Source organism: Sorex araneus, chromosome 2 (genome assembly GCF_027595985.1).
Source record: "Sorex araneus isolate mSorAra2 chromosome 2, mSorAra2.pri, whole genome shotgun sequence".
NCBI lineage: Eukaryota > Metazoa > Chordata > Mammalia > Eulipotyphla > Soricidae > Sorex > Sorex araneus.
The window spans coordinates 32,027,769-32,099,413 of record NC_073303.1 but is presented as its reverse complement, the minus strand read 5'-3'; the positions used below and the strand labels follow the sequence as shown (position 1 = coordinate 32,099,413).

At 45.6% G+C, this 71,645-nt stretch overlaps 3 protein-coding genes across 3 annotated transcripts in view; all 3 read left to right on the top strand.

Annotated features, from left to right (window-relative positions):
- The window catches only part of LOC129401914 (patr class I histocompatibility antigen, A-2 alpha chain-like), a 2,742-nt gene extending 1,636 nt beyond the window's left edge, over positions 1 to 1,106 (top strand). Inside the window, exons 4-7 of the mRNA XM_055125006.1 lie at positions 1 to 249; positions 369 to 485; positions 917 to 949; positions 1,069 to 1,106. The exon at positions 1 to 249 is cut by the window's left edge and continues 27 nt beyond it. Of these exons, the coding sequence (XP_054980981.1) occupies positions 1 to 249; positions 369 to 485; positions 917 to 949; positions 1,069 to 1,106 (437 nt within the window). The remainder of the gene's footprint in view (positions 250 to 368; positions 486 to 916; positions 950 to 1,068) is intronic.
- A 31,285-nt stretch (positions 1,107 to 32,391) lies between these two features.
- LOC129402389 (HLA class I histocompatibility antigen, alpha chain G-like) lies at positions 32,392 to 34,658 on the top strand. Its single transcript, XM_055128853.1, has 6 exons — positions 32,392 to 32,467; positions 32,647 to 32,916; positions 33,094 to 33,372; positions 33,920 to 34,195; positions 34,318 to 34,434; positions 34,569 to 34,658. Exons 1-6 carry the CDS (start codon positions 32,392 to 32,394, stop codon positions 34,610 to 34,612), a joined length of 1,062 nt encoding a protein of 353 aa, XP_054984828.1. The 3' UTR covers positions 34,613 to 34,658.
- A 24,511-nt stretch (positions 34,659 to 59,169) lies between these two features.
- On the top strand, positions 59,170 to 71,373 carry LOC129401633 (patr class I histocompatibility antigen, A-126 alpha chain-like). Its single transcript, XM_055124358.1, has 8 exons — positions 59,170 to 59,236; positions 59,515 to 59,784; positions 59,966 to 60,244; positions 60,781 to 61,056; positions 61,176 to 61,289; positions 61,717 to 61,749; positions 61,884 to 61,931; positions 71,291 to 71,373. Exons 1-8 carry the CDS (start codon positions 59,170 to 59,172, stop codon positions 71,371 to 71,373), a joined length of 1,170 nt encoding a protein of 389 aa, XP_054980333.1.
- The last annotated feature ends 272 nt before the right edge of the window (positions 71,374 to 71,645 follow it).

The following is a 71,645-nucleotide window of genomic DNA, read 5'->3' as shown; positions in this document are numbered from 1 at the left end:
ACCCCTTCTCTGACCGGGAGGTCACCCTAAGGTGCTGGGCCCTGGGCTTCTACCCTGCCGAGATCACCCTGACCTGGCAGCGTGATGGAGAGGACGTGACCCAGGACACAGAGCTGGTGGAGACCAGGCCCTCAGGGGATGGAACCTTCCAGAAGTGGGCAGCGGTGGTGGTGCCTTCTGGAGAGGAGCAGAGATACACGTGCCGTGTGCAGCACCAGGGGCTGCCGGAGCCTGTCACCCTGAGATGGGGTGAGGAGGGGGACGGGGCACAGAGCCTGTTCTCAGGGAATCAAGGTTGTTCCCTCTGGGGAACTGTTGAGGGTCAGGCTGGGGCTGGGGGTCAGACCCTCTCCTTCCTCCCTTCCCAGGGCCCCCTTCTCAGCCCACCATCCTCACTGTGGGCATCATTGTCGGCCTGGCTCTCCTCGGGGCTGTGGTCACTGGAGCTGTGGTGGCAGCTGTGATCAGCAGGAGGAAGCGCTCAGGTAAGATGGGGGCGGGAGAGGGGGAATCTGCCCAACATGGCAAGTCTTGAGTCTTGTCCCACTTTGGGGGTCTCCCCCCTGTATTAGCTCTCCTGCCTCATTAGCAGGAGCACCACCCGCCCCTGTGCTGTTGCTCACACTCCCCTGTGTGTGCCGCTCTCAGGTTTGCTCAGGAAAGACACTTTCACCTCCATAAGCTGGGGGTGAACCTGGTTCCCAGAGTCCTGGGTCACAGGGGCTGTCCTTGCTGAGCACAGACCACCAGGAATGGGCTGATCAGTCCAGGAGCGTCTCCTTCCTGCGTGTTTCCTGGTCCTGCCCTCAGTCTTCAGAGTTCTGAAGCTTACTGGGGACCGGGCCTAGAGAGCTGGTCTGTGGGCTCAGGACCCAGTGCTCTCCCCAACCTTTCCTGGGGTGTTTCCTTCCCGCAGGTGAGAAAGGAGGACAGTACACTCAGGCTGCAAGTAAGTGTGGGCAGGGCTGGGACCCTGGAATCCTGGGTCAGAGACCGGAGCCCACGGGTAGCTCCAGTACCCCTAGTTCCTCCTCTAGATCTGACCTTGGTCTGTTTGTTTCTCCCCAGACAGTGACAGTTCCCAGGGCTCTGATGAGTCTCTCTAGATCCCTAGAGGGGAGACTCTGGAGGCTGGAGTGGGTGGAATTGGGCAGTGGGGACAGGACTGGGTTTGGGGATTCTTGAGCGAGATGCTGGGAGCTCAATCAGTGTGTCACCACACTGTCACTCACCTGAGTCTCTTAACTTTTTTCTTTAGCAGTCTCAGACAGCTTCCCTGCTGCTGGGTTTCCTCACATTCCAATGTTGTGACTCAAGAACTACTGATTCTCAAATAAAAAAACAAAAAACAAGAACTACTGATTCTCTTTCTGCCCTGGAACCTGAGTGTGTCTGTTGTCTTGTCACAAGACTCTTCTTACGGGAACCCAATTCACAAAATAACTGTTTTTTCTGCCCCTGAGCAAGAAACTCGGGTACAGGCACCCCGAGTTTCAAGTCACGAGAAAGGTGGTGGTCAAACCAGATGTCACAAGACCCATGACTGCCCTAAAAAAACAGGGCATTCCTAAGTACTGACACAAATGCTTATCTCTAAAACTATAGAGTAAGGAGTGATGTCCTTTTAAATGGATTCATTAGGAAAGTATGTATTATTACAAATCTATTGGCTATGAAATGCACGGGCTCTGCTGTAATGGCCAGTGAAGGTCTATATAAGATCTCCTTTGGAGAAGCTTATATATCTTATAGACTACTTCTCCCTCTGGGAGAACTGGCAAGCTACTCAGTATCCTAACCACATGGGAAAGCCTGGCAAACTCTCAATGGTGTATTCATTTGTCAAAACCACTAACAAGCTGGATCTCATTCCCCTGATCCTGAAAGAGTCTCCAATGCGGCATGGTTGGGAAGGACAAGTGGATAGAGGCTTCTAGAATCTCAGGACTAGGATGAATGGAGACATTGCTGAGTCCATTCAAGAAATTTGACAATAAACGGGATAATGATGATGATGATGATGATGATGATGATGATGATGATGATGATGATGATGATGATGATTGGAGAAGCTCGGGGTCTTGCCCAACTTGCTGGACCTTCATGTTCGCATAGGTGGCTCGATCCTAACCCTGCTTGCTGTTTGCAGCCTCTGAAGTCCCTTTGTTGTTAAAGGGAGATCTCGATCCGAGCCCTGACACACAAAATAGAAAATGTTAAGGTTTTCCTGTTTCTTCTCTTCTATAGGTATTACTTACATCGACTTTGTTTCCTGAGACTTGTAACTGTTATTCATATTAGTTTCAGATTCCTCTCCTACTTATTCCATTTACATTTTTAAATGTATTTTTCCCTTTTCCCTTCATTGACATTATAATGACAGGGTGAGAAGTTGTGTTTGTAGGTGTGTGTGTGTGTGTGTGTGTGTGCATGTGTATTTGTATCTTGGGGTACAACTTTCACAAACATACTTGTGGGTTCTCTAGGTGTTCACAAACATACTTATGAGGGTTTCACTCCCAGCCACTGATCTTGCACATCTTCAGTTGTGATACAGGCAGACCCTGACAGAGACCCTGTGGCACAGGGATCCCAACAGCAAAGATCCCAGGCCTAAGGTGATTATCCCATAACTTGTGACCTCATCCTGTACAACAGGTGCTCTATGCCACAGAATCAACCCCCCTTCACTCAATACATTTTTATTCCCCATTATGCTTCTGCCTTTCTCTTATCCTTCCTTTATCCGTATTTTTTCAAACATAAAGTAAAAAATAATTATAAAATACAATGCTGAGTATTTATGCCAACAGGAAGCATTATCTGGGTGTAAAGACTAAAAAGCAGAAAATGGTAGAACATCAACCTTGAATGAAAGTGAAAGTAATTCATGGCCAAAAGTAAATTCTAGTGATTTTGCCAAAAGTAAATTCTAGTGATTTTGCCAAAAGTAAATTCTAGTGATTTTGCAACCTTCATAGGTGGACTAATGACTCTTCTTTCCTACCCTTGGCTAAATTTAAATTTTTTTCAGAAGAAACACATGAACTCTTTTTATTTATTATTTTATTTTCCCCCTTTTTATTGATTCACTGTGAGGTACAGTAACAAAGCTTTCATGCTTGAGCTATGAACATGCAGTCATCAAATTCCCATCCCTTCAACAGTGCACATTTTCCACGACCCAAATCCCCAGTAATCACCCCCCACCCCCACATTCCACACCTCCCCCTACCTGCGTGGAAGAAACTCTGCACAATATTCTCTTTCTCTACTTTGGTTACCTTCAATATTTTGAGACCACACCCACCACCACTCACACGTGACAAAAAGGCAATGCTAGACAGTGTGTTTCGTATTGCTTGTTATGGATACAATATAATGTCATGAGGCCATGAGAGTGGCTGTGCACTCTAGGAATTCTAAAATTTTAATAATTCGGGTCTGAAGAGATCACTGCAGCAAGGTGCTTGGGTCTGAGATTTGTTTGTGTGACTCTGGATCACAGCTGTGTGGGAGATTAAATAGACGGTGGCCATATGTGGGTGTCATCTCAGAATACCATCGGGGCGGAGGGAAGGAGAAGGGCCAACTCCTCCTCTGTCCCGTGAGGCCTGGCATTTGCAGCCAACTCCACTCATACATGGAACTTGTTTCTGACTTCTAGAAGAAGGCGGCCATGGGGCTCCTACAGAGCAGGAGGAGGGACGGTACCTGCCTCCTTCTAGAGTAGCCCAGCGGAAATGGCCTATTGCAAAGTCCAGGGCCATCTCTGCATGAACTATTTTTAGGGGATACATGCCAAACACTGGAGACCTGACCCCCCTCAATGTTCTTTCAATATCTTCCAACCTTATTTCTAAGTGGCAAGGCAAGACTGAAAAACTAGATAAGAGCTATTCCAACTGGTCAAATAACTTCCCTTATCTTTATTGCTTAACTGGATTCCCTCTCTGTTTCAAGAATTAAAAATAAAAGTGAAACTTCAATAGAAATAAGACAGAATTTCTGCTTCCAATACAAGGGGTTGGTGTGGACATTGGTGGAATTTTCGTTCTTGGAGCTACCAATGTCACTTGGGTCCTGTACTCTGCTGTTGGGTAAGATTTGAGAAATGAATTTATATTCCTGTGACCCATGCCCAAGCAGAAATGTTTATACTATGCTTGGGAACATTCAGAAAATCTTCAGAAAGAGACTTGAACTTGACAGAATTTGGGCTATTCAGGGGCAGACATCAGTATCATCGTGTGATGCACTTATGCAGCCTTTTCTCAAGATACAGAAGCTGCTCACTTTAAAAGGCACCATGACCTTCCGGAGGTGATCCTAACCATACAGTAGATAGTCTGCTGATGCCCTGTTCTCCTGGTGACCCTAGAGTCATTGAAATTGCAAAGTTAGATATCCCAGGGATAAGCTTTTGGAGTCAGTTGTTAGCATTTGGGATATGTTAGTTACTCTCTTGCACAAAAACCAGCCATGAGCATGGCTTGTTGGAGTTTAAGAAGTTTATAGAAGCTTTTGGTCCAGAAAGATAGACAAAGGTAAGAAGGAAAACCTTTAGCAGATGTGTTCTTTTATGTAGCTATTCTTGGGTAACATTCAGAATATTCACAGTAAAACTCTTTATCATAGGGGAATAGAACTCTCACTTCAGTGGTTCCTTTGTTTTATATGTTTTTTTTCTATTGCTTATTAGAAGTTCCTGTTAACATATATGATATAAAGGGAATATATTTTGAGGATATAAGCGATACATGAGTGTCAGAAATGTAAATTTCCCAGTAAAAAGAGAAATAAGTGGTAATCTTTGCAAATTTTTCTCCTTTCTTACTAAAATAACATAGGCCATATTTCACATTTTAAAAATGTTTTCTTATCATTCAATGAAAAGTTTGTTCAATTTATTATAAAAATTTAATAATAGCATCTTTACTCTCAAGGATGGCTAATAAAATAGTAAAGATTGCTTTAATTGGACTAAAGACAAAAATTGTGTTCTAGTCAAGTCTCTAAAAGAATTGATATGAAAAGTTGATGCTTTTCTCTGTGTATAACTTGATAGTTACTTTAAAAGCAGCAGACTTGTATAATTAATTAAATACTTTCCCACTCCAATCTCAAAAAAAGGGCTTTCTAAATTAGGCATGGTCTGTGTCTTGAAGAGATTTATCTATTTCGTGTCTTTTTGTAGCAATATTGGGCAAAAAGGTGCAGAATGTGTGCTTTTAAAGTAACTATTACAAAATTCTGTAATAGAAACTTTGTTTAAAAGAATAGTTTCCCCTTGAAGTATGGGAAACTTTCACTTAATGTCACTGTACATATACATATGATTTTTGAAATATAGTAGAGTGTCTTGTTTTTATCTTCTAAGTTCAGAGACCATTTTTTCCTGGCCACACATGTAGCATCAGTACAATGCTTTTTGAATCTTTTGAATTGAAATGATCTCTTTAAGCAACAGAATGCAAGTTTGATATTGTTATTTTAATATATTCAAATAAGCAATCTGAGGGTGTGTCCTTAACCTCAACACTCAGTTGTACATTGTACACCTGCATTGGCAATACTTGAAAAATATTAAATTAGCTAGGAGAAGGTAGATTCTTTAATTTCTTCCTTAATTTTAACCTTTAAAACATTATTAAATAAATTTTATTTGAGAAGATATTTGTGCATTTTACATATTTTGCTACATGGATGATCTTAGGTCTTCTGTACAGATAGTCTTGGTTGATATTAAAAATTATAGCCATGAAATATAAAAGATAACTTGACAAACAATAACAAGTGCAGTACACATGGGTCCTAAGAACTCTGATGATGTAGGAAGTACAGTAATTTTTATACCAAAAGCATAAGAATTAGCATTATTGTGATGATGTTACCTTAACTACAGACAAAACAGATAACCAAAAAAAGTTCAGTCAACTTTATGCGCTCACTGAGCACAATGTTGCTCAAAATGGGTTGACCCTAATGCCTAGTGCCGGGGCCTCTCACAACAGATTCGTGTCTCTTTCCTCTTCACTGTGAACTCTCAGTCCAAAGTGCTGGATCCTCAGTTTCTTCCAGAGGCCAGAGCAGTTCAACCACTAGGGACATCTGCAAGTGCTTTAAGCTCCAGGAGAAAGCACCAGGACAGTCCCTGGAGAGCTGGGACACCTGTAGAGAATAAGCCCCCACCTGACATTAGGAGGAGCAACGTTTCCTTCCTGCTCTCAGTAAAAGTGATGAAAATTTCTTCAGCTACTTCTCTGCCCACTTTGGGGGCTTCTTCGTGCTCAGGCAGGAACTGGTACAGTCTCACTGTCACTCCTGGCAGTTTGCTTCCCTGTTCAGTCCTGAAAAATTAACGCAAAATAAGGAAAGTGAAGGGACAGAACGTTATGGCTGTCATATTGGAATTTGAGCTAGCAAAGTTTTAACAAATCATTCTAATAATACAGTGAAGGAAAATCCATTTTAAAGGTCATTAATGTCCGTAAGTAGCAGAACATGGCTGCAAACCTAGGACTTCTGTCTCTGAGCCAAGTGAACTGTCCAGCGTTCCAGGAGCATAAACAGAGGCTGAAAGTGTGGGAAGCAGCTGGAGTGTTGTCTCTCCCTGACACTTTCCATCACAGACACACAGAGATCAAATGGAGATTCGGGCACTGGAGCGACAGGTCTCACACAGGTGGCTCCATCCTACAGTGTAAGTTGATTGATCCCAAATTTCAACTATAAATTGGCAACAACTCTAATAATCTTTCCTCAAAATCTCTTAGCTAGAAATAAAACTAGAATAACATATGGAACTGGGAACTCCAGGACACATGGATCACCTTTATATCCAAGCCCACAAAGGTAGGAAAAATGTTCACTGAGTGAATGAATCAAGTGCAGGGGTTCAAACAAAACTAATAAACTCCTTAGGGTCTGCATTCTGTTAAGTGTCCATGGAATAACTTTCCCCCAGGGGGAGAACAGGTAGAAGTCATTGGCAACGTCAACTAGGACAGGGATTTGCATGGGGTGATCAGTGCTCTGCCTCTGCCGTGTGTGTGCAACACAATGCTTTGGAGGGTCCCTGTTCAGCACTGGGAGCTGGTTGGCTGAACCCAGTGTCTTAAAACAACCCAGAGAGGTCAGGGGGCTCCTTCACTCAGAGTCACTCAGTCTCCCTTGGATTGCACATGTCCTTGGGGTCCCAGATAATGGCTGGTCAAATGGTCAAAAATCTCTCCCTCCAAATCTCAGTCTCCAAACCTTATCTCAGGGGGCAGAGATCTGAACCCCACCTCTCACAACTCTGCCTTCATCTGACATTTTCTAACACTGGAGGAGAGAGAGGCTTCCAGATGCTTCACCAAAAACAGTCTTTGTTCATTTCCCACCTCCTGTCAATATGGATTTTTTTTCTTTTTGGGTCACACACAGCGTTGCACAGGGGCTATTCCTGGCTCATGCACTCAGGAATTACTCCTGGTGGTGCTGGAGAACCATATGGGATGCTAGGAATTGAACCCAGGTTGTCCGTGTGCAAGGCAAATGCCAACCCACTATGCTATCGCTCCAGCCCCTCAGTATGGTTTTAATAATGAACAAGATATATATATATATAATTAGGTATTTAGATTCATATATTATGACAGACATTTTTAATATTAGCATGAAATACACTGTATAACGTCATTTGGGGTTAAGAGCAGCAGGTAGGGTGTTTGCTCCACACGCAGCTGATCCAAGTTCAATTCCCAGCACCCCATATAGTCCCCCAAGCCCACCAGGAGTGATCCCTGAGTACAGAGCCAGGAGAAAGGCCTGAGCACTATTGGGTGTGGCCCGAAAACGAAAAAAAAGAAAAAAGAAGAAAAGACAGAAAGAAAGAATGAAAGAAATTGAAAGAGAAAGAAAGAAAGAAAGAAAGAAAGAAAGAAAGAAAGAAAGAAAGAAAGAAAGAAAGAAAGAAAGAAAGAAAGAAAGAAAGAAAGGAAGGAAGGAAGGAAGGAAGAAAGAAAGAAAGAAAGAAAGAAAGAAAGAAAGAAAGAAAGAAAGAAAGAAAGAAAGAAAGAAAGAAAGAAAGAAAGAAAGAAAGGAGGGGAGGAAGGACGGAAGGAAGGAAGGACGAAAGGAAGGAAGGAAGGAAGGAAGGAAGGAAGGAAGGAAGGAAGGAAGGAAGGAAGGAAGGAAGGAAGGAAGGAAGGAAGGAAGTAGAAAATCAACATCATCTGAAATTTGAGAAAATAAGCCCCAAACTGCAATTGAGAGTCTAGACTGGGCTTGCTGTTCTTGTGGAGATGCTACAACTCTAGCAAAGAAGAACCAGTTCACCATCTCTGATGCTTCTCCTTTAAAATTTTTTTCTGTTTAGAAAGAAACAGATATAGAAAGATCGCACTCATATGTGGAATATAAAGTAGCTGAGAGGTACAAGCTTACAATGCTGCAATTCCTGGCAGACATTTCTCTGGACTTAGTTACTAAAATACTAAAATACAGAAATCCAAAACTATGCTGCTGCCAGTGCGGCCTCCTGACCTCATATCTCTTTATTCTCAGCAATGGAAAACAAATTACCAAATGCTTTCTTTTCAGCAGATCGACTTTAGGGGGGAGAAACTCCAAATCAATAATAGTGAATTTTTTTGTTTAAATATTGAATGTAATCAAAGTAAAGTTAAAGTAAAGTGAAATTTACCAGTTACACATGCGGGGTGGGGGGCTGGGGAGGTGGGGGGAATACGGGAGGTATATCGGGGATTCTTGGTGGTGGAATATGTGCACTGGTGAAGGGATGGGTGTTTGAGCATTGTATAACTGAGACTTAAACCTGAAAGCTTTGTAACTATCCACATGGTGAATCAATAAAAGAATTAAAAAAATTTTCTGTTTATTAAATAACCATGATTTACAAAGTTACTGATAGTTAATATTTCCACACCAATCTCTTCACCTGTGTCAGCTACAATTCTCCTTCTTTGGAAACAAGATACTTATTTCCTTTGGAACCAAAACCAATGGAGATATATTTATCTATAATCCTGAATTTTAAAATGAGATTTTAAAACAGGCCCATAATCATCTATCCCTCTCTTTCTTAGGTGATTTTTCCTGTGCCCTTTAGAAAGGGATCGTGGAGAAAGGAATCATAGACCGCCCCTCCCCTCCCCTTCCCTTCCTTCCCCTTTTCTTCCTTTCCTTTCCTTCCTCATCCCTTCCATTCATTTCCCTTCTCTTCTCTTTCCTTCCATTCTTCTCTTTTCCTCTATCCTCTACTCTTCCCTGTGTGTTTAAGTTATCTGACATAACTCAAAGTATGGGGAATCGAAGCGTGAGGAAATGCCTGAAAGTTAACTGTAGTTTACTAGCCAATTACAGAGCTAACTCCTGCTCTAATAATTACCCTCCAGGCAACAAATTCACTCTCACCCATTGCTTCCTGTGCCAGATGGACACAAAACCCATCCCTCCCCACAGGTGTCCACTAGCCAGCCCTGCCCTGACCCTTTCCTCTGCTTCTTCCCTCTCCACTTTATTTGGCCTCTATCCCCTAAAGTCACTATTTCCTCCCTACTTCAATTTTCCATGAAACATTCCATGTATATTCCCAGCTAAGGACCCTGGGGGTTTTAACCCCTTTTATCCTCCACTTCATCCTAGGGATAGAAACTTTAGCATTGATTCCAGTGGAATCAGCAGCAGCAGGAATAAGTGAGGAGGACACCCATGGGATGAAGGTGCCTTCAGAGCAGTCCTGGTGTCAGGATCCGGAGCCGAGCAGACAGTTTAAAAGGGAAACCTCTGAGGCCTTGTGCTATGTCTGAGGTTCCATCATGGCCCAGAACCTCTTGATGCCAAACCTAGAAACTACAAGGGAACTTTCTTTCCTCTCTCTGTTCCTTTTCTTAGGAACATTCTTCATCTTTTATTGCCACCACATTTTTACAGCTAATAAATCTATATCAGGACGGTATCACGAATCTCCCTACACTATATTTGGATGTTACTGTTTTCTTTTCTCTCCTAGGATCCCATCCCAGGACCAGGCACCCTGAGTGAAATCCCGGTCATGTCTCCCAAAAGCGCCGCCAGCTGAGTCGGGTCTCAGAATCTCCTTGTCTTCAGTGACGTGGCATTTTAAGGAGGCTGCTCAGATGTAGATTGGAAAAGGCCCTCAGTTTGGGTGTGGTGGTCAAGATAGAAGTGTGGGGAGCCCACAGGCACACAGTATCATTCAACAGCATATCAGGGACTTGGTCATCACTAACAAATGTCACCCTCACCCCCAAATTAGACACATTGCTCAGTTTCTCCTTTTGAAGACACATGTTTTATTTTATACATACAAACATATTTATTGCTGTAGTTAAAATTATGTAGTGTTAATGTACAATTACTGCATCTCACCTCCACCAAAGTGCCTAATACCATTCACCAAGTCCTTATGTTATTTTTGTATTTTTCATTTTCTTGCCATTCCCCATCCTACTTCCCAAAGAGTCAAATTTTTTTCCCTCTTTTCCACACTGGTTCTTTAGAAAGAATACTATGGGCTCTTCTTCAAGTTTGTACAAAACATTAGATTTTGTTTGTTTATTTTGGTGTTACACCCGGCCATGCTCAGGGCTCACTCCTAGTGAGACTCAGGTGAACCATTTGCTGTGCTGAGGATTGAACCTTGGTCAGCTGTATGCCAGGTAAACACCCTACCCATTGTACTAATAATGTCTCCCCCTGCCCTTGAGAATATTTTTAATTTTCTTGGATGTGAATAATTTTTAAACATTGCTTTAAACACTTTAAATGTTCTGATACTTAGAAAACAGTTGTCAGATCATATTCAAATTCTGATACTCCATTCTAGTCTAGGATCAATACCTTTCACTGAACTAAATTTAATTTGTTTTTGCATTGCCAGGATGCAACCCTGCCTGCATACATGGGAGGCACATGCTCCACCACTGAGCCACATCCCCAACCTCATGGAACTAGATTATCTTTCCTGTCTAGAAGGGGGGTCTAGATTGAATGTCTGGAATGCTCAGTGCAGGCGGCCTGACCTGCAGATATGAGGGCATGAGCTTGACTCCTGGCACCATCCCAAATGCCTCATGTGGTCCTGATGGCACTGTCTTGTGTGATCCCGGCCCCATAACAAAGAAGGGTTCTATCTTTCACACCACAACCAAGTGTGCAGGAGCTCCACAGCTAAATGATGTTATCTTCTGGGCACCACAACTAAGAAGTGTGAGAGTATTGCAAATGTGTGACCCCAGCAAGCTCCACAACCAAGTGTGTGACACCAGTGAAGGCAACAACAACAGTGACAACAAAGGGACAGGAAGGAGAAAAATAAATAAGCAATAAAAGAATCTTTTAAACCAACTTCTTAAAAGCATCAGACCTTACAAGATGCCCAGGAACCGTGAGGTGCCTTAGCTCAAGGGGCTGGGTCACAGGCTGTGTGCGCTGCCAGCCCTGGTTCATCCAGACTTCGAGGTCCACCAAACCCCCTGGAAGCAGCCCCCAAACACAGAGCATGCAGTGACTCTGAACACAGCAAGGTGTAGTACCCCCAGCACCAAATGACCAGACACAGAGAAAGGGAGAGAGATCCCACACCAGCTCCACAGGAAACAGCGACCTGAGACATGAGGGAAAGGTCTGTGTGTCCTAGTGACAGTAACTGTAGCCTCATGTCTGTGGCTACTTTGTTGCACTTTCCTTTACTCTGCTACATGCCCTCTCCTGCTGCCCCATGTGGGTTTCTAAGCCCAACAGAGTCCAGCCCTGCTCTCCCACAATGCCATTTCCTAGGGAGGTCACTCTCTCACCTGTAGGGGCTGTCTCACCCCCTCTTTCCTGTGCCAACCAGTAAGGTATCTCCCCATTCCCCACATTCACGAGATGAGTTTATTTCATTTTTTATTTACTTTCTTGGATTTTTGGCTACACCTGGCTGTGCTCAGGGATCACTCCTGGCCGAGTTCAGGTGACCATATGGAGTGTCAGGGATAGGACCCTGGTCAGTGGTGTGTCAGGCAAGTGCCTTACCCATTTTCCTGTCTGGTCCCTATATTCACTTTCCCCAGAATAAACTCTGACTCAGGAGAGAACAGCTCCATCATCTCCCCACTCTCCACATCAGGACCTGGATGTTCTTTCCCCCAGTAATGGGGCAGGACCGTAGTCCTGCCCATTTGAGTCACGTCTCAGCTTGGGACAGGACTGGGACCTAATAAACAAACTAAGTAAGTCAAAATCTTCCAAGATATATCACTGTCAATCCATGTCCTCTTCCACCTGCTGTCTCATGTCTTCCATACTGGTGCCGGATGGACCCCAGGGCCCTGGGGATATTTAGTTCTATAATTCCTTAATACCATCAATGTACCTGAGTCCCCTTGACATGACCCCATTTCTTCTCATCTGTCTCTTCTCTCTCTCCCCTCTATCCTGTTTGTATTGTTTGTTATGAAACACTGTAGAAAATGATACAAAAAAGTATCCTAGGAGGAAAGGGTATAAAGATTGTTGTATTTCACCCAGGGGTCATTAAGACCTTTTATAAATCTATAAAAAAAATTTCCTCCTAAGATTAGTCACCTCCTACTTTGAACCTGATAAAGTATGTTGCGGTCCTCTTGAAGTCTGGTAAGGGTGTGTCATATGGAGTGTCTCAAGGTCCAGGAATAGGTTTACTCTTGGGTGAGGCTCGTCTAGAGCATGTGGAGAGCTGCTGTGCACAGGGCAGCCGTTGAGTTCTGGAGGTTTTCGACTGCTGGGCTGGGTGCCCTGGGGCAGGGAGGGGTCACACCCGCTCCCCTCTGGGATGCCCCAGGTGAAACAGCATAGTTCCTGGTCCGGCGGCATGGTTATGGAGAGCGTCTGAGAAGTTTTCTTAATATAAGGTTTAGTAAAGGGCTAGAGAGACCTGAAATGTATCTGTGCATCAGGTAACACATGATACTAATACATGTAACATACAAAATAGACGTACTCAGAGCAGACATGGCATACATACACACATACATCACATAATTATAGATATCAGTATAATTATGTGGACGTGGTCATCACAGTGACACAGAGCAGGCTGGAGGCCACATAGGAGTGGAATCCACCATCCTCTCTGGTCACTCTCTCATAGGAAACACAGTTCCTATGCAGATCACAGTTGTAACTGCCCACACCCCTGACTCCCTGATGCTATTCACTGAGTCCTGAGTGAGGACAGCTGTCACAGCTGCTTCTGGACACTGAGGCACTACTGCCACTCACCACCATGACAAAGGCACCTGCACTAGCCCAGCTTCTAAGCCATCATGTCCCGAGTCAGAGTCTATCATGTGGTCTCCTGTCACGGGGCTCATGTCATGTCCATGTAAGAACATGTGGTAGGGTTTCCTCTCTCAGGGAGGGAGGGGCTCTGCCTCCCACCCATGTAGACTCCCCTGATGGGGGAGAGTGCAGGGTCTGAGGATTAGCGTGGAGGGTGAGGAATTGGGAGAAAAGACAAGTTTCGACTTGGTGAGCTTTATTGGAGCATTTCCCCTAATCAACTCTGTCTAGAAACTCCCCTCTGCTCTGCCTGTCCCACACCAGAAACTAGAGCTGTGGGGAGATGACTTTCTCACTTCACAACCCCAATCAAGTGGCTCTGGACCGTGGAGGCGTCACTCACACACATGCTCTCAGCAGCCTCCTTCGTGCCCGCCTGACTCAGATGGTGACACTCGGGCCTCTGCGCTGAGTCTGGAGGGAAACAGACTTTAGGGCCTCACCTGAGGGAGTTTATTTTGCATGTAGAAAAATACAAATGATTTGTGGTCATGGTGGAGTGTAATGGCTTTCTATACTCCCCACACCCTTTGCCCTGAGAGTGGAGACAATCCCCTCTCCCGAGGTGGCTGGACTTGCGGGCTTACTCCCCGTGGACAGAACAAAGCCAGGGGATGTGCAGCTCCCAGAAGGCTGACGAGCCCTGTGGGCCCTGCCTGGTCTACACTCCTGGTCACTCACAGAGATCAGTCACCGTGTAGTGTGGACACAACTGAGGACACCCACATAACAGGGAACTGAGGCAGCACATGGATGAGCTGTGAAGCTCCGAAGCAGACTCTTCCTGCCAGAGACCCAGAGTCAGAGCCACAAACCTGACCACACAGGGGCCTCCCACACAGTGACAGTGAGTCCTTGTTAGTCCATCTCCCAGGGCGGGAAGCTTGGGAATAATGTGTCTCAGAGGGTAAATAAGAGGATCAGTCTGGTGGGTTTCTACTTTAAAACAACGGAGACAGAAAAAATTGATGTGATATATTAAATTGTGATATAAAAAAATCTTTCAACAATATACCAAGAATGACCAGCCAGATGCCCAGAGCTGTGAGCTAGGATGAACCTAGACGCCCTCGTAAAGTCCTACTGTGCGTCCCAGAATCAGGAACCTGAACTTGCCCCCAGGGCACACAGGCCTTGTCCTCCCTCCCCTGGATTTTTTGGGTCTGGAAGGAGCGAGATCCCTTAACTACCTGCCTCTGTTCATTTTCTGTTCACTTATTTCACTCCGTGTGTGTGCATGAGAGAGAGAGAGAGAGAGAGAGAGAGAGAGAGAGAGAGAGAGGTGGGGGGAGAGACAGACAGATGGACAGAGACAGAGAGAGAACATCTCTGAAATTACAGAAAAATGCCTACAACTTAGTATTACTGATCAATCATAGAGTCCACATCTCTATGACCACCTTCCAGGTGAAAATAGAGATTCTCAACTACCCAAACACCCACTGCCCCTCCCCTCCAGCCTATACCCCTTTCTAATTGTCCATGTAGCTGACCCTCCCATGCCCCTTACCTCTCTGTTATTCACCCACTCTGCTCTGGGTCCCACCCCATGATGTCCCTATTTTCTGCCTTTCCTCACTTCTCCAGGAACCCCTTCCCCCATCTCACTAGCCAGGACCCTGGACACTTCCTGGTCCCCTCCCCACACACTAAGGATGGAGAATCCAGGGTTGGTTCCCAGGAGAAGGCGCCTTCCTGCCTAGAAGCAGAAGTAGAAAAAAATTATGGGGACCTTGTGACCTATGTTTCATCTGTGAGCACCAGACATTTGGGTGAGTCAACCTGGAATGTGGGAACCAGATATTAGGATCTGCTCTTCCCCGAGGCATAAGTGCGGGCTCCTGAGATGGGGTTGAAATATTGTCAGACCCCTCACCTGACAGGGAATACCCACTTTGTGCACAAAACCCTGTCCTTCCAAGAGACCCAGGGAAGGCCTGGCTGAGCAGGACAAAGGAGCGCTCTGGTCTCTGCCACAAGGGGGCGCTGCCGCGCTGCTCTCAGGCTTTAAGCATCCCTGGAGCACTGAGGAGTCTGGGACAGGAGACCTGGTTGAACTGGAGACCACAGGCATCAATGGAGTGAAGATTATTTATGAGGAGCCCTAGAAGCAGGAATCAAGGAGTCCATCCTGTTCATGACATTTTTACACCTTTTATTCCCAGAACCCAGCTTTCTAGCCCCTTGATGACAAACCCTGAAAAAACTTAAAATTAAATCTATTCCTACAATGGCCAGGAGAATTGCCCCATAGCTGGAAGACTGTTTCATGAGCGGAGGGGAGAAGGCAGATGGAATTGAGAAGGGATCGCTAAGAAAATGATGGCTGGAGGAACCAGTTGCAATGGGAAATGCATGCCAAAAGTAGATAATAGAACAAACAAGATGAATTCTCAGTGTCTGTGTTGCAAGCCATAATGCCCAAAAGTAGAGAAAGAGAGTATGGGGAATATTGTCTGCCATGGAGGCAGGGGCAGGGTGGGAAAGAGGGGGATATACTGGGGATATTGGTGATGGGGAATGTGCACTGGTGGAGGGATGGGTGTTTGATCATTGTGAGATTGTAACCCAAATATGAAAGCTTGTAACTATCCCACGATGATTCAATAAAATAAAATTTTAAAAATTAAATCTATTCCCTTTATGAGGGTTATTTTTATTTATGTTTATTAAAATTACATAATAATTTTTATTTACAAAATTATTCATATTACAGTGGTTTCTAGCATACAATTTTCCAACACCAATCCCACCACCAATGTGACCTTCCTTCACCAATGCCACAATTTCCCTCCCACCACACAATCCTCCTTCTTATTAGGCACATAGCAAAATTTATCCCATGTTGCTTGCTCCAAGAAAACTTAAAGGAATGACACATGGAATGATCTGAAAATAAATCAAAGTCCATTTTTGAGGATTGATTTTGATAGGATTTTAACCTATGTAAATCACTGTCACTGTCATCCCATTGATGAACGATTTGCTCGATTTGCTCGTGTGGGCCCAGTAATATCTCCATTCATCCTAGCCCTGAGGTTTTAGCAGCCTCTTTTTATTCATCCTTCCCAAAGGTGCCGCATTTTAGAGGTTCTTCAGGGTCAGGGGAATGAGACGCATCATTGCTACTGTATTTGGCATATGAATACATCACAGGGAGCTTGCCAGGCTCTTCTCTGAGGGCAGTAAACTCTCAGTAGCTTGCTAGGTTCTCCAAGAGGGAGAACTAGGCTATCAGATGTCTTCTGGGAATTTGGTTTTATAGTCTCTGGATGTTGACCGTTGATGGGATTACATGGCACCAGGGGCAGTTTCTGGGTGTGACTGCCTAGCTACTGGAAAATGGGGAATCTGGGGTGGAGGAGGTATATTTATTAAAAAATTATATTTATTTATGTAAATAAATTTAAATAATTGCACAGAGTAGAATGCCTACTCTCCCATTATATAAGTAAGTTTTCAACTCGGATATCTAAAATATATTGTATTAGCTTATATTTTTTTTTTGGTTTTTTTGGGTCACACCCGGCAATGCACAGGGGTTACTCCTGGCTCTTCACTCAGGAATTACCCCTGGCGGTGCTCAGGGGACCATATGGGATGCTGGGATTAGAACCTGGGTCGGCCGCGTGCAAGGCAAACGCCCTACCCGCTGTGCTATCGCTCCAGCCCCTAGCTTATATTTTGTAGTGTGGTTTTGTTATGGCAATAATAATGTCTTTCCTTTTTTATATATATATTTAGGAGTTTACATGAAATGGGTAAATCTTGCAACTATAAAATTTAGTAACAGTGAAGGAAAGTAATAAAATTTAAAGGGGAAAATATAAATACACCTATAAAAGTGTAATGTGTTTCATCCAAAGCAAGGGAATATTGGTTTAATATTAGAAGATGTTACATTATAGATTCTGTTTGAGTGACTGCTAATGCAGGTGAGAGATTGCTATAAAATCTCTATTGATGAATATAAAGACTGATAAAACATAAAGACATAGAATATTGAATATAAATGCTATGTTAATTCATTGTTGAATATATATATGCATATATATTAATCCCTTAGCAACCTAGGTGTAAACATACCCTCCTTCATCTAGTAGAGGTCAACCATACACACCACGAGTGAGTGCAATACTCAGTGGCACGTGCTGAGAAGTGTGTCCTTTAGAGAAGCTCCTTTTAAGCTTCTTGTACAACTGGTTTCAGGGCTATACATTCCCTAAGCTATTGCCTGTCCCTGAAATTTTATATCATTCTTTCAAATATGAATGATAATCTGGCTGACTAGAATATTGTAGATGAGGTGTATTTCGTTAAGGTTTTCTACAATATCCCTCTCTTCTCTTCTGTCTCATTTGATAGATCTAATGGGAATTATATGGACATTCCATTTATCTATGTTGCTTTACTGCTCTTGCTTCTCTCATATTCTGTTTTCATTTTTAGGATTTGCTATTTTAAGTATGATGTGTCTGGAGTTTTTCAGGTTGAGCCTATTTTCTCAAGGACTCTTCTGGTCTCCTGGCTTTCTGCCTATAATCTTCAAGTCTAGGAAATTGTGACTTATGATTTCTTTAAATGTTTCTTCATCAAATTTTTGTCCCCTTGTTTTCAGAGACTCCAGGGATTCTTATATTTTTCCTCTTGAACTCATCACATAATTATCTGGTAGGCTGTTGGTTACTTTTTGGTTTTTTTTTTTTTTGCTTTTTGGGTCACACCCGGCGATGCACAGTGGTTACTCCTGGCTCTGCACTCAGGAATTACCCCTGGCGGTGCTCAGGGGACCATATGGGATGCTGGGAATCAAACCAGGGTCAGCCGCATGCAAGGCAAACACCCTACCTGCTGTGCTATTGCTCTAGCCCTTGTTGATTATTTTTGACTATTTTGCACCTCTGTTATTTTCTAGTGGTTTTCTGCATCTCATCTTGAGATCCTTGATAGTTTAATCAGCTGATATTAATCTTTTGTTCATAGCGTCTATTGAGGTTTTTGTATCACCTGTCATACTCTTCATTTCTGCTTGTAGTATTCTCATTTTAGTACTTATTCTTCTGCGATGCTAGCTTTGCTTAATACCTGTACTATTGTTTCTTTGACCTCATTCAATATCCTCACAATGGTGTTACTCAAGTTATTGTCTAAGAATTTGCTGGAGTTGGTTGGTGCTGTTGTTCTTGTTTTCACACATTGAGCTTGGTGGCTTCTGTGTGTCTTCCCCATTGAGCTTGCTGTGCTCCTCCTATGTTGTGAGTAAAGTGAAATTTGGAGGAGCTGTGACTTTAGGAGCTGTGGCACTGGCCTGTTGATATGATGGAGTTAAGAGTTTGTGTGTGTTTCTGGGAATATACCCTGGGGAGCCAAAAACACAGCAGAAACATCATCTGCACTTCAATATCTATTGTTGCACAGTACTGTTCACAATAGCCCGAATATGGAAACAACCTGAGTGTCCAGGAACAAATTATGGGTAAAAAAAAAACAAACATGGTACATCTACACAGTGGAGTACTATGTAGCTGTTAGAAACAATGAAATCATAAAATTTACTTATAAATGGATTGACATAGAGAGTATCATGTTGAGTGAAATGAGTCAGAAGGAGAATAATATGCATAGAATGACTGTGTCCATTTGTGTGTGTACGTATATAGAAGGAGAATGAGAGAGGGAGAGACAGAGACACACAGAGAGAGACAGAGAAGAGAGAAGAAAAGTGCCTGCCATAGTTAAGGCAGTGGGACTGGGTGGGAAGTCAGGAGAAAATTGGGACCATTGGTGGTGGGAAAAGTACACTGATGATAAGACAAGTGTTGGAATACTATATGACTGAAATCCAATCATGAATAACTTTGCAAATATGTAGATTATAGTTATTCATTTTAAAAAGAAATGAGAAAAAAGAGTTTGTGTGTGGTGGCTGTTAGTGCAAGCTGTAACGGAAGGGAATTCAACTACCCCCATTCCAAAAAAGACTCTGGGGTTGTCATTTGTGCAATGGAATGTTGTGAGGCAGTGTGTAAAGTTTCAGGAGCTGCAGATCTGGGCCCATTGAGATGAAGCAGCTCTCTTGTAGAATCGCTGAGGGTTTTGTTTTTATTTAAATGGTCAATTTTATTTCACTCTATTCAAGGCACTTACTAAATCATACTTCTTTTGAATGCATCATCTCCTTAGTATGACAAACTATAGATGGAAACTCTTGTTTGCTACACATACACTGAGTCCTTTTTTGGAATGTTGTTTGGTTTGTTTTTTTATTAATTCAGCTAGTGATAGTTTTAATTTTTAATTTCAATGTTCTTTGCAGTTCCAGGAACAGAATCCAGGACCTCCTCACATGAAGTCAGTGCTTCTTGCTCCTACTTCTCCTTTTCTTACTCTTACTCTTCTCCTCCTCTTCCTCCTTTTCTTCCTCTTCCTCTTTTCCCTCTTTCTCTCTACATCTCCTCCTCTCCTCCTCCTCCTCCTCTTCTTCTTCTCCTTCTCCTTCTCCTTCTCCTTCTCCTTCTCCTCCTCCTTCTCCTCCTCCTCCTCCTCCTCCTCCTCCTCCTCCTCCTTCTTCTTCTTCTTCTTCTTCTTCTTCTTCTTCTTCTTCTTCTTCTTCTTCTTCTTCTTCTTCTTCTTCTTCTTCTTCTTCTTCTTCTTCTTCTTCTTCTTCCTCTTCCTCTCTTCCTCCTCCTCCTCTTCCTCCTCCAACTCCTCCTCCTCCTCCTTACTATTCTTTCCCAACACCAATGGCACCAATTTCCCTTCCACACCATTCCCAGCCTGCGTCTATGGCAGACACCCACCTGCCCACCACCAACATCATTTGCCAGTATACCACCCTCAATGCACTCGATCCCGTCTGATCTATAATCTTTTAAGCTTTATGGTTTGTTTGTCTGGGGCTAGGGGTTGGGCCATACCCAGTGATACTCAGAGGTTACTCTTGGCTCTGCAATCAGAAATTACTCCTGGTGGTGCTTGGGAGGCCATATGGGGTACCATGGATCAAACCCAGGTCAGACACATGCAAGGCAAATGCCCTATGGTTCTATGATTGCTCCAGTCCCTAGACACTGTGGTTTGCAATGAACAGTCAGTTTCCTCTTTTTTCAGCACTCAGTTCTTGTCCACAGTGAGCATTTCTCACTATCATTGTCAGAGTGACCTCTTCTCTGTCATAACCACATGACAGAGTCTGCCCCAGTCCCCCACTGTGACAAGCTTCCTAACATGGAGCAGAGAATCCTCGGTCTACTGCTAGTTGACTTTAGTGCTCTACTTCTCATCCACATCCCCCTCCCAAACTCATGATTTGGTGAGTGGGGGAGAGCGACACCCAGTGGTACTTTGGAACAAATTGCAGTTCTGGGAATTGGACACCTGGGTCTGGACATGCAAAACTGGTGCTCCCGCACTTTGAGCATCTACCCTGGAGGCTATTTTTTTAATCATAAAAACTGTTTTCAGGTACTTCTACACTTACAGAAAACGTGTAAAGGCAAAGAGTCCCCACATACCCCTTACAATTTCCACTAACGTTACATCTCACATTATTGCAGAACATTGTTGTGGCCAAAGAAGCAACAGTGATGCACTTTTACTAAACTCCATATTTTGATTCTATTCATTTTCCTCACATCTATTTATAGTTTTAGGGTGCCATATAGCATCCACTTTAGTCCCAGTCAAATCTCTCTCTGGCAGATTCTCAAATATTCCTTGTTTTGATGGGTAACATCCTGAGATGTGGGAAAGGACTGTGTGTCCTTAATAACAGTGACTCTGCCCTAACATTGGTGGCTACTTTGTTACACTTTCCTTTAGTCTATTACATGTCCTCTCCTGCTGCCCCATGTGGGTCTCTAAGCCCAGCAGAGTCCAGCCCTGCTCTCCCACAGGCCATTTCCCAGTCACTTCACTCTCTCACCTCCTGAGGTCTGGGTTCCACCTCCTCTCCCTGTGCCTCCCAGTAAGGTCCTTCCTCACTTCCCACATTCAGGGGATGAGTCTATTTCACTTTATTTTTTGGTCGGGGCTCACTCAGCTGTGCTCAGGACTTGCTCTTGCCTTTGTGCTCAGGCATCTCTCCTGGTAAGCTCATATGCCAGCTCACTATACATCAATGGTTATTTATGTCACTTCTCTCCATTCCCTCCCCACTTCCCCATATGGGCCTTGTCCTTTACCAAACTATATCGTACATAATAGTTTGTACAATACTATAATTTACAGTCAACCCTGTACAGTTAACCCTGTCAACTGCTTTGCAGTTTTTGTGAAACATTCACTGGGGCTGGGTATTTGCTTTTGTGCCACTCCAGGTCAAATTCAAAGCTCACTTCTGGTTCTATTCCCCAGGATTACTCTAGTCTCTAATCCAGGGACAATATGTGGTGTCAGAAATGGCATCAGGCTCTGCTATGTGCAAGGAAAACCTACTGTAATATCTCTCCACCCTCTGAGATATCCATTATTAGTGAATGTTGGGTAAAACTACAGGAGAATGATCAGTAGATTGTGGGTCAGTCTTTGTGTAGCTTTCTAAGAAACTGGCCAGTGTCTTCCCTGGGATCTGAGCCATTTACATCCCTCCAGCAGTAAAGGAGGGTGACTGTTGCTTCACATCCTGGTCAGCACTTGGCATCACCAGGGCCTGCAACCCCACTGAGGTCTCACTTTCCAAGTGTGAGTTTTCACACAGTCAACCGGGATCTAAAATTTTCACCTAAATAAGATTTGTAGAGAAAGAGAGAGACCATATTCATTTAACTTTTATTTCAGTTATTACAACTGTGCTTTACTATTACTTCTTGTTATTATCTTACCACATTTAATTTTTAGGTTAAGTTAACATAGGCAAAAATGTGCTGAATAAAATTTAGTGTATATCACCATGATCAAGTGGGATTCATCCCGGGGATGCAAGGATGGTTTAACATTCGGAAATCAATCAACATAATCCATCGCATCAACAAAAGTAAAGATAAAAACCATATGATCATATCAATAGATGCAGAGAAAGCATTTGACAAGATCCAGCACCCATTCATGATAAAAACTCTCACCAAAATGGGTTTTGGAGGAATTTTTCTCAAGATAGTCAAAGCCATCTTCCACGAACCTAGGGCAAGCATTATCATCAATGGAGAAAAACTAAGGGATTTTCCTCTAAGATCGGGGACAAGACAAGGATGCCCACTCTCACCACTTCTCTTTAATATAGTATTGGAAGTATTAGCAATGGCCATCAGGCAAGAAAAAGATATTAAGGGGATTCAGATCGGAAAGGAAGAAATCAAGCTCTCACTATTCGCAGACGATATGATGCTATACCTAGAGAAACCTAAAAGCTCTAGTAAGAAACTCTTAGAAACAATTGACCTATACAGTAAAGTCGCAGGCTATAATATCAATACCCAAAAGTCCATGGCCTTCCTATATGCAAACAATGAGACAGAAGAAAGGGACATGAAAAAAGCAATCCCATTCACAATTGTGCCCCAGAAAATCAAATATCTTGGAATCAGCTTAACTAAAGAAGTAAAGGACCTCTACAAAGAAAACTATATAACTCTACTCCATGAAATAAAAGAGGACACGAGGAAATGGAAACATATCCCCTGCTCATGGATAGGGAGAATAAACATTGTCAAAATGGCAATACTCCCAAAAGCATTATACAGATTTAACGCGATCCCTATAGGGATACCCATGGCATTCTTCAAAGAAGCGGAGCAAGCAATTCTGAAATTTATATGGAACAATAAACGCCCACGGATAGCTAAAACAATTCTTGGGAAAAAGATGATGGGAGGCATCACCCTCCCCAACCTTAAACTCTACTACAAAGCGGTAACAATTAAAACAGCATGGTACTGGAACAAAGGCAGAGCTGCAGACCAATGGAACAGAGTGGAATATCCCCACACACAACCTCAAATGTATGATCATCTAATCTTTGATAAAGGAGCACGAGATGTGAAGTGGAGCAAGGAAAGTCTCTTTAACAAATGGTGCTGGCACAACTGGACAATCACATGCAAAAAAATGGGCTTAGAACTCGACCTGACACCATGCACAAAAGTCAGATCAAAATGGATTAAAGACCTCAACATCAGACCACAAACCATAAGGTACATTGAAGACAAGGTCGGCAAAACCCTCCAGGATATTGAAGATAAAGGTATCTTCAAAGATGACACAGAACTAAGCAATCTAGTAAAAACAGAGATCAACAAATGGGACTACATTAAACTAAAAAGCTTCTGCACCGCAAAAGATACAGTGACCAGAATACAAAGACTATCTACAGAATGGGAAAGGATATTTACACAATACCCATCAGATAAGGGGTTGATATCAAGGGTATATAAAGCACTGGTTGAACTCTACAAGAAGAAAACATCCAACCCCATCAAAAAATGGGGCGAAGAAATGAACAGAAACTTTACCAAGGAAGAGATACGAATGGCCAAAAGGCACATGAAAAAGTGCTCTACATCACTAGTCGTCAGAGAGATGCAGATCAAAACAACCATGAGATACCACCTCACACCACAGATACTAGCACACATCCAAAAGAACAAAAGCAACCGCTGTTGGAGAGGATGTGGGGAGAAAGGGACCCTTCTACACTGCTGGTGGGAATGCCGGCTAGTTCAGCCCTTTTGGAAAACAGTATGGACGATTCTCAAAAAACTAGAGGTTGAGCTCCCATTTGACCCAGCAATACCACTGCTTGGAATATATCCCAGAAAAGCCAAAATGTATAGTCGAAGTGACATATACACTTATATGTTCACCGCAGCACTGTTTACAATAGCCAGAATCTGGAAAAAACCCGAGTGCCCTAGAACAGATGACTGGTTGAAGAAACTCTGGTACATCTATACAATGGAATACTATGCAGCTGTTAGAAAAAATGAGGTCATGACGTTTGCATATAAGTGGATCAACATGGAAAGTATCATGCTAAGTGAAATGAGTCAGAAAGAGAGAGACAGACATAGAAAGATTGCACTCATCTGTGGAATATAGAATAATAGACTATAAGACTAACACCCAAGAATAGTAGAAATAAGTACCAGGAGTTTGTTTCCATGGCTTGGAGGCTGATCTCTCATTCTGGGTAACTCAGGGAAGGGACCACCAAGTAAAATGTGGTTGGAGGTCATGTGGGGGAAGGGTGAGGCGGGCCGAATACAGACTAGAGACTGAACACAATGGCCACTCAACACCTTTATTGCAAACCACAACACCTAATCAGAGAGAGAGAACAAAAGGGAATTCCTTGCCATAGTGGCAGGGTGGGGTGGGGGGAGACGGGACTGGGGAGGTGGGGAGGGATGTTGGGTTTACTGGTGGTGGAGAATGGGCACTGGTGAAGGGATGGGTTATCGAACTTTGTATGGGGGAAGCATGAGCACAAAGATGTATGGATCTGTAACTGTACCCTCACGATGACTCTCTAATTAAAAATAAACTAATAAAAAAAAATTTAGTGTATATGGGTCTCAGTACAAAGATTTTATTAAAGAGAGCTGTTACAGACTGAGAGAGAAGGAGAGAGAGGTTGTTAAAGACTGAGAGAGAAGAGAGGAGGAGAGAGAGAGAGAAAGAGAGAGAGTGTTACAGACTGACCAGTCCACCACCCCATAGAGAAATGGTGGGGTATGACCCCCTCCAACTGTGGGAAAGGATTTGAGTACCCTAAAGCCACATTATTTTTTCTCCCTAACTGACATGTAAGCTGATTGGTTAGTGCCACCTGTGGGTGCCCCTTTGTTCTATTCTTTCCAGGCCTGGCCAACCACTAGATTACTGATTGGCTGGCACTATCTGCAAGCATTGTAAATTTTTTTCTGTCTGTTTCCTTTCCTAAGATGTGGTCTCGGGTTCATGCCCATTTCAGCTGTCAGCTACATGATCATACAGAATAGCAAGATGGCCACTAACAACTAAAATGGCTGCACTTTGGTTTATGCCAAAAATGGTTGTACTTTGGTTCTAACAATACCATTCATCATGTCCTTATGATACGTTTATGTTAATTAAGTCAGTTCTCTCCGTTCCCCAACCAACTCTAAAAGCATACACATTTTCCTTGTCTTCTTTCCCATAGAGTTTCTTTGAGGGAATTTCTATGTACAGCCCACACTAAGGGCTGTTCTGTAAGTTTTTGTGGAGCATTCAATTTAGGGATACATCCACTTGCTCTCAGGGGTTACTCCTAGTGAGACTCATGGAGCCATATATGGTGATGGTAATTGAACCCTGGTCAGCCCAGGAAAGGTAACCGCCCAAGACAGCCCTTGAGAATATTTTTAATTCTCTCATATGTGAATAGTTTTAAAAAATTTGGACACTTGCAAACACTTATCAGATCATACTCAAATTCTGATATTCCATTCCAGTTTATGAACATTATCTTTTCACTAAACTAAACTTTTATTTCTTTTTCACTGCCAGGATGCACCCCTGCCTCCATACACAGAAGGCACATGTTCTACCACTGAGCCTTATCCCCTACCTCACAGACCCAGTTTAGCTTTTCAGTCTAGAAGAGGAGGCTAGATTAAATATCTGGAATATTGCTCAGTGTAGACATTTTGGGGCCCGGGAATATTGCTTCGTGTAGACTACCTGCCCTGCAGATATGAGGGCACGAGTTTGACCCCTGGCACCATCCCACATGCCTCATCTGATCCTAATGATATTGTTTCGTGTGATCCCAGCCCCCAAAAATCTAGGGTTCTGTCTCTGACAAATACCTAGTGTGCAGGAACTCCATAACTAAATTATATTATCTCCCAAGGACCACAGCTAAAAAGTGTGAGAGCACAACAAGCAAATGTGTGATTCCAGCAAGCACCTCAACCGACTGTGTGAACAGCAGTAAAGGCACCACCAGCAGTGATAACAAAGGAAGGAAAGGTTCTGAAATAAATTTGCAATAAAAGACCTTTTAAACCACCTTCTTAAAATCATCAGGCCTTACAAGATAGTGAACAATGCCCAGGGGCCAGTGAGATACTTTAACACAAAGGGCTGGGACACAAGCTGTGTGTACAGCAAGCTGGGCTCACCCAGACTGCGAGGTCCTCCGTGGGAGCATTCCCCCAAGCACAGAGCCTGGTGCGGCCCCCAAACACAGAAAGCTGTTAATACCCACCCCACAAATGTGTAGACAGGAAGAAAGGGAGAGATTCTATATGAGCTTCACAGATTACGGCATCCTGAGATATGGGGGGAAGTCTATGAGCCCTTAATAACAGTAATTGCACATACATCTGTGGCTACTTTGTCACAATTTCCTCTAGTCCAGTTACATGTCCTCTCCTGCTGCCCCATGTAGGTCTCTGAGCTCAGTGGAGTCCAGCCCTGCTCCCCCACATGCCATTTCCCAGGAAGTTTATTCTCCACTTCCTGATAACTGAGTCCCACTTCCTCCTCCCTGTGCCAACTGGTAAGCTCCTTCCCTATTCCCATACTCAGCGGATGGGTTCATTTCATTTTTATTTACTTTTTCAGTTTTGGGGCCTCACCTGGCTGTGCTCAAGGATTAGTCCAATCAGTGCTCACGTGACCATATAGAGTGTCAAGGATAAAACCGAGGTAAATAGTATGCAAGATAAGTGCCTTACCCATTATCCCTATAGAACTATTTTTTTTTTGGTCTGGTCCCTATAGCACTTTCCCCCCCGAAATAAACAGGGTTTCAGGAGAGAACAGCTTCACCATCTCCCCACTCCCCACAATAGGACCTCGGTGCTCTTTTCCCCCAGTGAGGGGCAGGACAGCAATGGTCCTGCCCTGTCTAAAGTCCCCCTTTGCTTGTACAGGATTGGGGCCCAGAAAAGATACTAAGTAAGTCTAAATAAAAACTTCAAAGATACCCCAATGTCAGCCCCATGTCTTCCACCTGCTGTCACGAGTCTCCCGTACTGGGTTCCTGGATGGAGCCCAGGGTTCACCCAAGGGAGCCTGTATCTCTGCTGACCATATCCACCCTTTAATTCTCCCCAACACCAGCAGTTTTGAGTTCATATATCATTTTCCAAACTGTTAGTTTATTTTTACAAAATGGAAAAAATGTAGATTCAAAAGCCTAATACCTCTACAAGGTTTGAGGTCCCCAATATTCATGTACCCCATTTTCTGAGGCAACCAGTGTTTTCATTTTAAGTGACTCATTGTTATTCAAGTAGACTATTCACAATTATCTGTCACAATTTTTAAAAATATCATTCCTATGTTTTTGTATAAAGTTTAATTTTTCCATATATCAAACAAAATAGCAGATTAAAGGCAGGAGGAAAAAAATCCAGCTATCTTCTGATGAGACAAAGAAGATAAACACTTGAAAAATGTAAAAGGTAAAGGATCCTCTCTTTCACAGCACCATTTATTGTTGGAATCATTTTTTCCCTTTTCCTTCTAATTTTGGGTCAAAGACTCCTGAGTAGTGCTCAGGGGGCCTTTGAGAGATCTCCAGGGTCTCCTGTGCCATACCTGGAGGTGCTCTGAGGACCACGTGCTGTCATATTGAATCTGGTTCCATGTACCAATTAATCCCTGGAATAATTTCTATTTTTTTGAAACTATTTAAGCACCATGATTTACAAAGTTGTTCATCATACACTTGTTTCAATACAGTCATTTCAATACAATGTTTCACACCAATTCTACCACCAGTGTAGCCTTCCCTCCATCAAAGTCCTCAGTTTCTCACTCACCCCTTAATCATGCCCTCTTAGCAGCATAAAATAGTTGATTTCATATTTCTTGTTACAACACATGCTAAAACATAAAATTATTTCTGCATTAAGAATTCCCTTTGTACCCTCGGCGCCATCTTCCCACCTTCAACAGAGAAGGGGCCAGGCAGTCTGGTGAGCAACGTGGCCGGAGAAATGCTCCAGACCCGAATCTGGGCCAACAACACCAGGGATCCAGATGGAGGAGGTACAGCTGGTACACCTTCTCCGGATGGGGCCCTGGCGACACTGAACAGCAACTAACACTGCTCCGGGTTGCAGGACTGGAACACATCCGAGCCGCGGGGGGGTGGGGGGGCACTGGAGTGGGGCAGCGCCTGCCCGAACTCCAAATGGTCCCGGCCGCCAGAAGTCCCGCCCTCAACCCACCCTCGGCGCCATCTTCCCACCTTCAACAGAGAAGAGGCCAGGCAGTCTGGTGAGCAACGCGGCCGGAGAAATGCTCCGGACCCAAATCCGGGCCAACAACACCAGGGATCCAGACGGAGGAGATACAGCTGGCACACCTTCTCCGGATGGGGCCCTGGCGACACTGAACAGCAACTAACACGGCTCCGGGTTGCGGGACTGGAACACATCCGAGCCGCGAGGCCGCATCAGCGGCCGTGCGACCTTTTCTAAAAACTGAAAACATACAATCTTTTAATGACAAACCAATTATCAAATGCTTCCTTAGTAGGGCTGTCTTCCTTGGGGGGAAACTCCAACAACAATAGTGAGTTTTGTTTTGCAATATGGAATGTAATCAAGGTAGAGAGAAAATGAAGTGAAATTCATCAGTTATACAGTTGGGGGGGGCTGTGGCGGGGGGGTATACTGGGGATTTTGGTGGTGGAATATGGGCACTGGTGAAGGGATGGTGTTTGAATATTGTATAACTGAGACATAAACCTGAAAACTTTGTAACTTTCCACATGGTGATATAATAAAAATTAAAAAAATAAAAACAAAACAAAACAAAACAAACAAAACGTACCACAAAAAAAAAAAAAAAAGAATTCCCTTTGTAGGGGCTGGAGCGATAGCACAGCGGGAAGGGCGTTTGCCTTGCACATGACCAACCCAGGTTCGATTCCCAACATCCCATATGGTCCCCTGAGCACCGCCAGGAGTAATTCCTGAGTGCAGAGCCAGGAGCCAGGAGTAACACCTGTGCATCTCCAGGTGTGACCCAAAAAGCAAAAAAAAAAAAAAGAAGAAGAAGAAGAATTCCCTTTGTCGTGACAGTTTTTACTGAGGTGAACGGTGTGGCACATACATGCTAGCTCTTGGTGGTTGCACAGGCATGCTGGCTCTCTGAGGTTGCACGCATGCTCTAGCACTCTGAGGTTGCACATGTCAACCATGGTGTCAGCACACTTGGCTGCACTGCTCATTGTTTTGGTTGCATACACTGACATCCCCACTTCCTCAAGTCTGCCCGCTTAGTAGGAAACAAATAATTTGCTTTCTATTGCTTGTCAAAACAAAAAAGTATCATAAAACTGGTCAATAGAAGTCAATATATGATCATTGTTCTATCTCACCATGGTGTTACTAAAGTCACTCTCTGACGTTTGCATGTAAGTGGATCAGCATGGAAAGTATCATGCTAAGTGAAATGAGTCAGAAAGAGAGAGACAGACATAGAAAGATTGCACTCATCTGTGGAATATAGAATAATAGACTATAAGACTAACGCCCAAGAATAGTAGAAATAAGTACCAGGAGGTTGTCTCCATGGCTTGGAGGCTGGTCTCTCATTCTGGGTAACTCAGGGAAGGGACCACCAAGTAAAATGTGGTCGGAGGTCATGTGGGGGAAGGGTGAGGCGGGCCGGGCCGAATATAGACTAGAGACTGAACACAATGGCCACTCAACACCTTTATTGCAAACCACAACACCTAATCAGAGAGAGAGAGAACAAAAGGGAAGACCCTGCCATAGTGGCAGTGTGGGGTGGGGGGAGACGGGACTGGGGAGGGTGGGAGGGATGTTGGGTTTACTGGTGGTGGAGAATGGGCACTGGTGAAGGGATGGGTTATTGAACTTTGTATGGGGGAAACATGAGCACAAAAATGTATAAATCTGTAACTGTACCCTCACGTTGACTCACTAATTAAAAAAAACAGTAAAAAAAATAAATAAAATAAAATAAAATTTTAAAAAATAAAGTCACTGTCTGAGGATTTACTGAGCTGTTTGGTGCTACTTGAGCCTTCCATTATATTGTTATTCCCCCATTGAGCTTGGTGGGCTTCTGTGCCACTTTCCCACCAATTCTGTGTTCCGACTGGGCTGTCAGTACTATGAGTTTGGAGGAGTCACTCCAGGAGCTGGGAGACCATTTAGTGACTTGGCAGCTTTGTGACGTTCAGTTGTGGAGTTGGATCATTTCTATGCATGAAAATTTCGAGTGTTGGTGGGGCTGCTGGGCAGGGGAGGATGACTGGGGTGCTTGGGGAATCTGTTCACCCCCATTCCGAAGAGGCCTCCAGAGCTCAGCCCTGACTTATCTGCATGGAAGATTTAGCAGCTTGGAATTCTTTTCTATATTACTTGAAGAACTGGGCTATTTCCATGCTAGAAAAAAAAATTGTTGGGGACTGGATTCATAAATAAAGGGGATGGACAAGATAGGTCCTTTATGAGACCTTTAACCAGGAATGCTGGTGCTAGAGGCAGAGCACTGCCCTAGGGGAGGTAGGGTACCTGTATCTGCTCTGTCTCTGCTTCCTCTTCTGAAAGAAATTTCCTTTGAGAAAGCCCATTACAAAGATGTTTGTTCCCATAAACTAAGACCCTTGGGACTTGGGACTCCACCCTGTCCCGCTGCTCCTGGATCTGATCTTTGTCACGCTACCTCACCGTGTCCAGGGATGAGACTAAATCAGTGATTTTTCTGTGGTTTTCATTTCAGGATCTAGCTACAGTCTTACAAGTGAGTGAGACCCCCGAGATGCATCTGGATGTGTAAAAGTCTATCTTGCATAGATTGCGGTGGTTTGGCATTTGCCCAAAGAACGCTGTTCTCCTGATGATTATAGATTCTAAGCAATAAAGATTAGTCATGGAGGACAGTTGGGCCTCTCAATTCACTAGGCTATTAGCTCCCTGCCACCATGCTTTAACTCTCCTATTTTTATGTCTTTTTTTTTTTTTTTTGGCTTTTTGGGTCACACCTGGCAATGCACAGGGGTTACTCCTGGCTCTGCACTCAGGAATTGCCCCTGGCCATGCTCAGGGGACCATATGGGATGCTGGGATTTGAACCCGGGTCGGCCGCGTGCAAGGCAAACGCCCTACCCGCTGTGCTATCTCTCCAGCCCCTATGTCTTTTCTTAATCCTCCTGAGGTCACTAGTTCAGGCCTGCTTAGCCAGGGTTGGTCCCTGCAAAAATCCTATCTGTTTTTCTTTAAAAGACTTTCTGATGGCTAGAGAGATAGTATAGCAGATAAGGTGCTTGCCTTGCACATGCTTGAAATGGGTTCTATTGCCTGCATCCCAAAGGTTCCCCTGAGTACTGTCAGGAGTAATTCCCGAGTGCAGAGCCAGTGAGCATCACTGTGTATGTCCCCTTTCCCCGCCAGAAGAAATCTTCCTGTTCACATTATTTTGTTGTTATTATTCCAGTTGGAGTCATTTTAAGTCTTTAATTCTGCAAGAGATATAGTAGAGAAGGTAAGCTTGCCTTGCATGTGGCCAACTCGGGTTTGATCCCTGGCACCCTATATGGTCTCACAAACCTGGAAGGAGTGATCCCTCCCTGAGCACAGAGCCAGGAATAACCCCTGAGCACCCCCAGGTGTGCCTAAAAGCCCAAAACAAAACCAACAATAACGTATCTTTTACTCAGATTCCTGGTACCAATACTGACAGGCATAACCCCCTGCACAGAAGCATCTCTGGGGTCCTCACTAAGTTGTAAGACTGTAGCTAGATGCTGAAATGGAAAAACCATAGGAAATCAGTGATTGAGCCTCAGCCCTAGACACTAGGAAACAGTGTGACAAAGATCAGTTGCAGGAACAGCGGGAGAGGACGAAGTCCCAAGTCCCAGGTGTGACTCCAAATGTCTCCATCCCCAAGGAGGTGTTGTGGGCGGGATCTGAGGGCTGGGATTCCTGGTCTCCCAGAGTTTCACTTCTCTCTCTATGTCAGTGTCTCCTGCCCAGATATCCAGATATTGTGTCACAAATCCTCACTCCCATTGGGTGACACCGTCTAGAGAAACCAATCAGCGTCCGCGCGACTCCAGGTTATAAAGTGACGAGGCCCTTCAAGGAGTTAGACTCCCTGGTTCCCATGATATGTATGTGGGAACCGCGAACCCTCTTTCTGCTGCTCTCTTGGGGCCTGGCCCTGACCCACACCCGGGCAGGTGAGTGCGGGTCGAGAGGGGAATTCATTGCGCGGAGGAGGGTGGCTACTGCATTCCTAAATCGCCCTTCTCTGTCCTTCCCTCCTGTTCCATCTCCCTCCCCCCTTCCCCTATCAGCCTGGACTTGGGGCGCGCGGAGCAGCGGGTCGGGCCTGGTCTCACCCCTTCCCTTCCCCCAGGCCCCCACTCCCTGCGGTATTTCCACACCGTCATGTCCCGGCCCGGCGGCGGGGAGCCCCGCTTCATCACCGTCGGCTACGTGGACGACACGCAGTTCGTGCGCTTCGACAGCGACTCGGCGAGTCCGAGGATGGAGCCGCGGGCGCCGTGGGCGGAGCAGGAGGGACCCGAGTACTGGAAGGGGGAGACGTGGAACGCCAAACACGCAGCAAAGAATTACCGAGTGAGCCTGAGCAACCTGCTGGGCTACTACAATCAGAGCGAGGCGGGTGAGCACCGTCCGGGCAGGGATGAGCCAACACAGGGACTGGCCGGGTCGGCCCGAGGCGGGTCCAAGTGTCCCAGGGGCTGAGGGACCCACCCCGGACTCTTGACCCGGAGGATCCTTGGGGACCGGGCACGGGTTTCGTTTTTGATTCAGGGTTGACCTGTGCGGGGCGGGCCAGACTCTCACACCCTCCAGCTAATGTACGGCTGCGACGTGGGGTCCGACGGGCGCCTCCTGCGCGGGTACAGTCAGTACTCCTACGACGGCGCCGACTACCTCGCCCTGACCGAGGACCTGCGCTCCTGGACGGCGGCGGCGGGCACGCAGGCTTGGAGAACGCAGCACAAGTGGGAGCAGGAGAGTGCCGCTGATCATTACAAGGACTACCTGGAGGGGGATTGCGTGCAATGGCTCCGCAGATACCTGGAGGACGGGAAAGACATGCTGCTGCATGCAGGTACTGAGTTCCGGGATTCTGAGGACCCCTGACCTTCCCTGGGTGAGGGGGCCAACTCCCCACAAAGGGGAAGATATTGGGGTTCAGTGTCAGAACAGCGCCCCTTCTTCAGTCAGGAGAGGGACGGACTCGCCTGGTTTCCATGTTCTGTACCACAGGGAACGTGGACACAGGCCCACCCTGTGTCCACAGGAACATGAAGGATTCTGAGTGTCCCTGGGGGAGGGGAGACCGGCTCTGAAATAATGAATGTGGGTTCTCGGGGACCCAGCAGTCATCTGTGAACTTTCTCAGATCTTAGCTCTGACTCCTGCTTCTCTCAGTCACTCACCGCCCAGGCAAGTAGTACCAGAGTCAGTCTCCTGAGAGACCCAAACCACCTACTCAGACTCTGTTCTAGAATTTTCCAAGGAATAGGATTTTATCTCAGTCTCCTCAGCCAGCAGACTTGTGTCTGGATGTTTGTATCCAGTCCAAACCAATTATCCTGTTTATCCTCATCATTGAAGAGACCTGAAGTGTGAATTTTCTCTTTCTTCCTCCTAAGAACCCCCCAGAAGCCACATCACCCACCATCCCATCTCTGACCAGGAGGTCATCCTGAAGTGCTGGGCCCTGGGCTTCTACCCTGCCAAGATCACCCTGACCTGGCAGCGTGATGGGGAGGACCTGACCCAGGACACAGAGTTGGTGGAGACCAGGCCTTCAGGGGATGGAACATTCCAGAAGTGGGCGGCTGTGGTGGTGCCTTCTGGAGAGGAGCAGAGATACACGTGCCGTGTGCAGCACCAGGGGCTGCCGGAGCCTGTCACCCTGAAATGGGGTAAGGAGGGGTATGGGCAGAGTCTGTCCTTAGGGGAATCAGGAGACCCCCTTCTGCAGAACTATGAAGGGTCTGGGCCAGTGCCGGGAATCATACCCTCTCCTTCCTTCCTTCCCTCCCAGAGCCCTCTTCTCAGTTCACCATCCTCACTGTGGGCATCACTCATGTCCTGATTCTCCTTGGGACTCTAATCACTGGAGCTATTAGGCAAGCTGTGATCTTCAGGTGGAAGCATTCAGGTAGGATTGAGGTGGTCTGAGCTTTCTTGTTTCATTTGGGGGTCTCCCCCCTTATTAGCTCTCCTGCCTCATTAGCGGGAGCACCACCCACCCCTGTGCTGTTGCTCACACTACCCTGTGTGTGCCGCTCTCAGGTTTGCTCAGGAAAGACACTTTCACCGCCATAAGCTGGGGATGAACCTGGTTTCCAGGGTCACAGGTCATAGTGACTGTCCCAGCAGAGCACAGACCTCCTGGAGTGACTGGTTAGTCCAGGACCATCTTGTTCCTGTGTGTTTCCTGGTCCTGCCCTCAGTCTTCAGAGTTCTGAGTTTTCCCTGGGGTCCGGGCCTAGAGAGCTGCTCTGTGGCCTCAGGACCCAGTGCTCTCCCCGACCTTCCCTGGGATGTTTCCTTCTTGCAGGTGAGGAAGGAGGACAGTACACACTTGTTGCAAGTAAGTGTGGGCAGGGCTGGGACCCTAGAATCCTGGGGACAGTGATCAGAGCCCACAGGGAGCTCCTGCGCCCCTAGTTCCTCATTTAATCCCACCCCCTGGGGCTCTGACGTTGGCCTGTTTGTTCCTCCCCAGACAGCTATGAATCCCAGGGCTCTGATGAGTCTCTCATGAACACTTGAGGTGAGGGGTTGGACAGAGGATACAGGACTGGGTTTGGTGGTTCTTTGAGAGGGGCATTGGGAGCTTGTTCAGGATGTCACCACTTCTGTGACTCACTTGTGCTATGTTCATTCTTTCCTTTCAGTGTGAGACAGCGGTACCCCCGAAGGATGCACGATTTTCTCACATTTCTATGTTGTGACTCAAGAACTGCTAAATCTCTTTTGGCCCTGGGACCTGAGTATGTCTGTATCCTGTCACCTACTATGAGGGGGGAGATTGGCCCACTCCTCCCCACACTGAACTGCATTCTCTTCCCTGATTCTCAGGACTATGTCAACAGAGACAGGACTCAGCCGTCTTCTGTGTTAGCTTCTTGTTTTCTTGTTAGCTTCTTGAACAATGTTTCTCCATTATTGAAATAAGCATCTGACTTGCCTTTTTCTTATCCCTGTTTTGTGGAATTGAAAGGTTAATGAAGAGAGCCCTGAAATTTGACAAGGAATGAATGGAAATTCTGACTTTCCTGGAATACACAGTGATTATCTGTGTTTTCTGTTTGGAGTCTATCACAGGTGGGACAGGAGAGGCTTTGAGGGGATGGGAGGGGACAGACCTGTGCCCAGTCTGTCCCTGTCTCAGTCACTGTGGGCTCTGACATGGTCACTCATCTGTCCGGGTTATTTCCCTGCTTCTTGTCCTGGTCCTTCAGTAGCACCTCGTCCCACAGGCCCTTGCTCACCAGGACTCAGGTCACACCTGGCCTCATCCTGTCCCAGGACCGTGAGCAGCAAGGGCTTCTGTGCTGGTCAGTCTAGGCTCAGGCTTGGGTCTGCTCCTCAGCCCCATCTGGGTGTTTAATTTGTTGCTTCTATGCAGGAGGCGCCTGTTCTCTTGTACACACATTCACAGCTCATTCTCTCAGTGTGTGTCCCCATCTCTGAGCCTCAGGAGGCTTTTTTTCTGTCACTAACCCCCTAAGGCCCAGCAAGACACCTGCACAGAGGACTCTCTGTGATATTAAAGATGATTGTTCAGATTCATTTAGCTCTTGTCCTTGTTCTAGGGCTGTGTCTCGTGTTGTTTTCCTCAGATTTCCCTGTCCTTACATTCTGAACCCAGCCGAGGGGAGGTGGTCATACTGTTCCTCATCTTTCATGAATTTCTGTTGGGTTTTTGCTTCTAGCCACTCTCTCACCCTGAGACTCTAACAAACTTAGCTCTGTCTGTGATCTAAGTTCATGCATTTTAAAGTAACTTTGGGGTTAGAATATGGGATATTTGAACCCAAGATGCTCTCCTCTGAAGAGAGAAAATGCTATGTGTTGCCAGTAAAAGGAGAGTGAGAAGCACTTGTGAGATTTTCTTGTGGAGGTGGCTTTGATGTCTGGGAGGAGACATTGTATTGTAGCTGCCATGGCACAGCATATAGATTGAGGTTACGTGAATAAAAGTGTCTCTATTGTGATTTACCCACTGTGCCAGATATAGTGATGACATTTTGTGGTCTAGCAAACAGAGAATGAAAATCAGGCAAAACTTACTAGCCTTGGAGATTTAGTAGGAAGGGATGAACTTACACTGAAAATATAAAAACCAAGGCAAGTGTTCAGGTTAGAAGTGGTAATTTATGCACACTCTCAAATATATGATCATCTAATCTTTGATAAGGGAGCAAGAAATGTGAAGTGGAGTGAGGAAAGCTCTCTAACAAATGGTGCTGCAAAAGTGTACAGCAATATGCAAAAAATAAATAAATAAACAAAAAGGTCTCAGACCTCGACCAAACACCATGCACAAAAGTCAGATAAAATGGATTAAAGACCTCAACATCAGACCAGAATCCATAATGTACACAGAAGAAAAGGTCCGAAAACTCTCCATGACATTGATGCTAAAGGTTTCCTCAAGGACAAAATGCCACTGACCAAGCAATTTGAAAACAGACCTAAACAAATGGGACTATTTTAAACTAAGAAGCTTCTGCACCTCAAAGGAAACAGTAACCAGAATACAAAGACAGTCTGCAGAATGGGAAAGTGCATTTGCCCAATACCCTTCTGATAAGGGGTTAATATCAAGGCACTGGTTGAACTCTACAAGAAGAAAACATCCAATCCTATTAGAAAATGGGGTGATGAAATGAACAGAAACTTTCTCAAAGTAAAAATCCGAATGGCCAAAAAGCACATGTAAAAATGCTCTCTACTAATCATCAGAGAGATGCAGAACAGGGGCTGGAGCAATAGCACAGCAGGTAGGGCGTTTGCCTTGCACGCGGCCGATCCAGGTTCAATTCCCAGCATCCCATATGGTCCCCTGAGTATTGCCAGGAGTAATTCCTGAGTGCAAATCCAGGAGGTAACCCCTGTGCATTGCCAGGTGTGACCCAAAAAGCAAAAAAAAAAAAAATTAAAAGAGATGCAGATCAAAACAATGAGATTTCATCTCCCACCACAGAGACTGGCACACATCCAAAAGAACAAGCAACTGGTGTTGGCGTGGATGTGGGGAGAAAGGGTCTCTCCTTCACTGATGGTGGGAATGCCAACTTGTCTGGCCTTTTGGGAAAACAATATGGATGCTTTTCAAAAATATTATAAATTGAGCTCCCATTTGACCCTACAATACCATTTCTGGGAATATATCCTGGGGATACAAAAAAGTACAGTAGAAATGACATCTGCACTTGTATGTTTATTGCAGCGCTATTTACAATAGCCAGAATCTGGGAAAGAACCATGTGCCCAAGAACAGATGACTGGTTAAAGAAACTTTGGTACATCCTCACAATGGAATACTATGCGTCTCTTAGAAGAGATGAAATCATGATATTTGCATCTAAGTGGATCAACATGGAGAGTATCATGCTTAGTGAAATGAGTCTGAAAGGGAGGGACAGACAGAGAATGACAGTACTCATTTGTGGAATATAAAGAACCATAATATGAGACTAACATCTACGGATAGTAGAAATAAGGGCCAGCAGGATCGCTCCATAGTTGGAAGCCAGTCTCACATGCTGGGAGAAAAGGCAGCTGGGATAGAGAAAGGACCAGTAAGCAAATGATGGCTGGAGGGCTTGCTTGGGATGGTGGATGCCAGCTGAAAGTAGACTATGGGACAAACGTGATGACCGCTTAGTACCTGTATTGCAAACCATGGTACCCAAATGGAGAGAGAGAGTAAGAGGGAATGTGCCTGCCACAGAGGCAGGGGTGGGGAGGAGTGGGGGTGGTAGAAAGGATACTGGGAACATTGTTGTTGGAGAATGGGCACTGGTGGAGGGATGGGTACTAGAACATTGTATGACTGAAACATAATCACAAAAGTTTGTAAGTTTGTAAAAAAATGTAGTTGGTAACTGCTGTGGGGAACAGGGACAGTGGCTATTTTCCTAGCCTGGTCAGTGTGGCCTCACAAGGAAGGTGGCCTTTGAGGAAAGAAGAAGGACATGAGGAATTCTCTATGTGGGTGTCTGGGGACAAGTGCCAGGCAAGGACCCTCAGTGCAAACGCACCAGGGTAGGCGTGAGTCTGTCAGGGAAGAGGAGGCAGCGGTGTGGCTGGAGCAGTCACTGAGGTGAGGTCCTGGTGTCCTCCGGTCATGAGGCTGCCATGACTGGAAGATTTGACTTGTATCTAAGAGGGGCAGTTCCAGGCAGGTTTGAATGAAAGTTCAGCCTGGTGTGATTGTCTCTGGGTCATCAGTCTGGCTGCTGTGCAGATGGACAGGTGAGGGGACAGTGAGCTGCAGGAACTGGGAAACTGGTGCAGATTCCAGGAAAGAAATGTTGAAGGCCCTGGGGTATGAGCAGGGGCAATATAAAAGTGACTGGATTCTGGGGCTGGAGTGATAGCACAGCGGGTAGGGCGTTTGCCTTGCACGCGGCCGACCCGGGTTCGATCCCCAGCATCCCATATGGTCCCCTGAGCACCGCCAGGAGTGATTCCTGAGTGCAGAGCCAGGAGTAACCCCTGTGTATCGCCAGGTGTGACCCAAAAAGCAAAAAAAAAAAAAGTGACTGGATTCTGCAGGCATTTGAAGATGGAATTATAGCACTTCCTGATGTATGGAATCTGGGGTTAAGTGACAGGAATCAGGGAGAAACCCCACATTTCAGGGTGTGTGGGTAGAAGTATGGGTCCTTTTCCTGGGCTCAGGAAAGATTCAGGAAGAAGTTCATTAAGGCAATGATAGGACCCAGGTCAGGAGGGTTACAGCTAAGACCTGTCTAAAAATGCAGGTGATGTTGGCACCTGGACAGACAAGTTTGGATTCAGGTTGGGTGTCTGGGCTTGGTAACTGACTCCAACAGTGATATTTAAACCTTGGATAAGGGGTGAGGACACTTTAAGAGTGATGGCTGACGAGAAAGGATAAGGACCACGTCTTGAACCCCCAGAACTGAGCAATCTGACCAGACCTCACATATGTGACGCCATTTGGAAGGCACAGAGACACAGTCTCAAATGCCAGTGAGTTGAGAAGTCACCTGGATGGTTTCTTCAATCTCAGAGACTCTGGCATGGAGGAGAGAGTCTGGATTATAACAAGGTTTGAGGTGAAGTTGCGAGTTTCAGACCTATTTTACCAGGAAGGACATAGACCAGAACCGACGACTGTACATCACCACCCTGCTGCCCCCAGGTGGTGCTTGGAAATAAGTGACGCCTGTGCTCCAGGTCCCATGAGCTGAGTCCCATGAGCTGACAGACTTAGGAGAGACCTGGGTATGCAACAACCTGAAGACTGAGGTTCAGCCACATTGGAAACCACTGAGTCATTCTCCAGACAGCACCTTAGGTGGGGAGGTGCTTAAAAACATTGGAGTGTTTTCTCTGGGAAGAAGAGGACTCTCCCTGTACTGCAGGATCCTGTTTGCTTTTCTGTGGGGCCCAGCAACAGAATTTGGAGGTGGGTATGAGTTCAGTAGCAGAAAAATGTTTAAATTTATTTCTTAATTAGATTTTCCACTAATGCAATCAATGGATTCCAAATTTTCCTAATATCATATTTAGTAAAAGGCTAGAGCGACATGAAGTGTAACTGTGCATCATGTAACACACGATGCCAATATTCATAATATACAAGACACACATTCTCAGAGCAGACATGACGTTCACGCAGATATCAATATGGACATGTGGGCTTGATTGTCACGGTGACTCCACAAAGCAAGCTGGAGTCTACACAGGAGCAGAACCCATCTTCCTTTCCCATTCCCCCTTCACAGGACACACTGTCCCTGCTCCAGGTCACAGATGTCACTGCCCACACCTCTGACTCCCTGATGCTGGACGCTGAGCCCTGAGTGAGGACAGCTGTGACAGCTGCTTCTGAACACAGTACACTGCTTCCACTTACTACCATGACAAATGCACCACACTTTCCCAGCCTCTGTGTCTCCACATCCTAAGTCAGAATGTAGCATGTGGTCACCTGCCAGTGGGGTTCATGTCGGGTCCAGTGCAAGAATGTGGGGAACAGATGGGTTTCCTTGCTCAGGGACGGAGGGTCTCTGTCTGCCACCCACTGTAGACTCCCCTGATGTTCGAAGGGAGTACAGGGTGTGGGGGTGAGGCTGGAGAGTGAGGAATTGGGGGAAAAACAAATTTCAGTTCAGTGAGCTTTATTAGAGCATTCCCCCCACATCAAGTGTGTCTAGAAGCTCCCTGTGCCTGTCCCACATCAGTGACTAGGGCTGTAGGGAAGCCCTTTCTCACTTCACAGCCCCCAGTCAGGTGGCTCTGGACCAGGGAGGTGTCATTCACACACATACTCTCAGCAGCCTTCTCTGCGCCCACGTGACTCATATGGTGACACTCAGGACTCTGCGCTGAGCCTGGATGGAAACAGACTTTAAGGCCTTACCTGAAGGGAGTTCATTTTGGTGTAGAATACAAATAAATTATAGTCATAGGTGGAGTGTGGTGGCTTTCAATACTCCTAATATCCTTTGCCCCCTGAGAGGTGGAGACAATCCCCTCCCCTCTTGGTGACTGGACTTGCTGACTCACTCCTCATGGGCAGAATAAAACCCAGGTGATGTGCAGTGCCCAGAAAATTGATGAGGCTTTGTGTCACTCCTGCTCACTCATGGAGTTCAATCACCCACATAGTGTGAACACAGCTGAGGACACTCATGTGGCAGGGAACCAAGGCTTGCCTCCAGCAGCACACGGATGAGCAGTGCAGTTCTGAAGCAGACCCTTCCTGCCTGAGACCCAGAGTCAGAGCCACAAGCCTGACCACACAGAGGCCTCCCACAGAGTGACACAGTGAGTCTTTGATAGTACATCTCCTAGGGTGGGAAGCTTGGGAATAATTAGCCACAGACTAATTAGAGGATAAACAGTGCGGTTCCAAAAGAACAAGTTAAACCAGTGCTGGCATGGACGCAGGGAGAGGGGATTCTAATTAATTGCTGGTGAGACTGCCAACTGGTTTAGTCTTTTTGGAAAACATTATGGTTCATTCCTCAAAAAACTATAAATTGGGCTCCCATTTGATCCAGCAGTACCACTTCTGGGAATGTATCCTGAGGGTCCAAAAAACACACAGCAGAAACACCATCTGCACCGCTATATTTATTGCAGCACTATTAACCATAGCCAGAATCTGGAAACAACTGAGTTCCAGTGAGCAGAGGACTGACTGGATAAAGGAACTATGGCATATCTACAAAATGGAATACTATGCAGTTGTAGAAGAGATGAAATAATGAAATTTGTATATAAGTGGATCAACGTGGAGAGTATTACGCTAAGTGAAATGAATTAGAAGGAGAGGAACAAATATAGAATGACTGCATTCATTTGTGGTATTTAAAAATATAGAGAATAGAAGACTAATATCCAAGGCCAGGGAAAATAGGGGTTTAGGAGGATTGGTCAAGGGTTGGGATCTACCACAAATGTGTTTAGAGCAGAGGGTAGATAAGATAGAGAAGTGACCGGTATGGCAATAATAGTTGGAAATAATAATGCTAGATAAGTATTGAGTTAAAAGTAGGTAAAGGGATATAGATGATAACCTTCAATATCTGTACTGCAAATCACGATGCCATAAAGTTGGGGGAGAGAGAGAGAGAGAGAGAGAGAGAGAGAGAAGAAAAGTACCTGCCATAGAGGTATGCTTGGATGGAGTGGGAGTGATGTGAGAGAAACTGGTGACATTGGTCTGGTGCTGGAAAATGTGTACTGGTTGAGGGATGGGTATTGGAAAACGGAATTACTGAAACCTAATCATGAACAGGTTTATGATTAGGTTTCTAATCATAGAATCTATCTCACAGTGATTCAATTTTTAAAATCTTAAAAAAACAGTGGTTTAGAAGAGCTTTATGTTATATATCTAAATTCTAATATAAAAATTCCAACAATGGCCTCAAGGTGCCCAGAGCTGTGACAGGAGTTGAACTCAGATCCGCCTGCAAACTCTTACTGTACACCCAGAATCAGGGACCAGAGCTGGACACTGCAGGGCATGCAGGCCTTATTCTTTCCTCCACTTGGTTCTGTGCATGTCCCTGATACCCCAGTAGTAGGGAATTGAGGGGGATACTCTGGATCTGGAAGGAGCACTGACCTCTGACCGATCCCTCCCCCACCACATCCTTTCTCCTTCTGTGCACGTGTGCTGCACAATCCCTACAACTAGAGAAATCGCCTATGACTTAGACTGTCCTGGTCAATGAGATTCAACATCTCTGTGGTTGCTCACCGGGTAACACACAGACTCTCCAGTTCCCCACCCAGAGCCCTTGTGCCCCCCACAGTCAACCCACCAGACACCCATTAAGTTGACCCTTCCCTGCCCCTCCAGCCCCTGCACTCCTTTTGGGTCCCATGCTGTTCCCTTTTCCACCTTCCTCTCACTTCTCTAGGAGTCCCCCCTACCCACTTCACTGTCCAGTCCCCTGAGACACTCCCTGACCCATCCCCTCATAATAGAGCTGGAGAATCGTAGTTGGTTCCCAGGAGGAGGTACTCCTGAATCCGTCATTCCTGTAAGGAACAGCAGGAACAGGTATCTGAGAAGCCCTGACACTAGGGGTTGCCAACTCAGAACTCTTATGACACAGAGACCTGCTCTGCCCTGAGCAGAGTGCAGGGGTCATTGGGTGGGGGGGAAACATCCTCAAACACTTCACCTGACAGGAGCGTCCCCTGGTGTCCCCTGTCCTGCCGCTGGGAATCCAAGGAGACCCAGGGACTCCCAGCAGGACAAAGAGGCGCTCTTGTGACTAGCCCTGTGGCCACTCGGGGGCGCTGTCGCGCTGCTCTTCAGTTCGAGCTGCCCAGGTACAGCCCTGGGCAGTAGCCTGGGGTCTGAGCCAGCAGAGCTGGTTAACCTGGAGACTGCGCAACAAACGGGTGAAGATGCTTTGTTAGGAGTCCTGAAACATGAACTCAAACGGGGATAGCTCAGTTCACCTTCCCTGACTGACATTTACATTCTTGACTCCCAGAACCCTACTCTGCTGCTGCTTGATGGCAACCCCTGAAAAACCTTAAAATTAAAGCTGTTCCTTTCTCTCTTTTTTTTTAATTAGTTTATTTTTAATTAGAGAGTCATCGTGAGGGTACAGTTACTGAGACATACATCTTTGTGCTCATGTTTCCCCCATACAAAGTTCGATAACCCATCCCTTCACCAGTGCCCATTCTCCACCACCAGTAAACCCAACATCCCTCCCCCCCTCCCCAGTCCCGTCTCCCCCCACCCCACCCTGCCACTATGGCAGGGTATTCCCTTTTGTTCTCTCTTTCTGATTAGGTGTTGTGGCTTGCAATAAAGGTGTTGAGTGGCCATTGTGTTCAGTCTCTAGTCTGTATTCGGCCCGCATCACCCTTCCCCCACATGACCTCCAACCACATCAAAATAACTTTTTAAGGTTGTGCCGGTGCTGGCTCTCTGAGTTTACACAGGGCTGGCTCTCTGAGGTTACTCAGGTGCTGGCTCTCGGAGGTTGTACAGGTGCTGGCTCTCGGAGGTTGCACAGGGTTGGCTCTCTGAGGTTACACAGGTGCTGGCTCTCTGAGGTTACTCAGGTGCTGGCTCTCTGAGGTTACACAGAGCTGGCTCTCTGAGGTTACACAGGGCTGGCTCTCGGAGGTTGCACAGGTGCTGGCTCTCTGAGGTTACTCTGGTGCTGGCTCTCGGAGGTTGCACAGGTGCTGGCTCTCTGAGGTTACTCAGGTGCTGGATCTCTGAGGTTACACAGGGCTGGCACTCTGGGAGAAAAGGTCGCGCGGCTGCACTAGCGGCCGCGCGGCTCGGATCTGTCCCAGTCCCGAATCCTGGAGCCGTGTTAGTTGCTGCTCAGTGTCGCCGGGGTTCCATCCGGAGAAGGTGTGCAGGCGGCACCTCCTCCCTCCGGCCCCCCGGTGTTGCTGGCCCCGATTCGGGTCCGGAGCATTGTCCGGGCCGCGTTGCTCACCAGAATGCCTCTGTTCCTTTCTCTAAAGGTTATACAAACACTCAAATATTTTTTAACCCTAGTTTCTGAACTTAAAAGACATTAGGTTAAGTTTCTGAACTCAATAAATCATATTTGTTTCAAGTACATCATTTTCTCAGCCTTGTAAACTATAGACAATAATCTCCTCTTTGCACACACACCTGAGGGCTATTTTTGTTTGCTCTACTTTGGGGTTTGTTTTGTTTTGTTGTAGTTTTGATTGGGGGGGGCAATGTGACAAGCCCTAGGTCACGGGACCTCCTACATACAAGACCAGGGCTTTACTGTTGAACCACAACCCCACCCCTGCTCAGATTCATATTTTGGTGGGGGTGGGTGAGATGGTGATGGTGGGCACACCCAGTGCTGCTCTGACAAGCATGCAGTCCTGAGGATTGGACCTTGGGGGCTCCAATATGTAAAGCATTCCAGCTCTTTGAGCCATCTCCCCCAAGAGCTTTCTTCCTACTTAGTTTCTAAGACACTCCTTACCCCCACCCATTTCATTGAGATACAGTCATTACATTACTTTAAATAGTCATTTTATGCATAAGTTGTTGAAACACCCAGTCATCACCAGAGTGCTTGCTTCCCTCCACCAGTGTCCCAAAGTCCCTTCCCTCCTCTCTCTTGCCGTTCCCCCAAACTCCACCTCCAGGCAATTAGCTCAGTTCTGTTCATTTCTCCAGTTCAATAGCCTTTAAGAGTAAGGCTATTTTTTATTTTTAAATTTTATTTTCATAAGATTGTTCACATTAATTTATGACATTCAATATTTCAACACCAATCCCACCACCATTACGCCTTCCCACCATCATTATTTCGAATTTCCCCACCACTGTTCAAGTCTGCCTGCCACAGGAAGATGCTAGATATTTTATTTTCTATTGCTTATTATGATTATCATGAGAGTTCCTGGAATTCTAAAATTGTAAATGATTGGGGTCCAGAGACATCTCTGTAGGAAGCTTACCCATTTTGAGATTCATTTCTGAGTCTCTGGATCAAGACCAGTGTTTCACTTAAATATGGCCTGGAGGCAGTTTGTGTGCATGACAGCCAGGACCCCCAGAGGACGGGGAGACAAGAAGGGACAAACACCTCATGAGTGCAGTCCTTCTATGTCTGTCCCTCTCTTTCTGACTCATTTCACAGTAGATTCAAGGGCCAGGAGGATTGCCCCATAACAATGGGGCAGATGGAAGAGAAGGGATCACTAAGAAAATGATGGCTGGAGGGACCCTCTGCTCCTAAAGACTATGATCCCAGAGCTCTTCTAACCCATTTTGGCACCCAGAGCGGCTTCTTACAGAAATGCATCTAGACTGTGAGCTGTGCTACAACTCTGTGCTGCCCAGGAATGGATTTTTCCTCTCCACCCTGTTTTTTTTTGCACGGAAAATGGCAGCGGCAGCAACATCCACGTGGCAAGAGCCACTCTCTAAGACTCCCAACCCAGAGGTATGAATTTTGCAGTTTTGAGGTTCATAGGCAATCATGGGAAGCGGGTGTTACTTGCACGCTCTCGGCCCAGATAAGATCTGGAGCTGCCAAGCAGGAAACAGGCCCTCTGCTCCTAAAGACTATGATCCCAGAGGTCTTCTAACCCATTTTGGCACCCAGAGCGGCTTCTTACAGAAATGAATCTAGACTGTGAACTGAGCTAAAATATCAGAAATCCAAAACCACGTGGCCACAACAGCTCATAGAGTCTTCATTCTCAGCAATGAAAAGAAATTATTAAATGATGCCTTTTTGGCAGGCCTGATTGTTGGGGGAAAATTCCAAACAATAATAGTGAGTTCTCTATTGAAATATTGAATGTATTCAAAGTATAGAGAGAATAAAGTGAAAATCATTAGCTACTTAGGTGGGGGCTGGGTGGGAGGGGGGTATTTTGGGGTTCTTGGTGGTGGAACATGTGCAGTGGTGAATAGATGGGGATTCAATCATTAGATGATTAAGCCTGAAAGCTTTGTATTTTTTTCACAGTGATCCAATAAAATAAAAACTTAAAGTAAAATAAAATAAAAGTCTTGAAAACCTGAAAAAAAAGAAAAGAAAATGATGGCTGGAGGAATCAGTCGAGTGGGAGATGTGTGCTGAAAGCAGATAATGGACCAAACATGATGACCTCTCAGTGTCTGTGTTGCAAGCCATAATGCCCAAAAGTAGAGAGAGAGGAATACTGTCTGCCATGGAGGCAGGGGGAGGGTGGGATAGGGAGGGTATACTGGGGATATTGGTGGTGGGGAATGTGCACTGGTAGAGTGTTGGGTGTTTGATCATTGTGTGATTGTAACCCAAACATGAAAGCTTGTAACTATTTCACGATGATTCAATAAAATTTAAAAAAATAAAAAGAAGGGACAAATGGCGTCTTTAGTCCCTGGTCCAGAGTACTTGGATATTTCTTCTGGAAGTTTGTGGCCACTGGAGTGGGCGGAGCTGGAACACCCCTCCATCTCAGGTGCGGTAAGGGCGATTTCTTAAATGCTCTCTTTTACATTCAAGTACTGCTAGTTTCAAACCTTTTTCGAAGGTGGCATAGAGTTCACATACACCTCACCCAGTTTCAACTAATCTTATATTGCTATGCCCAAGTTCCTCATAACAGAGAATAGAAGGACAGAAGTTTATTTCATGGCGATAGGCCCAGGGATGGTGATGGGACTAACCATTCGACAAATGATTCAAAAACTGAGGCTGCATTTTTTTCACTTTGAAACCATGTTTCAAAGTGTGAATTACATCTTGCAAGATTGGGTCTAGAGTCATATCAGAGTGGGTAGGGAGTTTTTTTTGCAGACATTGACCCGGGTTCAATCCCTGGCATCCTGTCGGTCTTCCAAGCACCACCAGGAGTAATTCCTGAGTGCAGAACCGGGAGTAACCTCTGAAAATCACTGGGTGTGGCCAAAAAAAGTAAAAAAAAAAACATTATAATTCATAAAATGCCATGATCCTGAGACTCATGAATAAACCTCAGAAGAGAAAGAGGGCAACATGCCGCAGAGATGCCACCAAATCCAGCGCCAGGCTATCTCATCAAGGAGCAATCCAGAGGGGGGCAGGTGAGTCCCCCTCCAACCCCCAAAATGTATTGGCAGCCAAAAACCCCCAGAATTCAACTGCTGTTATGCTCACAATCCATTTCCACAGACTAAGACTAGCCTCATCCATTAGTGAATCTACTGAACAACCGAGGTATTTGAGTCTAGTGATTGAAATCTCCAGGCTTGCGGAGTCAGAAATAGGTTACCTCCCCACATCTCCCTGTTCTTATGGTAGCCTGGCAGTCATGCCCACAAACCACATCTGGAGCCATTTAAACTCCATTTAAGATCATTAACGGCCATGATCCAGAGACTCACAAGTAAATCTCAGAAGAGGAGCAATACGCTGAGGAGATGCCACCAGACCTCAAAGTCACCATCCAGTTAAAAATTTAATTCTTGCTATATCAATCTATTTAAAATCTTAGAATTTCTGGTTATCTCATACTCTATATAAGGGTTTAATGACTCCAAGATGATAGAACAATCTTTTTTTTTAAATTTTTTATTAGTGAATCGCCGTGGGGGTACAGCTACAGATTTATACATTTTTGTGCCCATGTTTCCCCCATACAAAGTTCGAGAACCATTCCCTTCACCAGTGCCCATTCTCCACCACCAGTAAACCCAGCATCCCTCCCACCCTCCCCAGTCCAATCTCCCCCCACCCCACACTGCCACTATGGCAGGGTATTCCCTTTTGTTCTCTCTCTCCTGTAAGAAAACTTTTTTGGGTCGTTTTAGTGGATTATTCATAACAAGCAATACAAAGTAAATTATATTGTTATGTTTTGGGTACAGGCTTTGGGGATCGGAGTGGAATAGTTTGAAATATGGTGGAGGAAAGGTGTAATGGTGGTGGGATTGGTGTTGGAATATTGAATGCAATGAATTATTGTGAACAACTTTATAAATAAAATTTAAAAAATTTAAATCTTACAAGATTAACTTCAATTTTTACTTATGTTTAAAATAAGATATTATTTATAGCCATATATCAATAAGGCCTAACTACAGTTACAGCCATGCCTCACACAGGAGCAAACTGTCTCTTTGCATAGTGCAGGGCCACAGCACATCCTTTGCCATCCCTTATCGGCATAGGCTTCTGTGGAATCCAGGGTCTGTCAGGGATTCACCCCCGCAGGGTACCTTAAGGATTCACACAGTGGGCATAGATGATTGCTCTTAAATTTTTAGGGACCGACTCTTACAAATTTTCAACTAAATTTCCTTGGTCTGGTGTTTTTTGGAGATGTTTTCTTAAACTATGTAATTTTATAGCAGATTACAACAAATAACTTGAATAATTGCATAGAAACATCTAATCTCCCACACACACTTTATTTATATATAGTGATTTACAAAGTTGTTCATGATGATTTGTTACAGGTATTCGATATTGCAACACCAATCCCATCACCACTGTCACCTTCCTCCCCTCCACCATTATCTCCATTTCCCCAACCACACCTCAAGCCTGCCTCCATAGCAGGCCCACAATAATATATTTTATACTGCTTGCTACCAATAAGTGGCTGACAGGATGATCAAAAAATATTTATTTATAAAAAAATTAGTGAAATTTTTTGAATCTCACCACAGGGACATTAAGTCCTTGTCTGAGAGATTCCAAAGCTGTTGTTGCTAGTTAAACCTTCTGTGTTAATGTTTTTGTTAGTCAGCATTGGTTGACTTCTACATTACATCCCAAGAAATTTGGTGTGCTACTATGGAATATCAGTGTTGTAGAGTATGGAGATGCCAATGCAGAAAATCCAGAATTTTTAACTGGGAAGTCCAGCTGGAGTTAAATTTTTAACTGGGCTGCAACTTTGGGTTGTGGGAACATCTCCCAGGTCTTTGTTTTGCAGCAGCTGTCCTACCACCAAACTGACAGCACCCTAGGGGTCTCAGCCAGAATGGAAATGGGTAATTTTTGCTGCTCATCAGTCTCTTTTGAAATTTATTTATGAATCTCTGGAACAAGACCAGTAAATGAGCTTCCATGATGACAGCTGTGGGACATGGGCTTGGCTGCCCTAACATCTGATGTTATGGCAAATATTTTTATGCCCAAGAAAGCAAATTTTATGTTTTTACTAAACTTCATACTTTGTTTGATTTCATTAGATTTTCTCACTGTCCTTTCAGTGCTTAAGCATTCCATCGAGGATCTACATTAATCCCCACAGCATCTCCCTATGACTGTTTCCCAGACTTTCCTTGTTCTGATAGCATTGACATTTTGAGGGGTTTTGCTCAGATATACTATAGAAGTCCCTCAGTTTGAGTGCTGCATTATGACTAGGATTTGGGGGAGAAGATCAAGGAGCTGAAGGGTCATGTCCATTCAACCTATCAAGTGCCCACAACTTCAACTTTACTGATTACTAATGACATGAGGCTTTACCTAACTAAGATACTTCCTAGATTTCTTACAGAAAAGTTACTTTTTGCTCCCCCCACCCCCATATTTGTTGATTCTTCAGTCTTGGAAGTCAGTTGTGTTTTCCTTATGTGTGTGAGACCTAGGGTTCAGTCCCCAGCACTGTCAAGTATAAATATATGGACATAGGGAGATAGATGGATGGATAGATGGATGGATAGATGAATGGATGGATGGATGGATGGATGGATGGATGGATGGGTGGATGGATGGATGGTTGGAAAATTTTGGATTGTTGAATTCTCTGAATTACACATTACCTCATTACTTAGATTTTATGACTCAGAAAATACATTGCAACTAAGGTTGTTTATCTGTTTGCTTGTTTGTATTGTTTTTGGGTCACACCCAAAAGTGCTCAGGGCTTCCTCCTGGCTCTGCACTCAGGAAATCACTCCTGATGAGTTCAGAGGATCATATGAGGTGGTGAGGATCAAACACTGGTCAGCAGCATCAAGGCAAATGCCCTACCTGCTGGACTATCTTTCAGGCCCCTCAAAGAATTTATCTTGAAGGGATTGCAAAGATGAGACGTCGCTTCTTTCTGCAAATCAAAAATGTTTGTCTTGGAACAAGACCAGTGATCAGAATTATGGTTATGAAAGGCAAAGAGCAGGGGAGAAGGAATTAGAGGAAAGTGGTCAGAAGAAATAAACTTCCACTTAGAAGTATTAAGTCTGGAGAAATACTACAGTGACTAGGGCACTTGTCTTGTATGAGGCTGATCGAGGTACAATCCCTGCCATCCCCCATGATCCCCAAATCCTAACAGGAGTGATGAGTGCAGTATTAGGATTAAGCCTGAGCACTGCCAGGTGTGGTGTGTCCCACCCTCCAGTCCAAAAGACAAGTACTTCATATAAATACTTTTACAGTATTATTTCTATATTAACACCACAGTGGGATATATAGGGAAGTTGTTAGATAGAGGAATAAACCCTAATGACAAGAACATTTTCCCTTTTTATTTGTATTCTTTTATATTGTTTACTTGCTATCTGAGAAGGATGTGAACTAAGACTACTGAGGTAATCACTGCCTCAAATATATCTTACATAAAAATATCAGAAACAGGTGATTATAATTACTATGTACATTATCATTTAAATCTTTGAACAAAAAATAATAATTTCATTAAGAAAGAGGCTAGAGAGGTGGAGCCCTCCCAGGCGCATAACCCCACAGTAAGGGAGCATCAGAGTGAGATTCACACGTAGGGCTCCAGGGCTTCACCATCTTGACCTTCACCTTTTACACTGAGGCTACTTGCCTACAGAAGGACACCAGTCATCGAAGCACTGGAGGGATTCATCAGCATAAATGGGCAAGTAGAGTTGAGCAGAGAGAACAGATTCTGGAACTCAGGCCTGGGTGACTGGGGCATTGAAAGACTAAGGATGGATGAAAGAAGCTTAAAATATAGGGGTGTGCATATTAAAGAGCAAGAGCACAACTGACATGCAAATGATTGTCCAAACTTTACTTCAAAGTTTGTTTTGACTCTCTTGATAGCGTGAGGGGAGTATTGTTAGCAGTTCATGGGAAATGGGGCATTGAAGGGAGAGTGTGGGGGCAGGAGGAAAGTGCACTGGGTTCAGTAGTGCTGGAGGACCAGGGAGGAAGCTGTGTGTGAGGGGGTCATGCACAGCAGAAAGACTAAAGGAAGGAGCTGAGACAAAAGGGACACTGAATATTACATGGCCGGAGAAAGTGGGGCCACAGAAGTCAGAGGTTAGAAATGAGAAAACTAAGATAAATATAGGCCATTTGCCTTCTATCTTTTCCATAGACGAGTATTAATAATGGTTTTTAAAGTGTTGATTTGACAGAGCTTCAGTTGTACTAGTGGTATGAGTGAAGGCTATAGTCCTGTATTCAAAATACAGACTCAAGAGAACTGAAAACATGAGATCTAAGTGGCAACCACTGAAACTTTGTAATGTGCCTGTCAAGTAGATAGGCAGGCGTGGAGTAGAGATTGGGGTGGGGAGGGAATATGGGAATACTGGGGAGGGAAATTTACTCTAGTGGGGGGATTGGTGTTAAAAAGTTGTATGCCTTAACTGCAACGATCAGTAATTTTGTAAACCATGACTCTTTAATAAAAAATTAAATAATAATAATAATAATAATAATAATAATAAATAATAAAGTGTTGATTTGAAATTTTTTAAAAAAGAAAAAAAGATCATTTTTAAATAGAAAAACATGTGGAAATAATATCTAACTCTTAAAAGTGATATGTTCAAGGACTTGGAGGAATAGTTCAGTGGCTATTTAGAGCACCTGCCTTGTAAGCAATGTGGTCTCAAGTTCAAATCCCTGGTGTATCACATGTGCTAAATGCAATCCTGGAAAGTCAAGCCTGGCATCTCTGCTCTCAGTGATCACCAAAATTGCAAGAAATTTTGGTTGTGACCCAGCCCAATGTGTAAGCATCATGGAGAGGAGGTGCAACGCCTAATAAGCACTACACTGAAAATATGTGTGCACGTATGACCAGGAAGTGCAATCTATGGTGAGCATGGTGTGAGCACTGCAGTGACACTACAGGGAGCCCTATAACCATACTGTGAGCTCAGTGATGAGTGCTCACCTCAGCACGTTGCAAACACCAAATCTAAGTTTGAACTTCAGTGAGCACAGCAGCCAAGTGTGCAACAGACTGATGATCATCTCTTGCACAGCTGAAAAAATGTACAACTACCACAGCCAGGCATATATGTAACATTGTACCAATGAACAGCACCATTAAAAATGAGTTGTCTTGGAGGCTGGAGCGATAGCACAGCGGGTAGGGCGTTTGCCTTGCACGCGGCCGACCCAGGTTCGAATCCCAGCATCCCGTATGGTCCCCTGAGCATGGCCAGGGGTAATTCCTGAGTGCAAAGCCAGGAGTAACCCCTGTGCATCGCCGGGTGTGACCCAAAAAGAAAAAAAAATGAGTTGTGTTTTAGCGCTATGGCCACACGGGAGGGAGCACCGCTGCACTGCTGGCTCCTACTTTGCAGGGGCGGGGCTGTGGTCTGACTCAGGCTGAGATGCTGACCTGGAGGAGGACATCCCTGGGATGAAGGTGCCTTCAGAGCAGTCTGGGGTCAGGCTCAGGAGTTGAGGAAGGGAAACCCCTGGGGCCCTGTGCTGTGTCTAAGGTTTCATCATGGTCCCAGAACCTCTTTCTCCAGCCCATGATGCCAAACCTAGAAACTTTCCTTCCACTCCCTGTTTTTTTTTTTTTAGGAAAATTCTTCATCTTTTATCGCTACCACATTTCTAGAGCTAATAAGTCCATGTCAGGACAGTATCACGAATCTCCCCTCTATTTTTGGATGTTAACGGTTTTCTTTTTTTTTTTTTTTTGCTTTTTGGGTCACACCCAGCGATGCTCAGGGGTTACTCCTGGCTTTGCACTCAGGAATCACTCCTGGCGGTGCTTGGGGGACCATATGGGATGCCGGGGATCGAACCCGGGTCGGCCACGTGCAAGGCAAACGCCCTACCCGCTGTGCTATCGCTCCGGCCCCTAAAGGTTTTCTTTTCTCTCCTAAGATCCATTCCCAGGATCATTCACCCCAAGTGAAGTCACAGTCATGTCTCCCAGAAGTTTCTCTGGTTGAATCTTGGATGCTTGGATGATGTGGTTTTGTAAGCAGGCTGCTCTGCTATACATTGGAGAAAGTCTCTCAGTTGGGTGTGATGGTGAAGGCTAAGGGTGTGGGAAATCCACAGACACACTATGTCATTCTCAACAGCACCTTAGGGAGTGAAGGAGCCATCAGGTCATCACTAATGATGGTCACCTTCACGCCCTGATTACACATGTTCCTCAGTTTTTCTCTTTGAAGACATGTGTTTTATTTTATACATAAAACCATATCTATTTTTATAATTAGGGTAACATGTACAATGTTAGTGTAATTTCTGCATCTCACCACCACCAAAGTACCTAATACCATCATCTACCATGTCCTTATGTTACTTATGTTATTAACATTCATTCTCCTCATTCACCTGAGCCACTCCAAAGAGTACCTATGCTCCCTGTTCTCTTTCCCACACTGTAACTTCAGAATGAATCCCTCTGTAAAGCTCACACTAAGAACTGTTCTTCAGGTTTTATGAAACATTCAATTTTGTTGGTTTATTTCACCCGGCAGTACTCAGGGATTGCTCCTAGGGGGACTCAGGGGACCATATGTGGTGCTGGAGATGAACCCCAGTCAGCTGCATGCAAGGTAAACACCCGACTGCTGTACTCTGGCCCTACCCTTCAGAATATTTTTAATTCTTTTGGATGTGAATAGTTTTTAAACATAACTTTAAATACTTTAAATGTCATGACATTTGCAAAATACTTGTCAGATCATACTCAAAATATAAAATTCCATTTAGTCCATGACCAATATTTTCTCACTGAACTAAACTATTGTTTCTGCACATCCAGGATGGACCCTGCCTCCATATGTGGAAGGCCTGTGCTCTACTGCTGAGCCTTATCCCTGACCTCACAGAACTAGCTTAGCTTTCCTACTGGGAGAGGAGGCTAGATTGAATGTCTGGAATATTGCTCACGGTAGACATTCTGGGGCCTGGGAACGTTGCCCAGTGTAGACTGTCTGCCCTGCAGATATGAGGGCATGAGTTTGACCCCTGGCACCATCCCACATGCCTCATGATGCTAGTGATGCTGTCTTGTGTGATCCCTGGCCCCACAACAAAAAATACTTCTATCTTTGACACCATAACCAAACGTGCAGGAGTGCCACAACTAAATGATGCTACCTCGATGATATTACAACTAAACAGTGTGTGAGCACTGTGAGCAATGTGTGACCCCAGCAAGCACCACAACCAAGTGTGTGAGCACCAGTGAAGGCACCAACAGCAGTGACAACAAACGGAAAGAAAGGGACAGAAATAAATCAGTAATGAAAGAATCTTTTAAACCACCTTCTTACAAACATCAGACCTTAGACATTGAACCATGCCCAGGGGTCAGTGAGATGCCTTAGCTCAAAGGGCCGGGGCGCAGGCTGTGTGTGCAGCAAGGCCAGCCTCACCCAGACTGTGAGGTCCCCTGAGCACCCCTGGGAGCAGCCCCAAAGCACAAAGCCTGGGATAACCCTGAGGACAGCGGGGTGTAGTTTCCCCACCCTGCCCCAAATGAGCAGATACCAAGAAAGGGAGAGACCCTGCAGGAGCTCCACAGATAACAGCTCCTGAGACGTAGGGAAAGGTCTGTGTGTCCTAGTGATAGCAACTGCACCTAATATCTATGGCTACTTTGTTGCACTTTCCATCAGTCTGTTCCCTACCCTGTCCTGCTGCCCCAGGTGGGTCTCTGAGCCCAGCAGAGTCCGGCTCTGATCCCTTACAGGCCATTTTCCAGTCAGTTCACTCTCCAATATCCTGAGCGCTGCCCCACTTCTTTCTCCCTCTGCCAACCAGTCATGTCCTTCCTCATGACATGCTCAGATGAATTTATCTGACATTCTATCCACTTTTTTGGTTTTTGGTCACACCTGGCTATACTCAGAGATTATCCCTGGTGGGGTTCAGGTGACCATATGGGGTATCAGAGATAGAACCCTGGTCAGTGGTGAACAAGGCAATCACCTTATTCACTTTCCAATCTGTCTGGTCCCTAAATCACTTTCAGCCATATAAACAGAGTCTGAGGACAGAACAGCTCCGTCATTTCCCCACTCGCTCATCAGGACCTGGATGCTCTTTCCCTGAAGGGAAGGAAAGGACAGCAATGTCCAAGGTCCACTCAGTGTGGGACAGGATTGGGGCCTAGAAAAGATACTGAATAAATCAAAACAAATACTTCCAAGTTATCTCACTATTGGCCCCATGTCCTCTCCCACTTGCTGCTTCAAGTCTCCCACACTGGATGCCCGGATGGAGTCCAGGGCTCACCCATGGGAGCCTGGAACCCTGTTGACCACATCCTCCTATGATCCTCATTAACACAACTGATTTGAATCCATATTTTGCCTACCAAACTGATATTTTATTTTTACCAAATCGACATTAAACATGTGATTTCATAATGTATTTCCTAATACATCTATAAGGTTTTAGGTCCCCAATATACATGTATCCCCATTTCTGGAAACAACCAGTTTTACCCTCTAGGTGACTCTTTCATTGGTCTCCAAGTTGACTGATTATAATTATCTGACACATTGTTAAATATATCATCCCTACGTATTTGAATAAAGCTTATTATTTTCACATATATGTCACATAAAAACAGATTAAAGACAGGAGAAAATATGAAAATCCAGCTAGCTTCTGATGAGACAGAGAAGATACTTCAAATACATACAATGCAACGGATTTGCTCTTCCATGACACCAGTTATGTTCTGGATTAGTTTTGTCCTTATTCCTTCTTATTTGGGTGTGGGGACTCCCAAGCAGTGCTCAGGAGGCCTCTGAGCGAGCTCCAGTCTGTGGTGCTCTGAGGCCCATGTGTACCGCATAGAAGCCAGCTGTTGAAACTTTTTTTAAGAAGAGATTTTATGTAAGCACCATGATTTACAAAGTTGTTTATTATACAATTATTTCAGGAAGTCCATGTTCCAATGCCAATTCCACCACCAGTGTGACCTTCCCTTTACCAGAGTCCCCACTTTTCCACCCACCCCCTCAGCCTGCCCCCTTAGCAGGCACAAAGAAATTTAGTTCATATTGCTCATTGCAACACATGCCAAAACATAAAATTATTCCTGTACTAAATAATTCCCTTTGTAGTGGCAGTTCTTACTGGGATGGACGTGGTGGCACATGCACTCAAACTCTCTGAGGTCGCACAGGTGGACTGGCTCTCTGAGGTCGCACACACGCTCTGGCTCTAAGGTTTCGAATGTTAGCTGTAGTGTTGGCACACTTGGCTGCGCTGTTCATTATTTTGATTGCACACACTGGCATTCCCCCCTCCCCTCACACACACACACACACACACACACACACACACAAGCCTGACCCCCTAGTGGGCACAAAATAATTTACTTTATATTGCTTGTTACAATAAGAAAGTATCAGGAAACAGATCAATAGAAGTCAATCTGTGATCACTGTTCTATCTCACAATGGTGTTACTAAGCCACTGTCAGAGGATTTACTGGATGTTTTGTGCCTCTGAGCTTTCTGTGTTACTATTTTTTCTCACTGAGTTTGATGGGATTCTACACATTTTTAAAAAAATTTTTATTGAATCACTGTGAGATAGACCATTATAAAGCTGTTAACAATTGGATTTCAATCGTACAGTATTCCAACACCCATCTCTCTGCCAGTGTACATTTCCAGCACCAGTGTCCCCAGGTTCCCTCCCATCACACCCATCCCCAACCCCCTGCATGCCTCTATGCCAGGTGCTTTTCTTCTCTCTTTCTGTCTCTCTCTGGACATTGTGGTTTGCAATATTCTACGGAATATTTTATCAAATATGCTGTTTTCCTACTGGGCTGGGGTCAGTTGGCTCAAATTATTATAAAGTTTCATAAGGTTTTAACACTTTATAAAATGAGGTGTTGCTCTAGAAGCTGGAATCATTTGGTAGCTTGGCAGCTTGATAAAGTTCAGTAGTGGAGCTGGTTTATTTGTATGACTGAAAATTTTGGGTGTGGGTGGGAGCTGTTGGCCCCTGATCACGGGAGGGCTGGGGTGTCTGGGAATCTGAGGAGGGCTCAGAGCTCAGCCCAGACTGGTTTACATGGAAAATTTAGCAGCTTGACATTCTTTTCAAGGTTACTCGAAGACTGGGTCATTTCTATGCTGGAAAAAAAAACTTCTGGGGACTAGATAAATAAATAAAGCAGATGGAAGAAATAGATCCTTTATGGGACCTTTCCACCCAGAATGTGGGCGCTAGAGGTGCAATGATGCCCCATTAGGGGAGGGGGATTCCTGTATCTGCTCTATCTTTGCTTCCTCTCCTGAAAGTATCTCCCTTGAGAAAGCCCATTACAAAGAGATTTTCCCCCATGAACCTAGGCCCTTGGATGTGTAAAAGTCTGTCTTGCATAGATTAAGCTAGTTAGGTATTTGCCCAAAGACTGTTGTTCTGATGATTATGGATGCTAAGTAATAAATATGATTCATGGAGAACAGTCAGGGCTCAGTCCACAGGCTATGAGCCCCCTCACCGCATGCTTTTTGCTCCCATTTCTGTCTCTTTCTTAGTCTTCATGGTGTCCCTGATTCAGGCCTGCTCAGCTGGGGCAAGTCCCCAGCAAAAATCTAATATGTTTTTTCTTCAAAAGACTTTCTAGGGGCTGGTGAGATAGTATAGCAGGTCAAATCCTTGCCTTGCCCCTTGCCAGAAACAAGTGCTATTGCCTGCATCCCATAAGTTCCACCGAGCAGGAGTCAGGAGTAATTCCTGAGTACAGAGAGCATCATTGGGTGTGACCCTCTTGCCCCCCAAAAGACTTCCTGTTAGCATGAATTTTTTGTTGATATTACTCCAGTTGAAGTCATTTTCAGACTTTAATTCTGCAAGGAGAGCTGTTACAAAGGTAAGGCACTTGTCTTGCATGTGGCCAATACCGGTTTGATCCCAGCACCACATATGGTCCCATGAACCTGCCAGGAGTGATCCCTGAGTACAGAGCCGGAGTTTCTCTTGAGAACTGCCTGGTGTGGTCAAGGGCCAAAAACAAAACAAAATCACCACCAACAATAAAGGGGCTTTAACTCAGATTTGTCTCATGGCAAACACTGTTAGGCATAACCTGAATGCACAGAAGCATCTCTGGGGTTCTCACGAACTTGTAAGATTAAAGTGAGTTAAAGAAATGTAAACCATAGAAAATCGCTGAGTCAGTCTCAGACTTGGAACTGGGCAGATAGTTTGACAAAGATCAGGTAAGCGAGCAGGTGAGAGGGCAAAGTCCCAAGTCCCAGGTGTGGCTCCCAGTGTCTCCAGGGTGGTGTTGGGGTTGGGAGATCAGTCCTGGGCATGCCTGGTCTCCCCAGAGTTTCACTCCTCCCTCTGCAACAGCGCCTTCTGCCCGGGTACTTGTGACGCATCCACAGTACTCACACTTCCATTTGGGCGACGCTGTCTGGACCAGCCAATCAGCGCCTGTCTGGCTCTCTGTTATAAACTTATAGGTCCCGCAAGCGAGTCAGAACCGGCCCGAAGCTCTCACTATGTGGGATCCAGGACCCTTCCTTCTGCTGCTCTCAGGGGCCCTGACCCTGACCCAAATCCGGGCGGGTGAGTGCGGGGGTCAGGAGGAAAGTTGGTTGCGAGGGAAGGGTGGGGACTGCCAGACATTGATGTGCAGGACCCCCGAGAAGGTGTTTCTTCGTTCCCTGCCCGGATGCCCCCCAAATGTTCCTCCTTGTCCCCCCAACCTCCAACTCCTCCAGCGGTCCCTCGCCACTTTTCCTTTTCACTCTCCTCCAACCCTCTCCACCTCCCAACAATCACCCTGGCCATGGGGGGTGCGGGGCGGCGGGTCTGGCGGGCGTCTCACCCTCTCCCTCCCCCAGGCCCCCACTCCCTGCGGTATTTCCGCACCGCCGTGTCCCGGCCCGGTGGCGGGGAGTCCCGCTTCATCACCGTCGGCTATGTGGACGACACGCAGTTCGTGCGCTTCGACAGCGACTCCGCGAGTCCGAGGATGGAGCCGCGGGCGCCGTGGGTGAAGCAGGAGGGACCCGAGTACTGGGAGGAGGAGACCCGGGTCGCCAAGGGCAATGCAAAGATTTACCGAGTGGCCCTGGGCAACCTGCGCGGCTACTACAACCAGAGCGAGGCAGGTGAGCGCGGCTGGCAGGGACTAGCCAACACAGGGACGGGCCGGGTTGCCCAGAGGCGGGTCCGAGTGTCCCCGAGGCTGAGGGACCCGCCCCGGACCCTTGACCGGGAGGAGCCACAGGGTTTGCTCCCCGGTTTCGTTTTCGGTTCGGGGTTAATGTGTGCGGGGGGCGGGGGGGTCAGACTCTCACACATACCAGAGCATGTACGGCTGCGACGTGGGGTCCGACGGGCGCCTCCTGCGTGGGTACACTCAATACTCCTACGACGGCGCCGACTACATCGCCCTGAACGAGGACCTGCGCTCCTATACCGCCGCGGCGGGCACGCAGGCTTGGAGAACCCAGCGCAAGTGGGACCAGGCGGGTGCGGCTCAGCATCGTAGGAACTACCTGGAGAACACCTGCGTTCAGGGGCTCCTCAGATACCTGGAGATCGGGAAGGACACACTACTCCGCCAAGGTACTGAGTACCCGAATGGAGAGGATCCCTGATCTTCCCTGGGTGGGGGCGACTCCCCTCAAGGAGAGACATAATTGGTTTCATTGCCAGAACAATGCCATGTCTTCAGTCAGGAGAGGGACGGACAATATGGTTTCCATGTTCTGCACATGAGGGACTCGCCCTCCCCTCAGGCCACCCTGTGTCCACAGGACCGTGAAGGACTCTAGGTGTTCCCTGGGGGAGGGGAGACTGTCTCTGAAATAACAAATGTAGGTTCCTGGGATCCCACAGCCATCTGTGAACTCTCTCAGATCTTAGCTCTGACTCCTGCTTCTCTGGAACCAGCCAGGGCAGGACCAGAGTCAGTGTCTCCTGAGAGACCCGAACCTCCTTCCCAAACCCTGTTTGGGAACTTTCCAAGGAATTAGGACTTTATCCAGTTTACCCAGCCAAGCTTGTGTCTAGATTTTTACCTGATATTTCAAACCAATTATCCTGTTCATCCAATTTTGGAAGTGACCCAAAGTGTAAATTTTCTCATTTTTCCTCCTCAGAAGCCCCCAGAAGCCACATCACCCACCGCCCCTTCTCTGACCGGGAGGTCACCCTGAGGTGCTGGGCCCTGGGCTTCTACCCTGCCGAGATCACCCTGACCTGGCAGCGTGACGGGGAGGACCTGACCCAGGACACAGAGCTGGTGGAGACCAGGCCTGCAGGGGATGGAACCTTCCAGAAGTGGGCGGCTGTGGTGGTGCCTTCTGGAGAAGAGCAGAGATACATGTGCCGTGTGCAGCACCAGGGGCTGCCAGAGCCTGTCACCCTGAGATGGGGTAAGGAGGGAGACGGGGCACAGAGCCTGTTCTCAGGGAATCAAGGTTGGCCCCTCTGGGGAACTGTTGAGGGTCAGGCTGGGGCTGGGGATCAGACCGTCTCCTTCCTCCCTTCCCAGAGCCCCCTTCTCAGCCCACCCTCCTCACTGTGGGTATCGTTGTTGGCCTGGCTCTCCTCGGGGTTATGGTCACTGGAGCTGTGGTGGCAGCTATAATCTGCAAGAAGCTCTCAGGTAAGATCTGGGCAGGGAGGAATCTGTCCAACATGGCAGGTCTTGAGTCTTGTCCCACTCTGGGAGTCTCCACCTGTATTAATTCTCCTGCCTCATTAGCAAGAGCATCACCTGCCCCTGTGCTGTTGCTCACACTCCCCTGTGTGTGCCGCTCTCAGGTTTGCTCAGGAAAGACACTTTCACCTCCATAAGCTGGGGATGAACCTGGTTCCCTGGGTCCCAGGTCACAGAGACTGTCCCTGCTGAGCACAGACTGCCAGGATGAGACTGGTCAGTCCAGGATCATCTCCCTCCTAAATGTTTCCTGGTCCTGCCCTCAGTGTTCAGAGTTCTGAGTTTTCCCCAGGGTCCGGGCCTAGAGAGCTGCTCTGTGGCCTCAGGACCCAGTGCTCTCCCCGACCTTCCCTGGGATGTTTCCTTCCCACAGGTGAGAAAGGAGGACAGTACACTCAGGATGCAAGTAAGTGTGGGCAGAGCTGGGGCCCTGGAATCCTGGGTCAGAGACCAGAGCCCACAGGGAGCTCCCGCACCCCTAGATCCTCCTCTAGTCCCACCTCCTGAGGCTCTGACCTTAGCCTGTTTGTTCCTCCCCAGAGAGCGACTGTTCCCAGGGCTCTGATGAGTCTCTCTTGAACCCTAGAGGTGAGACTCTGGAGGCTGGAGTGGGTGGGATTGGACAGAGGGGACAGGGTTGGGTTTGGGGCTTCTTTGAGCGGGATGCTGGGAGCTTGCTCAAGATGTCACCACTTCTGTCACTCACCTGAGTCTCTTCATTCTTTTCTCTCACAGTTTGAGACAGCTGCCCTGCTGGGTTTCCTCACATCCCAATGTTGTGATTCAAGAACTGCTGATTCTCTTTCTGCCCTCGGACCTGAGGGTGTCTTTGTCCTGTCACATACTGTGAAGGAAGAGACTAGCCAATACCTGCCAACTGGGCCTTCCACAGACTGACCTGCACTCTCTTCCATGATGTTCTGTGTTGTGCAGCAGAGACAGGACTCAGACTTCTCCATTTCTGTTAGCTTCTTGTTTTTCTGAGTAATGTTTCTCCCTTATTGAAATTAGCATCTGATTTACATTTTTTTTAATTCCTGTTTTGGTGAGTTGTGGAGTTAATAAAGGAAATTCCTGAAATTTGATAAGAAACAAATGGAAATCCTGAGACCTTTCATGTGTTTTCTGTTTTGATTTGAGTCTGTCCCTGATGTGACAGGAGAGGCTGTGAGGGGATGGGCATGGACAGACCTATGCCCAGTCTGTCTCTGTCTCAGTCATTGTGGGCTCTGACATGGTCACTCATCTCTCTGGGTCTTTTCTCCTGCTCCTTGTCCTAGTCTCTCTGTAGCACCTTGTCCCACAGGCCCTTGCTCACAGGGACTCAGGTCACACCCGGCCTCATCCTGTCCTGGGACCGTGAGCAGTGAGGGCTTCTGTGCTGGTCAGTGTAGGCTTAGGCCTGAGTCTGCTCCTCAGCCCCATCTGGGTGTCTATTTGTTGCTTCTGTGCAGGAGGCTGCCTGTTCTCTTGTACACACATTCATAGCTCATTATGTGTCTCAGTATATGTCTTTACCTCTGAGTCTCAGGAGGCATTTGCCTCTCACTGTCCTCTCTAAGGCCTAGCATGGCCTCTGAACAGAGGAGTCTCTGTGGTATCAAAAGGTGAGTGTTCAGTTGCTGGTGTAGAATGGGCATTGTTGGAGGACTGGGTACTCAAACTTTGTTTGACTGAAATGCAATCATGCAAGGTTATAAGTCTGTAACTGTATCTCACGGTGATTCATTAAAATAATAATAATAAAAAAGATGGTTGTTCAGACTCATTCAGCTCTTGTCCTTGTTCTAAAGCTATGTCCTGTGTTGTTCTCCTTGTCTTTCCCTGCCATTAAGGATTTACATTCTGAGCCCAGCTGAGAAGAGGGATCATACTGTTCCTCATCTTTCATGAATTCCAGTTGGATTTCTGCCTGCAGCCACCCACTCACCCTGAAGCTCCAATCATAGCTCTGTGATCTGATTTCATGTTTTTTAAGGTATATTCAAACTTTGGGGTTAGAATATAGGATATATGAACCCAAGATGCTCTCTTCTGGAGAAAGAAAATTCTGTGTGCTGTCAATAAAGGGAGAGTGAGAAGTTCTTGTGAGATTTTCTAGTGGAGGTGGCATTGATGTCTGGGAGGAGGCATTGTATTGTATCTGCCACAGCACAACCTGTAGATTGAGGTTACATGAGTAAAACAATATCTCTCCCGGTGATTTAACCCCTGTGCCATATATAGCGATGATATTTTTGGGTCTAGCAAACCATAGAGAATGAAAATCAGGCAAAACTTACTAGCCTTGGAGATTTAGTAGGAAGGGATGGACTTACACTGAAAATATAATACTAAGGCAGGTGTTCAGGTTAGAAGTTGGTAATTGACATATACCCTCAAATATATGATTATCTAATCTTTGATAAGGGAGCAAGAAATGTAAAATGGAGCAAGGAAGGCCTGTTTAACAAATGGTGCTCACAAAAGTGGACAGCAATATGCAAAAAAAAAAGGGGGGGCTCAGACCTCGACCTAAAACAATGCACTAAAGTCAGATAAAAATGGATTAAAGACCTCAACATCAGACCAGAATCCATAAGGTACACTGAAGAAAAGGTCATCAAAACCCTTGGTGACTTTGATGCTAAAGGTATCTTCAAGGACAAAATGCCACTGACCAAGCAAGTGGAAAACAGGGATAAACAAATAGGACTATCTTAAACTAAGAAGCTTCTGCACCTCAAAAGAAACAGTAACCAGAATACAAAGACAGTTTACAGAATATTTACAGGAAAAAATATTCACCTAATACCCTTCTTGATAATATCAAGAATATACAAGGCACTGGTTGTACTCTACAAGAAGAAAACATCCAATCCTATTAGAAAATGGGGTTATGAAATAAACAGAAACTTTCTCAAAGTAGAAATCCTAATGGCCAAAAGACACATGAAAAAATGTTCTTCATCACTAATTATCAGGGAAATTCATATCAAAATAACAATTAGATATCATCTCACACCACAGAGACTGGCACACATCCAAAAGAACAAAAGCAACTGGTGTTGGTGTGGATGTGGGGAGAAAGAGACTCTCCTTCACTACTGATAGGAATGCCAACTGATCTAGCCTCTTTGGATAACAATATGGAAGTTTCTCAAAAAACTAGAAATTGAGCCCCAATTAGACCAGCAATATCATTTCTGGGAATATATTCTGGAGATACAAAAAAGTTCAGTAAAAATGACATCTGCACTTGTATGTTTATTGCAGCAGTATTTACAATAACCAGAATCTGAAAAAAACCCAAGTGCCTGAGAACAGATGACTGGTTAAAGAAACTTTGGTACATCTACACAATGAAATATTATGCAGCTGTTAGAAGAGATGAAATCATGAAATTTCCACATAAATGGATCCACATGGAGAGTATATCATGCTAAGTAAAAAGAGTCAGAAAGGGAGGGACAGAGAGAGAATGACAGCACTCAATTGTGGAATATAAAGTTACCATCATAAGAGACTACACCTAGGGATAGTAAAGACCAGGGCCAGCCAGATCCTCCATGATTTGGAAGTCAGTCTCACATGCTATGGGATAAGGCATCTGGGATAGAGAAGGGACCACTAAGTAAATGATGGTTGGAAGGCTTGCTCGGGATGGTAGATGCGAGCTGAAAGTAGACTATGGACCAAACATGATGGCCACTTAGTACCTGTACTGCAAACCATGGCACCCAAAAGGAGAGAGAGTAAGAGGGAATGTGCCTGCCACAGAGGCAGGCGGTGGTATGGGTGGGGGTGGTGGAAGGGATACATGGAACATTGGTGATGGAGAGTGGACACAGTTGGAGGAATGGGTACTTGAACATTGTATGACTGAAACATAATCACAAAAGTTTGTAAGTCTAAAAAAAAAGTAGTTGGTAACTGCTGTGTGGAGCATGATCCAATAAGTGTGTGGGACAGGGACAGTAGCTGTTTTCCTAGCCTGGTCAGTATGTCCTTAACAGGGAAGGTGGCCTTTGAGGAAAGAAGGACATGAGGGATTGTCTACGTGGGTGTCTAGAGGCACGTGCCAGGCAGGGACACTCAGTGCAAAGGCACCAGGGTAGGTGTGAGTCTGACAGGGAAAAGAAGGTGATAGTGTGGCTGAAGCAGTCACTGAGGTGAGGTCCTGGTGACCTCAGGTTCTGAGACCTCAGTGACCCTGGACTTGTATCTAAAATGGCCAGCTACAGACAGGTTTGAATGAAAATTTAGCCTGGTACGATTTTTTTGGGGGGTCATCAGTCTGGCCTATGTGCAAATAGACAGGTGATAGGAGAATAAGCTACAGGGAACTGGGAAACTGGTGCAGATTCCAGGAAAGAAATGTTGAGGGCCATGGGTTGTGAGCAGAAACAATAATAGAAGTAACTGGATTCTGGAGGCATTTGAAGTTGGAATTATAGCACTTCCTGATGTATGGAATCTGGGGTAGGAGACAGGAATCATGGATAAACCCCAAATTTCAGAAAGGGCAGGTAGAAGTATGGGTGCTTTCCCTGGGCTCAGTTAAGATTCAGAAAGAAGCTCATTAAGACGATGATAGGACACAGGTCAGGAGGGTTACAGCCGAGACCTGTCAGAAATGAAGTTCACGTTGGCACCTGGATAGACAAGTCTGGATTCAGGTTGGGTGTCAGAGCTGGGTAACTGACTCCAACAGTGATATTTAAACCTTGGAGAAGGGGTGAGGACACCTCAAGAGTGGTGACTGACAAGAAAGGACAAGGATCACATCCTGAACCCCAGAGCTGAGCGATCTAATCAGACCTCACAGATGTGACACCATGTGGAAGGCACAGGGACACGGAGCCTCAAGTGCCAGTGAATTGAGGAGTCACCTGGATGGTTTCTTCAATCTAAGAGACTCTTGCATGGAGCAGAGAGTCTGGGTTATAACAAGGTTGGAGGTAAGTTTTTAGACCCATTTTACCAGGAAGTACATAGACCAGAACCCATGCCTGTGCATTGCCCTCCTGCCCCCAGGTGGGGCTTGGAAATAAGTGACACCCAGGCTCCAGGCCCCACGTGCTGACAGAGACTTGGGAGAGGCCTGAGTATGCAACAATCCCAGAGACTGAAGTTTAGCCACATTGGAAACTACGGAGTCACTCACCAGAGAACACCCCAGGTGGGAAAGGGCTTAAAAACATTTATATGTTTTCTCTGGGGAGAAAAAGGCTAGAGACCCCTTGTGCCGGAAGATCCTGTTTGCTTCTCTTTGGGGGCCAGCCAGGGAATTAAGAGGTGTGTTGGACTCAGCAGCAGGAAAATGCCTGAATCTATTTCCTACTTAGATTTCCCATTAATGCAAACAGTAGATTCCAAATTTTCCTAATTTAGTAAAAGGCTAGAGAGAGATGAAGTGTAACTGTGCATCAAGTAACACATGGTACGAATACTCATAATATAGAAGACACACATACTCAGAACAGACATGATGTCTATGCAGGTATCAATATGGCATGTGGGCATGATTGTCACAGTGACTCCACAGGGCAGGCTGGAGGCCACACATGAGCAGAACCCAGCATTCTCTCTCAATCACCCCCTCACAGGACACACTGTCCCTGCTGCAGGTCACAGAGTCACTGCCCACATCACTGATTCCCTGATGCTGGGCACTGGGCACTGAGCAAGGACGGCTGTCACAGATGCTTCTGGAATTGAGGGCACTGCTGCCACTGATCACCATGACAAATGCACCCACAATGTCCCGGCTTCTGTGTCTCCACGTCCTGAGTCAGAGTTCTGCATGTGGTCACCTGTCAGTGGGCTCATATTGGGTCCAGTGTAAGAATGTGGGTAACAGTTGTTTTTCCTTGCCCAGGCATGGAGGGTCTCTGTCTGCCACCCACTATAGACTCCCCTGATGTGGGGAGGGGGTTCAGGGTTTGGGGGTGAGGTTGGAAGGTGAGAAATTGGGGGGAAAAACAAATTTCAATTTGGTGAGCTTTATTGGAGCATTCCCCTCCTCATCAAGCGTGTTTAGAAGCTCACAAAGGAGACTAGGGCTGTGGGGTGGTGACTTTCTCACTTCACAACCCTCCGCAGGCGGCTCTGGACCATGGAGGCATCACTTACACACATGCTTTCAGAGCCTTCTCCACACCTGCCTGACTCAGATGGTGACACTCAGGCCTCTGCGCTGAGTCTGAATAGGAATAGACTCTAGGGCCTTGCATGGAGGGAGTTTATTTTGATGTAGAAGAATACAAAAAAAATTATGGTCATAGGTAGAGTATGGTGGCGTTCAATTTTCCCCACATCATTTGCCCCTGAGAAGCGGAGACAATCCCCTCTCCCATTGGTGGCTAGACATGCAGGCTCACTCCTCATGGACAGAATAAACCCCAGGTGATGTGCAGCTCCTAGAAGAAGGCTGTCAAGGCCCTGTGTCACTCCTGGTCACCCATGGAGATCAGTCACCCACATAGTGTGGATGCAGCTGAAGACACCCACATGGCAGGGAACTGAGGCTTGCCTCCAGCAGCACATGAATGAGCTGTGAATCTCTGAAGCAGACCCTTCCTGCCTGAGAGATGGGGCCACAAGGCAACCACACAGGGGTCTCCCACACAGTGACACAGTGAGTCACTTGAGTACATCTCAAGGGTGGGAAGATTTGGAATAATTAGCCATAGACTGGTATATAGAGGATAAACATGTTGGGTTTCCCAAAGAACAAAAAAAACAGTGCTGGCATAGATATAGGGAGAAGGAATTCTAATTTATTGCTGGCGAGAATGCCAACTGGTACAGTCTTTTTGGAGAACAATATGGTTCATTCCTCAAAAAACTAGAAATTGGGCTCCCATTTGATCCAGCAGTACCACTTCTGGGAATATATCCTGGGAGGCCAAAAAACACACAGCAGAAAAACCATCTGCACCCCTATGTTCATTGCAGCACTATTTACAATAGCCAGAATCTGGAAACAACTGAGTGCCAGTGAACAGAGTACTGATTGAATAAAGGAACTATGGCACATCTACGAAATGGAATACTATGCAGCTGTTAGAAAAAAGGAAGCCATGAAATTTGCCTATAAGTGGATGAACATGGAAAGTATCACGCTGAGTGAAATGGGTCAGAAGGAGAGGAACAAATATAGAATGACTGCATTCATTTGTGGTATATAAAAATATAGAGAGTAGAAGACTAATACCCAGGCCAGGGAAATTAGGGGCTAAGGGAATTGTTCAATGGTTGGAATTAACCATAAGTGTGGGGGGGCAGAGGGGGCTTAGTGTAGAAAAGATAGAGAAGTGACTGGTATGACAATAATAGTTGGAGATGATTATGCTAGGCAAGAATTGAATGTTAAAAGCAGGTAAAGGGATATATATATATATATATATATATATATATGATAATCTTTCAGGGCTGGAGCGATAGTACAGCAGGTAGGGCATTTGTCTTGCACACAGCCGACCTGGGTTTGATTCCTCTGTCCCTCTCGGAGAGAGGTAAGCTACCAAGAGTATCCCGCCCGCATGGCAGAGCCTGGTAAGCTCCCTGGGGCATATTTGATATGCCAAAAAGAGTAACAAGGCCACCAGCGCCTGCCCAACTACCCGCCGCTCTTCTGAACTGGTCTGTGAATCCCGTTGCACGCCCCCTCCCTGTCCAGCCACACACTCCTCAACAGCAGCCACCGGGACCAGCCCTGGGAGCACCTGTCTCGACTCTGCCACTAGCGCCTGCCCAACTACCCCCTGCTCTTCCCAACAGGTCTGTGGACCCGGGCATTAGCATCTGGACCAGCTGGGGGTGTGGCCTCCACTGTACAGGTTGTGGACTCCTCAAAAGTGCATGTGGCTGGTGCCGCTTATGTGGCCGCAGTTATATTTCCCATTCCCAACACTCTCGACTCACATCCCAACCTTTATTACCTAATTCTGTGGAAAACAACCTAGCCGCCTCAAACACAATATGACAACAATCCTCTGGCCTACTCCATTTCCACCAAAAGACCAATGTACATAGGAAGCTGTACAAAGCCCAATATAAAAGAACACCTCCTCCAATGCTTCACTAGATCCCTATCATAAGTCACAGAATAATGTCAGTGAGGAAGAACGTACTCTAGAAAGGGAGAAGTTTGACCTCTATCGACTGAGCTTATTCAGAATTCTTTCCCACAACGAGAGGGAACAGTGCTAGGGAACTTGGAGGTTTTACATCTATGCAACCACAACAGCATGAAGAAACAGCGCAAATCTCCACTAAGAGGAGAGGACAAAGAAAAGAGTCCTGAATCCTCAACAGGGGTTACCCACAAATACGATATCTCCCACAAAGAATTCAAGGAACTCAAAGAAACAATGGAGCAGACATCCAGAAAATTAAAGGTAGAAATGAAAGAAACAGTGGAATGGATAGCCGATAAAATACAGGAAGAAATGGGAGCAGAAATAAGAAAGCTACAAAAGAAATGTCACAAATAAAGGACTTGGTAGATGAAATTAAAAACTCAGTGGGTGTCCTCAACAGTAGGATGTCTACAGCTGAAGACAGAATCAGTGAACTTGAAGATGAGCAGAAGAAATTGTACAGGTAACAACAAACAATGGGAAAAGACCTCAATATAGCTCTTAGGCAAATCAGAGATCTAGGGGATGACTCCAAGAGGAACAACATTAGAATCATTGGAGTATCAGAAAGACAGGGAGGCAACCCCAATGAAATAGCCACAGTTAAATAAATCATTGCTGAAATGTTCCCAGAGTTAGATGATGTAGACATCCAGATCCAAGGAGAAAGAAGGGTGCCAGCTAAAAGAAACCCTAATAAAAATGCTCCAAGGCATATCATAGTCATAATGATGGATTCCATGGATAGAGACACAATACTGCAAACATCAAGGTCAAAGAAGGAAATCACATACAAAGGAGCACCCCTTAGATTTACAGCAGACCTATCAAAGGAAACTCTCCAAGCCCGAAGACAATGGTGGGACATAGTGAAAAAAACTCAATGAAGTGAACACCTCACCAATGATACTTTATCCAGCTAAACGCTCACTCAAACTCGATGGAATGATACACCATTTTATAGATAAACAATAGCTCAGGAACTTCATAGACTCAAAACCAAACTTAAAAGACGGACTAAAAGGGATCCCGTAAGACAAGAAGGAAAACACCCATAAGTACAACAAACCCTTGCAGAAAGATGGCACAATAACCCATGACAATAATCTCTCTCAATGTCAATGGTCTAAATGCATGAATAAAGAGACACAGAGTGACAAAATGGATCCATAAACTGAAACTAACATTCTGCTGCCTGCAAGAAACACATCTGAACAATCAGAACAAACAAAGACTCAAAGTTAAAGGATGGAAAACAATCTTGCCAGCAAACAACTCCCTCAAAAAAGCTGGGGTGGCTATACTAGTATCCAACAACATAGATTTCAGGTTGAAAAAGATTAGAAGGGACAGTGAAGGTCATTTTCTATTTATCAAGGGATATGTATGACAGGATATGTACACAACTGCTGCCATACTACAGGCCACTTTCCAGACACATCATAAACACTTCCTACCCATTTTCCATCATTACCACATTATATTGATGGAGTTCAAATATGGTGTGAACCATCAGAACACCTATAATGGCAATTGAAGGCCACCCTAAAATCCTTCATCCCTCTCAGAGATACTGGCAAGCTGCCGAGAATGTCCTGCCCACACGGCAGAGCCTGGCAAGCTACTCATGGCATATTCAATATGCCAAAACCAGTAACAACAATGGGCCTCATTCCCCTGACCCTGGAAGAGCCCCCAGTACAGCAGCGTTAAGGACAAATGAGGAGAGGCTGATAAAATCTCAGGGCTGAAGTAGGCTGCCAAAACAAAGAAGGACTAAAATGACTGTTTGCACTTTTAACACACATATGCTGGTATCAGAAACATCCATCAAGGACCTGACGGTGAAGGAGCAGAAGATCAAGTACAACATTATTGGATTGACCAAAATGAGAAGGCGTTGAACACATAACGTCATTTTCGACACTGGAGAAGAACTGTTTCTTGGAACATGTGACAGTAGAGGCGTCAGTGGTATCGGTGTTCTTGTCAACATGAACTTACCCATGAGCATTGATTCGTTCAAATGCCTAACAACCTGAATCAGACACTTACAATTGAATATATGTGGCTTATTGCTGGCAGTTTGTATCTTCATCGTCTATGCACCAACATCCAACTACGATGAAGAAGAAATTGAGAAGTTCTACATGGAGCTGGAGAAGTTCTATAAAGA

What these genes read in the sequence shown, in the direction of transcription:
- LOC129401633 (XM_055124358.1), top strand. Translation starts at nt 59,170, where the DNA reads ATGTGGGATCCAGGACCCTTCCTTCTGCTGCTCTCAGGGGCCCTGACC. An exon ending in CTACAACCAGAGCGAGGCAG is followed by an intron (nt 59,785 to 59,965) that starts GTGAGCGCGGCT and finishes CGGGGGGGTCAG; the next exon opens with ACTCTCACACATACCAGAGC. An exon ending in GCCTGTCACCCTGAGATGGG is followed by an intron (nt 61,057 to 61,175) that starts GTAAGGAGGGAG and finishes CTCCCTTCCCAG; the next exon opens with AGCCCCCTTCTCAGCCCACC.
- LOC129402389 (XM_055128853.1), top strand. Translation starts at nt 32,392, where the DNA reads ATGATATGTATGTGGGAACCGCGAACCCTCTTTCTGCTGCTCTCTTGG. An exon ending in AGACATGCTGCTGCATGCAG is followed by an intron (nt 33,373 to 33,919) that starts GTACTGAGTTCC and finishes CTTCCTCCTAAG; the next exon opens with AACCCCCCAGAAGCCACATC. An exon ending in CTTCAGGTGGAAGCATTCAG is followed by an intron (nt 34,435 to 34,568) that starts GTAGGATTGAGG and finishes TGCCGCTCTCAG; the next exon opens with GTTTGCTCAGGAAAGACACT.